Consider the following 68,436-nt stretch of genomic DNA (forward strand, 5'->3'; position numbering starts at 1 on the left):
TGCGTCTTTGTCTTCAGGCTCTGGCATCAGGAACAGCATGATTGGTCGGTCGCCATGATGGTCCTGAAGCAACAGAATCGTGATGTTGCAAGAACAACAAAATGACGTGCGTATTTATGTTATCTGTGCCATCCGTTTTCATAATCACCCTCCTACATCACTGATCAGTAGCCTCTCACTACTGAGACATTATGTGTAAGAGATGTGTGCATATATTCAACCAGGTGTCTGATTCTGACCACCTGACTGTAGTCACTTAATTCATGCAGGTACTAGTGAATCCAATCCTAACTGCGCTGATATTTTAAAGCGAGTGGTTGCTTAGTGGTGATTTTAGGACTCAGTGTGTGTCCCCTTGTCTTAGTGTCAGGGGTATGTGGACAGTGGTAAGGGTGGTGGGACAGCCCAGGAAGGGGAACCTGAATGTTTCCCCCATATTCAATATTTCTGCAATATTCCCAGTGTTGACAGGTATTGAAGCCGCGCACATGTGGATATCCGAGTAAAAATATGACGATTTACGTATTTGTACAGTGTTGGTGTTTATTCACAAATGATATGCTTTGTAAATTCGTGGCATTTATTTCCAAATGTTGATGCATATTTTCAGTCCGTTCACATTTACTCAGATGATGAGTTACAGAAACAAATTATTCTGCATTTATTTGTGCATTGCGTTTTACGAGTTACAACGCTTGATATTTGTGTGAGAATAGTATGCGACTGTTTACACCCATATTAAAACATACCTAAAAAAAAAATAGAGCTGATCGGAGGATTCACACTGTCGGCCTGTGTGCGTTTTCATCTTGGTTTCCTGCTTTAACAATGCTCTTCAGTCAGGCAGCATCCAGATGGACCATCTTTAATGTCTCTGGAGCCTCTTCTCTGTTTGTCAAAACGGCCTTTCCTTGTAATCCACCGCGGGACCGGAGTGAATCACAACACGACCTTCACTCCGAGACGCCGTCGTGCGAGACGTTCAAACACCACATTTAACAAGCGCTTCAAGGCGAATGTAATTTCTTTAAATAGGCGAGGTTATGGTTTCTCCCATGTCTGTCAGGTCCTGTTTTAATGTGCTAAAAAAAGAGAAAGTATTTGCTCAGCCACATCCAGCAGCGATAGTTAAAGTCCAGAAGACTTCTTAGAAAAAACAAAGCTCATTTCAGGATTTCTTGGAAAAAGTTGAGATTCAGCTAATCGGGATCAGCAGGCTCTCGTGGATATGGCTATGATTATGATACAGCATATTTTTCATGTGTTGCTTTGATTTCAATCTACCACGTGTGCGCGAGTGTGTGAGAGACAGAGAGAGATGGCTCAGGCTATTGTTATAAATATTTAGATTTTTGCCCTGAACGTGATGTTCCTCAGATTTATAACAGCGTGGTTATAATCCAACATCAGTGCCCCACAGCCCGCTGATCACAGTCATTTAAAGCAGGCCTAAAATATACTGAGCAGATGTGGAAGTTGGGATTTCCTCGATAGATTCCCTCGAAATAAAATGTCAGGCGAGATAAATGTGCAAAGATAAATTTTTAAGTGCACTTTACTATCTCAGCCCTTGACAAAATTGGAAACACGTTGTTGGACAAATCGAGCATTATCCCATAAAAACCAAGTTAGACAGAGAACAAACAAACCGCGAGCAAAATGGCATTTTCTCTGGCCTGGCAGTGGATTTAACCCGTTTTGATTTCCTACTTTATTGTCACAATAACAACTTGCTTTGTCGAGCGCGGGCTAATTACTCCGACGAACCTCCGAGAAAGCCTCTCGCCGTGTTTTTCCACCAGGATCGAGGGGAATCTATATTACTGGAAACAGCCTGTGTGCATTCCTATTATCTTTAATGTTGAGGCGGTGAATTCCCAGAATGAAGGCTCTGTCAGGGCCGCCCGGCGGGGCGGAGTCAACCCTGCAATTATTCCTGGAAAGCGGATAGGGAGAAGCTGCCGCGCGATTCCTGGGAGCGAGCGCCGGTTCAGCGAAGGCAGGAGCCACCGGGTGAAACGGAGGAGAGGGATGAGCCTCCGAGCACAAGCCGGGGGGGACAAAAAGAGGTCGGGTCCTGGCTCGGTTGTCCGTGGAACTAACCGTTAAAACGAAGCGTTTTCACCCCCCAGAAGCCGCCTCCAGCGCTCGTGCCGCTCGCTGTCACAAAGCGAAACAACCGGCAGCGGTTGGTGCGGCCGGTGTGACGTCAGAGCCGCCGGTGCTGCGAGGAGTTCTCAGAATAGACTTCTAGGAAACGGTAAATTTTAAAAGCCAAGCCTTTACACTCTGTCCTTCACACATTTGGATCTCATTCTGGCGACGACACACTCCAAACCGCTGCTGCGGAGATGTTCTACCTTTTAAATCAATTCTGCTCTTTTTAACATATTGACTGTTTTCATTTTACATCCAGTGTTCTTATATAAACTACAGGACCAGACACTATTTGGCTACGCGGAACTCCTCGTCTCTTCATATCGTTTGTATTAGGCTTATTCATGTCAAGCCGATGGTAAAAGCTCGTATCCCGGTCGAGGTGTTTCTTCTTTGTTCATTGCTCCGTCTCATTTTCTGAAGACATACAAAGCGGATTTCAGCCAGGAGGACTCAAGAAATAGCATGATTCTCTGCGTGCCAGGGTGAGTTGACTTTTCTTTGTTTCTGTGTTCTCTGAAGTTGTCTTTGTCGAGAACACACCTTTCTATTTGTAAAGTAATGCACTCTAAATTAGTGTTAAATTGTATTTCAAGTCTTTATATAAGAGCGTTAATTCTTGCATATATTCTAAAGGTGAGAACTGTCTCCAACTCAAGTCCACCAACTCCAAATGCAAAGGCCTGTTCACACTAATTATAAAAACAAGAAATGGTCTTCATCAGAAACTTTATTATAATAATATTAGTACTTATGCAGTACTTTTTTTTATTTAATCTAGAAAGCCTGACTGAGATTAAAATTTTCTTTTGTGTCCTGGCCAAGAGTTCCATCATTAACCAACAAAACACACCTAACACAAAGTACGTCACACGTCAATTAAAACACAAATAAGACTATTTTCATTTTGTGGTGCACATGTTGAAGCTGGACAGTGAATCGACCTCCTGTAAATAAGATATAACGTGGGTCCTGAATTAACAAGCCCACCATGGCTGTTTGGTTGGATGTTTTTTTCCCTGCTGTTTAAAGCTTATTTTCCATCTTATTTGCAGTCCAAGAGCTCCTCTCCCCGCTGCTCCGTCCACTGAAGCCCCACGGGGCATGCGGGCAGGGACTGTACCTCCTACTCCTTGCCTTCAAAGCACCCCTCCGCTATGGGACCCCACAAAGGACCTGCGGGCAATTGCCAGCAACTTCTGCTTTCTAGAAAATTCAGGTACGGTATGAAAAGGGCGTAACATTTCCGGCGACTGAACCTAACAAATATGATTCTTGAAAAGGCACAAACTATTCCAGGCTCTGTTTGGCACATTTCCTTTTCTGTTGTAAGATATTTTGCTGAATTCTTGAACCGTGGACTGTTAAAATCAAGCAGCGCACAGCGTAGAGGAGAGGACAGCACTGAATGTTCAGGGTGACTAATATTCAGGAATCTGTGTGTGTAGGATGGTACTGGGGAGCTGTAACTGCGGCTCAGGCCCACGCTGCCCTTCATGAGGCGTCTGAAGGAGCTTTTCTGGTACGGGACAGCAGCCACCCTCTGTACATGCTGACCCTCTCGGTCAGGACTGCACGCGGCCCCACCAGCATACGCATCCAGTACAGCGGTGCCCGGTTTTTGCTCGACTCCAGCTCCCCGGCCCGGCCCAGCCTGTCGTCCTTTCCCAACGTGCCCAGCCTGGTGCAGCACTACATGGGACCAGAGAGGAAAGCAGAGGAGGGGAAGGTGGAGGAGAGGGCTCCTTCAAAACCCTCTCAGCAGACAATCCAGGATTCATCTGTGGTATTAAAACTGAAGCGGGCCGTTTACAAGCCCCAGGGCCTCCCCTCCTTACAGCACCTCACACGCCTCGTCATCAACAGACACTCTGACTGCCCTGACCAGCTACCACTCCCGAGACCTCTGCTGCGCTACATACAGGACTATCCCTTCAAAGTATGATGGCATCCCCCTCAAGTCTGTTATTCTGGCTGAATCTCAGTTGACTTTCAACAGGTCCTTTGTGCCTGCACATGATTTGATTGCTGCTCGAGCAGTTGGAGGCCAGTCACGAAAACGCTGGACACAGGGTCATGTTTTTGCTGATGAAATATGTACAAATTCAGTCAATACTGACGTGCCTGGTTTCAGACTTAAGTTGTCAAGGCCTGGGTGGTGAAGTACCCCAGAGAAGGACAACTCATGAGCAAACTTCAGTACTGTAATCTACTCTTATTTTATGATGAATGTGGAAATTGTCCATATCCATTTTACGCTCATCAGTTCTGGATGTACATACTGTTCCTAAGAAGTACACTGATTCCATTGAGACATCTTTTACACCATTTTATTTTTCTCGGCAAGACGTTTTTTCTACCTTTTACATGTGTACATTTTTCTATTAAAATGAGCAACTGGAGTCTAACTCGCTGTCCTTTATATCCTTTTCTGTCGTGTTGCTTACAATGCCAGTTTTACTCACAGGGTGAAGAGAAACACTGTCATCATCATCATCATCATCATTATTATTATGAACCACAGCATGACGACTGCTCTTGTGACACTTGTTACGAAATATTTTCGCCTTCAATCACCTTTGAAACACAAAGTCTTTGTGGCCTTTGAGCTTTAAGTGTGTGAGAGACGCAGATTGTGTGAGGAAGTAAAGGCCACATTGTGTGTGTTTTTGCTCAACAATGCGTACAGCCTGCATCTGAGTCAGCGAGTGGACAAGTGAAGGGGAGGACTGTTCATCAGCGGATTCAGAGAACTACTGAATGCTTCCAGGGAGGAGGGTGAGCTTCTGAGAGGGAGGGTTCTAAGAAAAGCCTCGGTAATTACCTTCAGCTTTGAGCCTGCTTTTGTGCCATCTCGCACACGTTTTTTTATTGTGGCACAGGATGTGATCACAAATGTTACCAGATTAAAAGTGCAACAGTGACATGACAGTGGTTTGAGATTCTGCAAATTGAGAGTGATAATATCAGAGGGAGTGCGTGCTTTGGTGGCTCAGTGGGGGTAGGGGAGCTGTGGCTGTGGCAACCTGGGCTAAAGCCAGCGTAATAGGATCTCAGTTTCTCAATCCAGACCCAGTTTGCGGTCCCTGTTTGACTTCTGTCGCTGAAGGATGCAGAATCGTGGCCTAAGAAACAGAAACAAATTTGTGTATTACGCTCTTAATTTTAAAGAACCACAAATTAAGAGTGTCCAGCAAGTTGAGATTTTGTCAGTGCGGCCTTTTGCTTTAAATAAGATGGACAGTTATGGGCCTAAGAGGTCGACATGAATTTTAGCATGAAGTCACTGCAGGTTAAATGATGACAAAATGATGTAATGATGCCCAGGTGACAGACACAATGGCCGAGAGGTTCTCATTGACAGACCTGCCGCTGATGTCGTGCCGTGTCTCCATATAATGCATCTCTTCCACATTCGCCTCCACCCACCGTCGAATGAGCGGGGGGTGTCTGGGGTCCACCTCCAAGTAAACACGACTGTTATTCACCAGAAACAGAACACAAAATGCATTAAAATGTAATTATCAGCCAGGACGGGATTATCAGAAGTGACCTTGAGATGAGAGCAGTGACACATGTCTGGAACTGTATTTACTGGCAGTCTTTTAAAAAGCTTAACTCATTAAAGAGGCAACACGATCCGTGTGTTTTTGAGAACATGCTGTTCCTGTGACAAGCCAACGACGCCGTTAGGAATTAAACCCAGGTGGGTTTCTCTCTCTCTGTGTGTGTGTGTGTGTGTTTGTATACTTGTATCAAGCAGTGGGGTTCCTTACCCAGGATTTGATAGGATCTGTGGAGACAGAGTCAAAATCTGTTTGATCACCGTTAGGCCATCGTTACCTCCATCTAAAGCAGCGTGGTCTTCAAACCTGGGCATACAGTACGCATTTATCATTTGAATGCATCCAATCGATGTCATAGATTTCCAAGAAATACATTTCTAAGGACACCTAGTGCAATCATGCAAATTCATTTTATACATTTTATGCATTTTTAAAGGTGTGATTTGGTTAATCTGAAAAAAAAAAAAAACCCATCAGATTAAGCACGTACAAATTTATTTTTTGTCAAGAATTCTAAAATTATTAGTATGACTTCACGACTGAGTATGACTTTTAATTTTAAAACCCATGTTTCTAAACATTTGTAAGAATTTATAAACTTCATTTAGTTTGTAAGTATAAATTGTATAAAGTTAATTAAATGGTTTATAGCACAATATCACACACTACACTGTCTAACAAGACAAAATGCAGTAACTGCGTATTTCATCAGAATTTAGTTCAGACCAGAATCCGACTTTTTGACATCTGCTTTAGCATACAAAATTTCTTCATGCCATAGAAATGTTTAATTTAAAAGACAAACCATATGTTGAATTACAATCAGTCAACTACATACAGCTAAAGCAAGAGAGCCAATTCAAGCTAAAGCTAGTAAATCAGAGAGCCACGACTAGCTTTGACTAAAGCTAAATTTACATTTCATGTAATATTATATTTCTGATAACAACTATGTTATCCTGTGCTATCAATCACTCATTAAATCCTCATACACCAGTTAGCGATACTTCATAGGAAGAGTTGGCAAATTAATTAATAAGCACTTTCAAACTAAATTATGGTATATTGTTAAGTGTTAGAAGCATTTATTGTTTGTACTGCTTAGAAACGGCAACTAAAAGGAAAAAAATAGAGGGTGAAACTGTTTTAGTCACCTGAAAACTTCCGCTTCCAACGACATCATATCCTCTGAGAACAGGTACGGAGGGTTACTAACCAAAGCTGAAACAGGGCTACAGAGGCTCAACACAGTTTCTGCATCTGATAAAACACAAATTCAAACTTTTTTTTAATCAAAAGTGTGTTTAGGCGTGTCATTTAATAAGTGCAATGCACCGTTTTCACTTACCTTTCATTACATCTATATGATAAACCTGTAATCTGTCCTGAAGGCCCAGCCTGCAGAGAAAAATCCCTCATCAGACCTAATGCGTCACTCTGTATTCCCCCAGTTAAAAATAGAAAAAGCTCATTGTCATTGACCACAATGTCCGTATTGAATTACGCGTGGACATTTACAAGTTGTTTTCATGTGCTATGGTACAATTACCTTAACGCATTCTCTCTTGTTAAATCCACTGCATCCTGGCTTTGATCCACGGCGATGGCTTTAAGCTGGTGACAGACAAACAAAACTGCTGTTTTCTGTTTGGATGGAAAGGCCTCAGGGAAATTCCTATATGTCTGCATTGCTGTGCTTCTCTGTATGACGAAGTTATTAGGTGAGTAATCGTTTAGTCTTTAAAATGTCATCACTGTCACATGGCCATCACCTGCTACCAATACCCACAGTGAGGCCTGGAAATGAGTCTGACCAGCAGACTAAAAACCCAACGTATTCAACTTAGGTGGGAAATACTGAAAAAATGAAAAAATTGTATGAAGTTTGTTGTGGCTTCAGAGGCAGCAGCGCAAAATCTGACAAGATGCTAGTTGGGTCTGAGGAGTACAAGATAGAAAAGACAAAAACCTGCAGGAGTGGTAGAAAGAAGTGAGCTAAATAAACTTCTGTAACTTGCTCCTTGTCTCTGCTTGAGGCATCTACAACTAGCATAAAACACCTGAATCTACAACCCACCTGTCACTGGTTATGTTGCATTATGGGTACTGTAGGCACCAGGCTTTAATATGGAATAACAATGTATGGAATAAATAAGATGCCAAAATATTCACAATGACAATGCTAATATACTTATGATTAGCAGGTGTCATATTTATTAAACATTCAATATCTTAGTGTTAGCATGCTAACATTTGCTAACTGTAAGGTGCAGCTGAGGGTGATGGGAATGTCATCAGTTTTGTAAGTATATAGTGTTCGATTAAATGTCAGGACATCACCAAAACTATTTCAATTCATCCTGAGGGGAACATGAATGTCTGCACCAAATTCATGCCAATGCATCCAACAGCTGATGAGATATTTCACTCCAAACCATGGTGTCAACTTATTAGAATACATTATCTGGGGACCATGAATATCATGTACAAAATGTGGCACCAGTGCGTCTCTGTGATGCTGACATATTTCACTGAATCAGTCAACACTTTGCTGATGGTCCTAAAGGAAAAGTCAAGGGGCCACCTCTGGGGACCATGAATGTACAAACTTTCAAGGTAATTCATCCAAATACTTGTTGAGACCTTTCAGCCTGAATCAAAGAAAGTGCCTAAGAATTTACTTCCTTCAATGAACACAAACCTCACCTGAGGCAGATTCTTCAGCAGACTAAGAGAAATGGCACCGGAGCCGCATCCCACTTCCAAGCATGTATGCTGAGCGTCTCCACCCGCTCCCGTCCCGGGCTTCATCTCCAGATCAGTGAGCACGAGTTCAACCAACTCCTGCACCAGCACACAGAGAAAGCACAGCTCTGGTCATGTCTGATTGCTCATTGGGATTTCATTGTACATTCTACGTATGTGTGGCCTGTTTTTCTCCCGTCCTGCCTCGGTTTCAGGTCTTGGTATGAACACAGGAGGTCTCATCTTCAGTGTCAGATCTCTGAAGTCCCACTCCTCAATCACATACTGCACGGGCATTCTACACAAAACAAATGCACTGATGAGCATTCTTGAAAGAAACATCTGAAAACATGTAGGTGGTGTGTGAAGAAACTTTATACCTGGATAGGCGTTTAGTACAGAGCTGCCACATCTGCTCTGTTTGTTCTTGGCTGAGAAACTCTGTTAACTTCCCCTGCTCAAGACTTTCGATCTGGATAAAGAAATGGCATGTACGAACCAGAATGGACATAATAAAACGTGATGGCAGGTGTTCAGACATTATACCAGGCGATGTAGAATGAGCTCTGCAAATTTCAACTCACAGTTTTAGCCCCGAGCAGATAAGCAATGATGTAGTGGCTGGAGTGGTCAGGCTCCGGCACACCTGTCTCCACAAAGTGTCTCTTCCATAAGTCCACTGCCTGACGTGCTGTGATTCTGCCTGCAGGTAAGGCTGGAGTGCTGCATCTACGCACTGCCTTGGAGCCCCAGATCCCCTAAAAGCATTAGAATGAAGAGAGTTTCTAAAGAACCATGAATCCACAATAATGATTCAAACAAGCCGTTGGCCCTTCCCCATCACAATCTACACGACGCTGAGGAGTCAGATTTGAAAACTAATTTTCAGATCAAGCCACTGACTGATTGATGTCTCATTTGCAATTTACCAGCTTTCATCACTTCCTCTGCACAGTGGAGGAAGGAGTACACTGAGTTATGAGACATTAATAGATATACCTACACAATGTAATGCAAAGGCGAGGGGGTGTTTCTAATCATCTCTCCCTCATATTCTGCATGGAAATTGTTTTTCTGACAGGAAAACAGTGACAGTTTTTGGAATATTTAAAGTCATTTTTAGTCAGCCTACCAAATGAGCCCTCAATATTAAAAGGGGGACAATGACGATATTTGTGTCAAACACATGAGCCAAGCCTTTAGTTGTTTAAAGGTACTCTGAATTTCAACAATTTACCAAACTGCCAAGCCATTCTGGCCACTTAAATGTTAAAATCAGGTTTAATTCTAAAACTACCTCTGTGCATTTTGCATTAATAAACATTTATTCCACTTTCTCCCACAATTGCGTGTCTATTACTCCTTTACCTTTTTATCTGGTTGATTAGATTGAGGATTCGGGCTACTTCGGGGTATGTTAGTGTGATTATTTACCCAGATTTGATTCAGTGTGTCTTCTCTGAGGCTGAAATTTCATCTTGGCTTTCGTTCAGAAACAATGACAAACTGTTCACTGCTCCTCTGCCAGACCCATATTTACTCAGACAAGTTCCCAATAAAGACCTTAGATCCAATCAAATGTAAGTACACACAAACCAATAAATGGCTCAATAAATAAATAAATTAAGCATGAACACTGTGCTTAATTGTGCACTAGTTCAATTGTCTAATGTTAGCTGCTACAACGAATCTACTAACACTGAAGGTTTAGTAGTTACTTTTATAGTAGTGTAGTGTCAAGCGAGATATTGATGATTTGTCTAAAACTTTATATTCTTCCCTTTGTACGTCCTGTGTGACGTAGCGTATCGATAGTTTGGTTTAACTTGTAAGCCTGCTCTGCTCCATTAAGCTCAAAGCAGTTAGCATAGTGCCGAGAAGACAAAAAACAATTAGCCGAGTTACCTTTATCCCAGACCATCTGTAGCCTGCACGTAGGGGTCTTCTCCACATGACTGATCTACACAGGCTCCCCCTCTACACTACTACTCCTTCAATACAGTTATTGTAGCTTAACATTAGCCATCAGCTATACATCCGTATGGTATTCTGTTGTCCTATATGTACACTTTAGGTCACTTACACGCCCTATATGAACATTAAACAACATTTTCTGTCGTCGGATGGCACGTTAGTTGACACTATTGTCAATGTTTCCTACACATGTTGCAGCAAACCTCGCTAATGTTGACCTAACGCAAACTGTTGGAGACGTTGCGGCGCACACTGCGCAGCACTGACACTGGTGAACAATGTTGCCTTTACTGTCGAATATGTGAACTTTTTCATCCACAACTAAATTTTGATTAGCGCTGAAAACCGAAAGATCTTTTATTTTCTAATGTTGGGATAGTCGAAATCATGTAGATCGTTCTGGTATAATAGATGTTTTCAATTGTTAGCTAATGCATCAACCTCAATCTATCCGAAGGACTCTCATGTAATGCAACCGTAAATGTGCCAAAGTTGTGGGAAAAGGGTAAAACAAATATTATATCTTTGCTATTATTTGATTTTTGTTGAAAGACACCACCATTATTCACTATCTACGAAGTATTTACGAGTGTGGTGATTTCGTAGGCTAAGTTACGAGGAGACCTTGAAGGCATCGATATTGTTGTTCCTCTGTCTGGTGTGCGTGGATTTGTCGAGCACTGGAGAGATTTTGGATGGTTTGACATTAGTTTGACAACATTTTTTCAAAGTACAGTGAGAACATACTTACTGGTTGTCCAGACGTTGGAATTGGAATTCACGGGAGGTCACATGCTTGTCTTTCTACGTTAAAAGTGGAAGCTAGCAGCTAGCTTCAGCTGCTAATTAACAGCTGAGGCAGGCACACACAGGATACTGTCATCTAAAACTGAAACGGTTTGGCCAAAGTTTGCTAAGTTGACCATTTGGATAAGGTTGCCCTGACAAAAAAGTCTGTGATGGGCATGACCAACCGAATAGAATGTATATTTTTCAGTGAATTTCACCCCACCCTGGGTCCAAAGATAACATATCAGGTAAGTGTGCAAATAATATACAGTGTGTTGTGGGGTTTAGCAGCACAGTTCAACAATTTTAACAAGAGGAGCTGTAATAAGATGAACAATTTTTTCAATTAATTACCATAATCACTGCTACATTGCATAATTATCCTGATTATGATAGTGTTATTGTGGTATCAAGTAATATTCTGTCAGAAACTTAAACTACATGGTAATTTATGTGTAATATATGCTGTTTTTTTATTTTGTAAGGTCAAGTTTGTGGAGCACTTTTATCAGAAGTCTCCAAAAATCTTTTTTTTCATGTGTAGGAGATCAAATATTGGGAATTATGTTAATCTCAATGTTGTAACTAAATCTATGACAGTAATCACCAGTCCCCATTCCTTAAAATCAAATTGAGGTATATCTTTGCAGTTTACTGTACACAAAACCATAAGCTTGGGATCATTGTATGTAGTATTGGAAATACTTTCAGGTACTGTATAAATGTACCTGTAAATATGTATGTATATGTATTACATTCTTAGAAAACATGCATTGTAACCTCACAGCAAAAGCAGCGGCACAGATTGCTCTGAGACAGTCTCTGCATCCTCGTGCTTAACTGTATGTACAGTGGAATTAAAATCAGAATAATTGATCTTATTAATGGTAAACATATTGTTGTGGTATTGACCTTGAAAATGAACAGTACATAATCTTCTTAGTGTGTCCTATGCATCCTGTCATGCAGTGTCCCCTGTGTCCTCTCCTGACAGGTCCCTGAGGAATACATTTCACGGGAGCTCTTTGACACAGTTCAGGTTTATATCATCACCAAGCCAGAACTGCAAAACAAATTAATAACAGTGTATGTAATCTAACACTCTTCTTCCATGTCTTTGCCATAAAAAATATTTATCTTTTCACCTTTAGATCTGTGTGTATGCTTACAAGCAGTGTGTTACTCTGTTTTCAGTATCCAACTATCCTCTGTACTCATTATATCTCTTTTTTGTGTTTTAGCACTGCCATGGGAAAAAAGTTAATCGGCTGTCCCGTGTGCATTGAACATAAAAAGTACAGCCGCAACGCCCTCCTCTTTAACCTTGGCCTCGTTTGTGACGCCCAGACCAACACGTGTGCCCTTGAGCCGATTGTCAAGAAGCTGTCTGGGTACCTCACAACTCTGGAGGTAGTGAATAATGCGTTCTCACATCTGTGCTTGTCTCATGTGATTGCTTTGCATATGTGTATAGTTTTCAGTAGTAGGAAATCATGGATATGATCTTAAAGCTTTGTGCCCTGTTGTGTTGCAGCTGGAGAGTGGCTTTATATCCAATGAGGAGAGCAAGCAGAAACTTTTACCCATTATGTCGACCTTGTTGGAAGAACTCAATGCCACAGGAGCCTGCACCTTACCCATAGGTACAGTCGTTTTGTACTTAAGTGTGTGTGTTCCACTTGTATTTGTGGCAAACAACCCCTCTGTGTCACACAATGACACACATCAAGGAGGTGGCGGAGAAATGCAAATCATGTGCGTGTGTGCTACAGGAAACAGCCCTGATGTAGTGAGTGACTGTGAAAATGTTTTGAGTTGGAAAACATCCTGTTCAGCTTCTTCTTTTGTTTGTTTGAAGATGTTGTTACAGCAGCACTCACAAAAACATCCTAATTGAATTCAGTCATGCTATGGTTTGATTAGCACCACTGTGCAAGCATTCGTGTAAAGTGAACACCAATGAGGCTTTTTTGGAACTCAGAGTCGACATGGTTACAGTTTACTTGTTAAATTTAGTAATTCTTGTTATTTTTCTAGCTGTTTAAAGGCAACATTCAAACCTAGATTTCTTATTTTATAAAAAATGAACATATAATATGCCGTAATCTGTTCTGACATAATGACATCTGAACAGCCTCATAAATGTGTACTACCTAACAAATTGGTTAGCAGGAATGAAGGTCCTTGCTTGATAAAAATAAAAAATCAAATTGAACCCTCAAAAGGGCATAAAGCAACAGTCGTCAGGATTTTTTTTTTTTTTCAATCTAGTCTCTTTTTCTGTTCTGTGTCTGTTTTTAGATGAGTCCAACACCATCCACCTAAAGCTGATCCAGCTGCGAAAGGACCCTCCGATTGTCCAGGAGTACGACGTGCCTGTCTTCACACAGTGCAAAGAACATTTTATCAAATCTCAGTGGGATCTCACCACTCAGCAGGTAGGCCTTGTGGCTGATATCAAGGGACATTGTGATAAAACATGTGCCACAATTTTAAGAGGCACAGGGAGAAGGATTTATGATTAAAGGCCTGTTATCAGCTGTGCAGGTACTGTCATATAAATGCATCTATCACATCCATTGTTTTATAGATGGAAAAGAGGCATTAGTGTCAGAGAAACTGCCATTTATTGGTTCAATAATGTTTTAAAGCTGTAATAATGAACAGACGTCCAAGATTCAGGTTCATAGTAGTGTGTATACTGTATTTTATCAGGTCACAGAGCTTAGAATGGGCCAATAATGCTCTACTGTATATTGTTTACCGCAGATCCTGCACTATATTGATGGATTTAGACACATCCAAAAAATCTCTGCTGAGGCGGATGTAGAGCTGAATCTTGTGCGCATTGCTGTGCAGAATCTCTTGTGAGTACATTTCAGTGAATAAAGGCCAACACACACCAGCGGCATCTTAAGATAAGACACACCATCGTGGTTTGATCCAGCGTGTCAGGATAAGCCACTTTCCTATTTCTCAGTGTGGATGCACATTAGCTATGCGGGAAAGCAGCAATTTCGTCACATTTGCTGTTTTCAAATGATCAGATATGTGAGACTCCGCTGGTGTGTGTTGCACTTCAGCATTGTAAAACCTTTATTTCCAAACGAAACCAAAGAGGGATACTTAAATTCGCCTGTTTCTTCACAGGTATTATGGTGTCGTGACCTTGGTGTCAATATTTCAGGTAACTAGACTCACACACCAGAACACATTGGGCTTATTTCCACTACATTTGTGCATTTGTAGGGCGATGCTGTTAATCGAAGGGCTGCTGTGATTTTCAGAGTAAAAGTCTCCTTTTTCCTAACTAGTTGTCTGGCTTAACTCTTAATGGGTCTTTATAGTTTGGTGATTGTCTTGTGCTGTTTTACATCCCTCCAGTACTCCAATGTGTATTGCACCACCCCCAAAGTTCAGAGCCTCATAGATGACAAGTCCATTCAAGAGGAGTGCCTCAACTACGTCACCAAGCAGGGTAGATAAGAGTCAGGATTGTTGAACACAAATGTTATTCTTTTTTCCTTTCATTTTGTGATTGCATTGTTGTATTGTCTGCCAGGTCAGAAGCGTGCCAGTCTGAGAGATGTGTTCCAGCTGTACTGTGGTCTGAGTCCAGGAACCACAGTCCGAGACCTTTGTTCTCGCTACTCGCAGCAGCTTCAAAGGGTTGATGAGAGGTCGGCGTCTATCACTTTTATGAGTTCCTGAAAGACTTGATGACTCTTAGAAAGTCTTTTCAGACTGACATTTATTTGCCTGTGTGTCATGTCACGTGTTGCCTTTCAGGAGGCTTATCCAGTTTGGACTGATGAAGTCTCTAATACGACGGCTACAGAAATACCCAGTGAAGGTGAGCCGCGATGAGAAGAGCAGGCCACCTCGACTCTACACCGGCTGTCATAGTTATGACGAGATCTGCTGCAAAACAGGCAGGTTTTAAAGCTCTCTCTGTCTGTTTAGCATAACTAATGGCTAATGGTAGAACACAAGCCTGCTTACAGTGTCGTCCTTGTACAGGAATCAGTTACCAGGAGCTGGACGAGCGTTTGGAGAATGATCCCAACATCGTGGTGTGCTGGAAGTGACGTGGGGTGAACTGAGAAGAGCGACCACCGTCAGACTGAAAGTTACAGAAATGCCTCAGCCAAAGATGCCTTCAGCGACAGAAATAACAGTGTAAAGTGAAATGGTATTTTGTAATTTTTATGTTAGATTAGTGTTTGTTTTTTTTTAAAACTAATGTCTTCATCAAGAAATGGTCAAGTGAGGAAGGTGATATTTATTAATATTGTACAAAAGAAAATCTGTGATTAATAAAAGACATAATACCAAGTTTTGACAGCTTGTCTTGTGCATAAAGCAGTGCATAAAATGATGAGCTCATTTCATAGCCATGAAAAATGAGCCTGAAACTGAAGCAGTGGAACAGGTGGATACATAAGATCTCTTCGTGTGGCAGTGGTAAATTGCATTAAAAAGTAATGACCTTCTATTTGTCCCTGTTTAAAATGGATATTTCAGGTGGAATGAAGGTAGCTTTTGTAAGTCCTCTTTTTGGCCAGAGGTGCTCTGAAGTGGCCTGATAGGAGTAGCTGAAAGCAGTGATGAAGCAGGGTGTGAAGGGTCCTCAGTGGTGGGAGTCTGTCTTTGTTTTTACTGTAAAGGTCTGAGAGTTGGGTTTGAGTGGTCCTGGGGTTTTTGGTTGTATGCTTGATGATTCTTGTCAGGTTTTTCTTCCTTTTCTCTGAGGAAGTTGTGCCAGGATGTAATGTCGAATGTGAGCACTTCTACCTGCGACCCTTACAATGCTGTTAAAATGTCCTGTCTGACGTTAAAACCTTTACACCTCCTCAGAAGAAACATGCACTGTTGCATGTAATCGCATGTGTAACGTCTTCAGTTCAGAGGGAAATGTACTTTTTACACCAGCACATTTATTTGACAGCTATAGTTGGTAGTTGCATTTAAAATCAAGATGATGAGTATGACACATTGTTAGAGATTGAGCTACCCAGCAGTGTACTAACAGTAAAATGCTACTTAGGTGTTAATACATCAGTAAATTTAGCACATTTTGACACTAGAAGCACATTTTGGTCGTTATACTTACTGTAATGGAATGTTTTTACAGTGTGCTACAGCTCGTCTGGAAACTTCCTTCCTCGCTGTTGGTTTTAGACGGTTTGATGCTCACGGTTACTTAATAATGCACCGCCCCTCTCTGGCAGCAGGGAGGTACTGCGTCCTGCGTGCGCTTGGTTTACAGTAACCATGACAACCACTGGAGACGTAGGGTATTGATAACGCTTGTTAACTTCAGAAACAACTCGACAGAAGTGAAATTTATTTTACTGTTGTTGAGTAGCTTTCTCTAACAAAATGGACACGTCGGTTATTTTCCCTGTCGAGGCAGAGGGGTTTGTTCAAAGTCTGGAGACTTTCTCTCTCAAGGAAGTGGGCTCTGCAAGGTAAGATGAACCAGCTAATTAGCTACAGCTAGCGTTAGCAGGACTGCGGTTAAGTTCAGTCATAGCCGGCAGAATACAGCACAAATTAAACAACTGAAACTACGTAGAATATTTGATTCATTCTACCACACATATTACAACTGTGACGATTACCATACATTATCCAAGTCAAGTTACTAACTACTAACACAAAAGCTGAGTTTCTCCAAACTGTCTTTTTAACAAATATGCTGGAACTGTTTCTTTGACCAGAGAAACCAGAGCAAGTTTCAGTGTTAACAGTGTTGATAAAAAAAAAAGTCATTAAAATTATAAATTTAGTTCTTAACATCTGAAGTAATAGTTTTAAAGAAGAGTTTATTTGACAATCAATCTCCATGTTGGCTTTGACTCTATGGACAGTAAGTGAACCTGTGATCTGTGTACAGTTCATAAAGTAGCGGTTCATTAAGCCTAACTCTGTGCTGTGTCATGATTTTTATCTTTGTGTGTTGCCAGGTGGTTCAGACAGCATGAGTACATCGAGAAACTGAACATGCAGGCGATACTGAATGCTTCTGCCATGCATGATGAGTTTGTCAAGGAGCTCCTGATATCTTATGGAAAGGTGACTGCTACCTCTTTACTTATGATGTTAAAATGTCAGTGGCATTTAGACAAGCTGCTAAAAATCTAATGAAAAGCTCCTTTTCCTTTTCCTCTCCCTCTCTAGATACCTGTTCTGGTGCATGAAATGATCCTTGTCGAAGTGTGGAAGCAAAAAGTGTTTCCCATTTTATGTCAGCTGCAGGACTTTAATCCCAAGAACACATTTCATCTTTACATGGTGGTGAGTGTAAAACGAAATGTAAAATGATCATCAGCCTGCAGCCTCATCACTGATTTCAGGTCCTCTTAAATGTCTCCTTCTTAGATCCACCATGAAGCCACGATCATAAACCTTCTTGAAACGATAATGTTTCATAAGGTCAGTGTGTACACAAATATATATTCTGAAATTATATGAATCTGCCATGTGATCCTATCCATTAGATTATGGATGGGATCACATGCCCAGGCGGTTGACTGTTGGCTCTTTCTGTTTATAAAGATAGCTATAAATTAAGCTCTATGTGATGTGCTGAAAGAGTTTTGTGTGTTGTGTAGGATTCATGTGAGGCAGCTGATGACTCAGTTCTTGACTTGGTGGATTACTGCCACCGCAAACTCACCCTGCTGGCCAGCAAAGCAACCAGGGAGAGCCTGACGACCCGAGACCAACGCAACCTGACCGGCAAAGCAGTTGTTTCCTCTATAGAGGTACAGGAGTCTGAGGCTTATGCTGCTTTTGTTGGTGGAGCCTGCCTTTCACTTAAACTGATCAGTCACAGTGTTGTTGTTTTCACTTGATGAAGGAGTTGCAGACGCAGAGTGCTGCTCTGGAGTTTGAAATCTCCCTGAAGGCTGTCTCTGTGCTGCGCTACATTACGGATCACACTGAGAGGTATTGCAGTGTCTGGACTGATGATTAGGTTTAAGGATTTGAGGCCTAAACCATTTTTACACATTTATACTTAAAGCTAAACCGTGTAGCTAAACCGTGTAGCTGACTAATTCTGCAACTTGTTATTTTCAGGCTTGATTTATCTATGAATGATTTTTTACGATAAATTAATTGTTTGGTTTATAAAACACAGGACATTGTAAAAAATGCCTTAACTCATCTTCAAATTGCTTGATTTGTCTGACCAACAGCCCAAACTGCACAGATATTATACCTATAATAATATAAGATAAAAAGCAAAGCTCTCACATTTGATGAGCTGGAATCAGGGAATGTTTGGCATTTTTTGCTTGAAGATGAACTATTCATCAGTTATCAAATCAGATAAGTAGATTGGTTTTCTGTTAATTGACCATTTATTAATATACCAGTAGTTTCACCTCTACAGCTAACATAAGGAGAATACTTCTTTTCTTTGCAGCATCAGTGTTATCAATCGCATGCTGTGCACCCATAACATGCCATGTGTACTGGTTCAGCTGATTGACTGCTGCCCTTGGAGTCGCTGTACAGAAGGTATATTTCACCTTTTGCATATCAGCTGTGTCCTTCAGTGTTTACTTTTGCCTGATAAGTAACCCTTTATTCAGTTTGCCTCCTCTCTGTCTCCTACTGAAGGTGGAGTAGATAAGTACATAAATGGCAGATGGCAGAAGATTCCTGCAGAGGACCATTTAAAGATGACAAAACTAGATGGTCAGGTCTGGATTTCCCTTTACAATTTGCTGCTGAAAGAAGACTGCCAACGGAAATATGACTTCAACAGTTTCAACAAGAGCCAGCTTCTAAAGGTGTGAATGACTCTTCGTCTTCAACTCTGAAAACAGCTGAATCTCCGTCAGCAGTTTTCATCATTCCTTCACATGTTTACAGTCTTGTGCTGTGCGTTATTGTAGCTCATGAACGCGTAACCTGATTTTTGCTCCTCCGTCCATGTGACTACTGTATGTTAAGTGTAAACTGAAGCTGAAGAAGTGTGTGAGAGTCAGATCATTGTGCTCCAGCTTGTTAAAACACAGACTAGTTTCCAAGGTTGTTTTGACTAAGATGTTTCCTCCTATTATACGCTTTCTCATCCTCTTCCTGTTGCGTTCATTATATAAGCAGAGAGCCTTGTGCATCCTCCTGTAATCACACTTTTTTTTCTAGCATGGGCTCTGCTTAACTCATTGTGGAAAAGTCTGATGATGCCTTATTGTTCATGTTCCGCAGCTCCGGTCTTTCTTGACAGAGGTATTGATTGATCAGCTGCCAAACCTGGTGGAGCTGCAGCGTTACCTGGCACATCTTGCAGTTACAGACCCAGCCCCTCCAAAAAAGGAGCTCATTTTAGAACAGGTACACACTCACACAAGCAGACATACAGTATCTCCACACGTACGTCCTGTGCATTTACCCTTAGCTTTGCTTTATGTAAAGATCCCAGAAATATGGAACCACATTGTGAGAGAGAATTCTGGGAAGTGGAAGGCAATAGCAAAGTATCAAGTCAAAGAAACGTTCAACCCATCTGAAAGCGACCTGAGACTGCAAGCACAGAGGTAATACTTGTAGTGTTACTTCTCAGTATTACACAGGTGTGCTGAAGGTACAGAGATATCAACTCTGTTGACTGTTGAGATAAGTTGTGTTTTGTTTACCAGCTTGGCCCGGACGTACAACTTGGACGTGATGGAGAGTTTACTCCCTGAGAAGCCAAAGTGTGGATCCTGTGGGAAAGAGGCTACAAAGAGATGCTCCCGATGTCAGGGAGAATGGTACTGTCAGAGGTAAGACGTCAAAACATAGATATATCTCCAGCAGTAATATGGACGCTGCTCTGGACTGTCATGCTGAACTGAAGAGGGAGCTGAGCCTGAGGCTGATTTAGTAGTCAATGCACTTCACAAGCTTTTGGTAATGACTGAAAGAAGGCGATTGTGGATATAAGATGCTGAAATTAGTCATCCCAGATGGCTTGAAACACGTCAGGTGCGGCTAGAAGAACCTCTGGGTTACCTGATGTCGAGTCTTGCTTTTTGTTTTTCTCCAGAGAGTGTCAGGTGAAGCACTGGCCTAAACACAAGAAAGCCTGCCAGCTTATGGCTGAGGCCACAGAGAAGATCCAGAGGGACCTGCACATTGACAGCTAAGAGGGAGGCTGTTGAAGCACACGTAAGGACTGGTGGCAAATGGAAGATGAGACTCTTGGGTCACAAGATGAGAGAGCAAATGGGCTCGTTGATGCAAATACAAATGCAAAGTTGGATTCCTATACATTTTACAAGTCTCCTTGCTTTTAATACTGGGGAAGCTTACGCCCCATTATAGACTGTTGTAGCTCCTTTTTTCTCTAATGAAAGCTTTTTATACTTTGATTTTGTACTCTTTTGATTTTGGCATTCAACACTGTGGAGGTACATTCCAGCAACAAATAAAAATATATTTAATGACTCTAACCCTCTGTCTTGTCTTCTTGCCAAGTGATGAAGAACAAATGCGTGTAGGTATTTTCAAATCACCAACAAAGCGAGAAGCCAAACTCTCTGCATTTAAATATGGTCACTTATTTATACTCACCCTGTCAAAGTCTCCTGGTGGTCCCTCTTCTCGGTTAATATTCCTGCTAGTAACGTTCAGACTTTACCCTCCCTGAATGCTGGGCTGTTGACAAACTTGACTTTCTGCAGAGGATCTGACCTGTGGGCTGGCTGTTGGATTACGCATTAAAACGATTTACGGTTTATTTATGTCTATTTAAATTCTACACACGGTGGTAAATAAAAGCCAGACTCATCACACTTTAAGGCAGCGGTTGCAGGGGTGTGTGGGTGGGGGGAAATCTGCTCGCCCTCTCAGCTGTGCTCAGAAGCACCCCCTATGTGAAAACATTCCGGATGTCGAAACAGCTCAGTCTCATCTCACTCTCTTTTTTGTGATATGCTGCTTCCTCCTACAGCACAGGCTGAGAAAATCAAAAGATGTTCTTGTCTTGAGGAGTGCTCAGATCCTGCTTTTACACTGATGTCACCGTGAAGGAGCACGGCCTCCGCCTGTAGCTGCGTCTAACCGGTGATGATAGATTGTTTCCAGAGATGTAGCCGAGGCTGCTGCACACCTCCGTTACTTGGAAACAGTCAGAAAAGTTTCTGCGGAAAGTTTTTCTCCTCGGATGGAAGACGTTTTGAGACAAAGCGGTTGCCACGGGGCCCTTTTCTCCCCCGTTTTGGTGAGTTATACTGAAGGTTTGCTTTTACTTTGTAGTGTTTAGTTTACCATGCTTGTTGTTTTATGACTAAACATTTGAGTACTCATCCTCCGAGCCACCTTAAACGCATCTTTAATTGTTTTATTTACTGGGGGATTATAGCCTCTCGTCGTGTTTTGTAAACGTACTGTACATTTTCTAAATGAACATAACATTTTTAAGCAGGTTTTATGGCTTCTTTCGTACCCTGCTTTACTTATGCTTGGTTTGCAGACTGTCGAGGATTACATAATTCCAGTCATGGAGTATGTGATGTATGACAAGCCTATGTGTTATGCACTAAACATGGTTACTAAACCACCATGTTTCAGAAATACAGTATGTAAATAAAATGTCAGATCTACTTAATATTAAAGCAGCCACAACAAAGAAACATTATATAATACTTATGTCTAGCATGTTCTAGCACTGCATTTATTAGAAGTATTTCTATTTCATGCTACTATACTAACACTCCATTACATTGATTTGACAGCTACATTTTTGCATTTACATACAAAACATATGATCAGTTTTTAAAATGTGACACACTGGTACAATTAATTAGTCTTTAGCCTTTGAATTAGTTAAAAATGATCTCCACCAAGACTGATTTTAATATAAAAATACTGTTTATACATTAAATCATCAGTAATAATAATCCAATAATATAATATGTAAAGGAGGCATCCTGCTGCATAATGAGTACTTTCAGTTTTGATGCTATAAGCACATTTAGCTGATCAAACTTCTGTACTTACACTAAAGTAAAATTTGAAATGCCGGATGATGCAGGTGTTTGCTTGTAATTAGATATTCTTAAATTGTGGTATTGCCACATTTATTTCAGTAAAAGGAAGTGAGGAAGCCACTTCTGTATATGTTTTTTTTTACTACTACAAAGGTGTCTAAAATGTAAGATGTTCTCTTATCTCTTAGCAGACTAGAGATTCAGAGTCTACAGAGGCAAATGTAAATGTCAGCTTTTTGAAAACACCACGTAAAAAACAGTCCACAACTTCAAGAACCCTGCAGGTTGCTGTGACTAACTCATGAAGTGAAATGAAATACAACCTTGTAATTTCAAGGTCACATTTAAAAAAAAAAACAAGAGCCGAACAGTCTTCGGCAGGTACCACTGTGTTATTGTGTGTTTTTCCCCCCGTCAGTGATAATGGAGGAAACCAGCCTCTGAGTGACACAATGTCTTGGGGCGAGTTCATCGAGCTCCGTGACCTGAGGCCGGACAGAGAGCAGATAGAGCTGACTGGTACACGCTCGCCCTGCTCGCCTCCACGCCTGGAGAGAGCCAACGCCCTGAGGATCAGTCCGGGGAAGGTACCGGATCTGCTGAGTCGGGTGGGCATCATCAGAGTCCTGAGCAGCGCCCAGGACCCCCAGCTCACTGAGGAGAAGGGAGAGGGACACAACTTCCAGCCCTGCAGCCATGCTCAGCCCACGTGGTGTGACCTGTGTGGGGACTTCATCTGGGGCCTGTACAGGCAGAGCCTGCGCTGTGTCAGTGAGTTGGCTTATGTAGGCTGTTTGCATGCCTGGGTGTGTGCATGTGTGATTGCTGCTGTGCATAATCAGAAATAAGAGAAAGAGGAAATTTGGTCAAGCAGAGAAAGATGCAGCCACCAGTGCAGTTGCAAGCATGTAACTCTGGCTCTTAACTTGTAAAAAACATTACTTACTTTACTACTGGATTTCCCATGCCGTTAATATTCTCCATGTTGTCTTCCAGCAGAGTGTTTTTGAAGGTCCGGCATCTAAAATGCATGCAGTCATTTCAGTGGTTTTTGTGGTTTGGTCATCATCTAGGCTCAGGGTTGGCTACAGCTCTGTATGCTCTACTTGCTCAGGATATATCTAAGAGTTGCAGTAGTCGTAACTTCCTTTTCATCAACTGAAATGTAGCTGTGGTTTGTGTAAAGCGGTTACTGTGCAGAAAACAATGCTTCTTAACAATAAGCTCAATATGAAACCAAAATCCAATCAAAAACAAACCTTTCCCTGATGATAATTGTAAAGAACTTGATGAAGGAAACATCATTAACAATTAGATGCAAATTTAAATCTGCATTAATGGGACACAAGATATTTGGATCTCACCTCTGTTTTATTTCACAGCTGTGCTCAACAGGTGGAGTATAGCTATTATTTTGCCATTCATTTATGTATTTATATATATTGCAACACATAAAGGAGAGGGTGGTAAATGCAGGGGAAAGCTGAGTGACTGCAGTGACCGTTAATGGCCAGAGGAGGACATCTGTTCAGAAGTGCACTCCACAATTCTATCACATGCATGTTTAAGATAAGATAAGACGAGTTTGTCATGTGTATTCATGTGTTTGCCGGCACCTAAACTCAGCGACTCTCGACTTACAGACTGCAGATTCACATGCCACTATCGCTGTCGAGCCCTGATCCGGTTGGACTGCAGCTGGGACCGAGGCTCTGTGGCTGACCACATGTGTGTCGTGGAGCACAGCATAGAGACAGACACAAATGTGGTAAGAGCCTTTTGTTTTTTAGGCAGTAGGCTTAGTACTCTTCAGTGGTTTATAATATGCAGCAGTGTAATGATATGCGCAATCAAAAGTGGTAGTGGTTACTTGCTTTTTATGGTGTTTTCAACATCAAGAAATTATTACCATATGGTGCCAAAGCTACCATTAAAAATGAGTCAGGAAACTGGTAGCTTATACAGGCATTCTTATACACTTTGCATGTGATACTGTGTGCTAGCTGTTTTGATTACAGGGTTATTCTGCTGGAGTCATTTATGAACCAGATTCATTGTTTTATGCCCAAAAACAGGAACCATTTTACACAGTAATACACACCCTTCACTAAGTTCCCGTAGCTGCATGGGTTCATAATTAAAGGTGACTGACCCTGTCAGAGTTACCTGTATATTTGCTGTAAACAATCATGCAGGCCAGAAGACAGGAGGCTGTTTGCAGCATCACATTTGTAAAGTGAAGTGAAGGGATTTGAAGGAGAAGCAGTTGAGAAACACAAAATGTTACAGGAAACATCTTTCGCAAGATCTGATTCAGTTTATTTGATAACCCGTTTGCAGAATCTTTCAGCATGTTGTTAAGACTCATAAACATCATTATACATATAAGAAACCAATCTCAGTTACAAGGTAAGATCATAAAAATCACGTAACAGTTTTAGCATGATTATATGTTTAGTTAAGTTGGTTGAAAGATGAATGTTCTGCTAACAATACAAATATAGACGTGTGCCATCCTGGTAGACTACAGCAAGGAGATTTAAGGTTTAGCCGTGTCTTTGATCTTTTAATACACCGTATTCATCAATTATTGGTGACACGGGTCAGAGAGGATCTTATGTCCTTTAGTTAATGCTCTTTCAGCATAGAAGTCCTTGCTGCTGTACATCTAATTTTTTTAACTGCAAGACTCCTCATGATGCTTTTCTGCGCTGCATTACTGTTATTTATAAAGAGAGGAGTCAAGGCTACCGGCCAGTTGTTCCTGCAGTAGGGTTTGGTCTCTTGATAACAGGTTTTATTCCGTCTCTATCAAGCACTTGTTGCTTATCAAAGGACGACTGGAATGTAAAAACTGCAGCAAGCTGTTCAGCAGAGTATGAAGAGCATGAGGACGTGGCTACATAGTTTGTTGGTGCTTTGGCTTTTGTGTGCACACTGTAGACCTTTCACACAACGGACATGTTGATTTGAGGATTTAGCAGGAAGAGCACAGGTGGAACTAATACTATTATAGTGGATTGAACCAGTAAGCAGTGCCAATGAGTCAGCATGCAAAGTGCCAGATCTGTCTCACCTAAATAAAATGCAGCCATAATTAATGTTATTAATAACATGTGTTTTTCCTGCTACGACTGGTTAAAATATCTGCGATGAACGCAGCCTTTTACTTCATACAAACAAACAATACAAAATATGCAAGATAGAATCATTATGTCCTGTGTCAGCAAAAGAGCAGAAACGTATCATTTTCACTTCTGTAAAGTTTGTACCACATCAGTGTTTTATATTTGGTTCAATCCTGCTCAATGTAAGAGCAGCTGGAGTGTTTGTGGGTGTAGCAGCCCACATATGTACTGTATGTGGAACGCATCAGTTCACAGCAGAAGGCTCCAACATACTTCCTGCTGTTACATGTTAGCCTATACTGTAAAAAAAGATGTGAAGAAGTCCTCAGCATGTGAGAAAAAAATGGAGCATATGTAGAAATGTCTTCACCAGTTGGACAAGTTCCCCTTTGTTTTTTGGTTCATCTCCGTGTTATTACTTGAATCAGTTAAAAAGGGAAGGATGTGAGTAGCATGTTCCAGATAAACAAAGGAAAAAAGGATTGTTTATCTCTCAAAATCACGCAGATTTCCATCTCAGCTTTAAATGCTGTTCGTTTTCTACCAGGAACTAAAGACAATTTTATCAACATACCTGATTATAATTTTCAGTAGCCAGATTCTCACTACAAAAACTATAAGGCTGGAATCATCTTTAGTCCCATTAAATTATCATTCGCTTGATAAAAAGTGTTTACATTGATGCATGTGTTAATGCCGATACTGCTTTGTGTTTAATCAGGTCAGCGTCTGCACCGATAACGATCCTGCATACAGGACTGGTGCATCCCTGTTATTTTCATTATCAGTTCATCTGTCGAGTATTTCTCAGTTATTTGACTCATTGTGTTGTCTATAAAATGTCAGGAAGTTACAAGAATTTCACAATTTGCGGGGTGACATCCCTATTCCCTAGTCATAGATGAAGAAGCAGTCCACCGATTTACACACGAGGAATGCTGCTCAGCTCTGAAATGGTTGTGTTACATCTTCATCAGTTCTGAAGGGCCTTTCAGATGTTTGGAAAAATAACCCTGATGACATCATCAGGGGTTTCTCATCTTAAGCTTCACCCTGAAAACTCTGAACAGAAAGCGTCTGTTACAAACTGGAGGCATGAGGTTTGAGGGACGTGGGCATTTTCTTGGGCAGAAATGTCACGTTCACATTGTATGGGATGGATGGTAGCGACAGGAAAGATTACCATGTTAACAGCTCCGAGTGTTCATGACATCAAGATGGTGTTCTCACTTTCATATGAGAAAGTGTCAAGTTGGATATGTTGGAGCTTTTGTCCGAGCTGCAATTATGACCTGGAAGTTGATGTGTACGCTCTTTACAAGTTGAAAATCCCTTCTTTACAACAACTCTGATATGACATGAACGCAGCATAATGAAAGACCCTATTGAGCTGCATTATGGGAATCGTGGCTTACAGTGTTTCACAAAACACTAAAAGTTAGTATATCGCTGCCTCTGCTGCTTTGATTTTGTTTCCCTTTTTCATCTTCCTCTTCCCCTAATCTTCTGTTCATCAGTTTATTTGCTTATATAAATGCTTCAGCGCCAGTGAAAACATCACACCCATATCAACTGCATGATTCTGTGTGCACATTAACAGTATTACCTCCATGCTAAGTGGTGGCATTAGGGAACCTCAGGGCATCTCCTCCTCAGTGGTGGACGCAAGCCGTCTCAGTGGCAGAGGTGAAAAAACAAAGAAAGGGCACCCTGGAGGACACTTTATCATGTCTTCTTCACTGGTTTCTCCTGCCAAATCAGCACAATCTGATTAATATGATGTATATGATTTCATGATCCACATATTTGATTTGGCATATGCTTTTATGCCAGATTCCTTGCCCCCCATTTATCTGGGCTTGGGACTGGCAGATAGGAATACACTGATTTGGGGGTTCAGTGTCTTGCCCAAGAACACTTCAACCAGGAGGTACTGTGATCTGCCTCCTGAGCCACAGCCACCCCGGCAAAATGAACTGAAAGTGTGAAAGGGAATCTACTCATTCTGCAGAGAAATGGTCCCTGTCAGTGTGTTTCTTTTGCATTGATCAGAAATGTTAAATGGACTGTATTTATAAAGCACTTTTCTAGTCTGACGACCACTTAAAGCACTTTTTCCAACACAAGTCTACATTCACCCATTCACACACACACTCATACACTGATGGCACAGCACTGGGAGCAATTTGGGGCTCAGTGTCTTACCCAAGGATACTTCAACTTGGCCAAGTCCAGGACTCGAACCACCGACCTTCTGATAAGTGGAAGACTGTGTTTGGATTAATATTACTGCTGCATTAACTACTTTATATACTGTTGGGTAGTTTAATCTACAGTAATGCATCATATTCTTTATGATCATCACATTTGTAGTGTCGCTGTCCTGTAAGAACCACTTATCTCTAAAAAGTCAACTGTTCATGAGCTCATAAAAACAGCTCTGTGACAATGCATTTTCCATCGAATCCAAGAGGGGTTTTAATAGTTTATTTAGTTTAAGAAGCAGGAGAATCTTCTCAACCCAAAAATAAACGTAATCCTTCAATTTGCAAGTAAAACAATTTACATTCAAACTATAATTTTGGAGATACGTGGTTTTCCAGGACAGGAAGGCCATGAAAAAGTGTAATCTGAAAAGTAACTAGTAACTATAGCTGTCAGACAAATGTAGTGGAGTAAAAAGTACGATATGTTCCTCTGATGTAGTGGAGTAAATATTTAGTGCTACATAAAATGGAAATACTTATTATAAGTACAAGTACCTTGTATCTGTACTGAAGTAGCCTACAGTACTTGAGTAAATGTACTTAGTTACATCCCACCACTGATTTGCGGCAGTTTCAAGCAAACTAAGGAACTTGTAACTTTTTCATGTTTGTCCTCCATCTATCCCACAAGTGGAGGAATAATAAAATGGTGGTGTTGTACGCGTGGAGAGAGTCCCATCATCACATGACTCGGTACACGCTCAGCAGCAGCATCCCCTGTAGAGGCGGCAGAGACTGGGGGGGTGACCCGGGTGAAGTCTTCGGCATTTCCCCCGGTCGGCCAATCGCGACCGGCCGCGGTGGTTTTGTGTATTTTCCAAACTCGAGCCAACGGACGTGGGTGGGGCGTCCGCGAGGGGAAGGAAGCGAGGCAGCAAGGGCGGGGGCCGGCACACATCCTGTTTCACACAGACTCGGTTTGTTCCGTGGTAACGTGGCCGGTAGATTAAGTTGGAGTGGAGAAGTTTGTGAGGTTTTTGTCGAGCAGACTGTTTTCATCGAGCCGTTACAGACATATTCGTCTGCGGAGCTAGCGAGCCGCTGAAGTTAGCGAACGTTGCCGTTAATCGCCATTATTTCTAACATTTCAGCCAGACTCCTGCTGCCAGGTTTGAGCGTTTTATTTTAACACTTTCATTCGTCGTGGTTTAAGTTGACTCTAGTGTCGAAGGTTTTTTTTAACCGTAGTCAGCATGACAGACAAGGCTAGTAGCTCGGACAAGACTCCCTCCTTCGAGATGACCTGGGGCAGCTCCACCAGCAGCGGCTACTGCAGCGAGGAGGACTCCGACTCCGAGTTTGAGCAGTATTTCACCGCCCGGACATCTTTCTTCCCCAAAGCCCGGAAAGATAACGTTAATGCTAACGTGAAGAAGGTGAGAGGCAGACATTAAAAAACATAGAACAAATGTTAGGCTTGAGTAAAAGTCACATCCTCATTTTAAAAAGGGGAAGTCGGACCAGAGGATGGGTGATGGGTGGCTCATCACAGCTACTCTCGCGTTGTTTGACATAGCTGCGCTCTTTTTGACCGTTTTTGTTTTGTTTTTATTTTTTGTTTAAATTGAGAATCTTATCTATATTTTAGGCCTCATCAGTCAGGATGTATTTCTCAGCTGCACCCCTGGTCTGGAGCTGCTGTATGTGTTTTGTTCAAGGGCACCCCAGCAGACAAGATGTTTGCCAAGTGAGCTTCAGGCTAAGGGTGGAGTTCTGGTTCCTCCAGTTCAGATAAACAGTCCTGAGTCGGGTGAACTTAACCATTGGATGCAAATATATAATTGGCTTATAAACACATTGGTGCAATCTTTTTGTTGTTGCAAGCACAGACCCACAGCTTAACTCCTGCTGAGAACAACCCAAATGTCATGTTTGGTGACGCACACCCGCTTCTCAAGTTTCCAGCCGAACACCCACCATTCATTGACTATTCCTCCAAGTGTCTCACATTAATTTCTCAATCACAGATGAGTCAGGGGTTGTTTTGGATTTGTTCATTTTCTGTTCCCTTTGTCACCCACGCCCACTCATGTATCAGCTTTCTTCATTGAGGAACAGATGCAGTTTTCTGTAAAGCTCGTTGACATCCACTGTTTTCTGTCCCTGCACAGAGGCCGTTTTTGTTTTATTTTGTTGGCTCTTTTGACTTTGTGTTTTTGATGTGACACTTCTTTTGTAGGTACATAGACATGCAGTTGTTGCATGTCTTCATTGCTCTACTGTTACCATATCGGAAAGCTCAACTTTGCCCTCATTGATTTATTGACTATTTAACAGCAGTATATTAACTCAACAGTCTTCCAATCTTCCTAACGATTGCCACTATTGATCTTCTCCTGCTTCAAGTAGATTTATAAACTACTGAGCCCTTTCGATGTTTGCTATTTTGCATGGTTTGTTTTTCATTAGACAGTAAGGACTTGTGAAAACATGGAGACAGGATAAAATTAGATACATTTCATTCATTTATGTGCAAAAATACTTGGTCTTAACAATGGAGAAATCTGCACAAGTATCAATGCAGATGTGGCAGCATCCTTAGAACTGTAAGGATTATGATACTTGGATAGTACTCCTCAGGAAACCCTGGCTCCTCCCTGAGGGAATTAGCTGGAGTACCGTTGAATTTTCATTTTGTACAGGAAATACCAACTAGCCCGAATTGAGCCATGCGGATACTTGAGGCCAAATGTGCATGACTGAAACATGACTAGGAGTGTGCGGTTGATGAGGCAGCTGACTTCACAGGATGTGCCTGTAAAACAAGGGAGGGCATTGTCTCTCCCACTTGTGAGAGCCAGATAGGGGAGGCTATTTTTACATGAATACCAAGTTGAGGAATGCAATGCAAAGCCGTTGGTCGCAGTCATTGCAGACAGCTGCAAGTTGCATGTGCCCTCCCCTTTCTCATCCTTCCTCCTCCCTCCCTTTACCCCTCCTACACTGAGGGATCAGGGCAGTCCAACAGGATTGGGCAGAGTTGACATCATTGTTTTCGCATTTGCTACGTTGACAGGAAGTCGAGAGTCTGATGCAACTGGTGTTCACTGTTAGAAATAACAGAGCATGACGTGAAGTTAATTAACAACACCTTAACTCATGTGTGGGTGTTATAATCATTGTCTAAACAACATTAAGCAATGTTGGTTGGAAGAGGAACTTGTTTAAATCTAATTTTGATCACACCACTGTTGCTTTTACATGATAGCTCCACAACTCCCGCAAACCTACTGTTAAAATGTATGAATGCAATAAAAACACTCATCTCACTTCCTGAAGAACACATGTTGATACAGACATTTTTATACAACAGCCGCATGTTGTAAGGAAGATTTCTTCCTGTGTGAAAGTCTTGCTCTTGTGAGCTGCACTTACTAAACAGGGTCATTGACACTTCTGTCATGCTTTTTTGATTGGTACTAATTATGGAAGTTATCCATAACTTCTGTAATTTCTACAGAACAAGACATTTTTAATGTTAAAACCAATGGCCGTGTCCGGTCTTGTACTGGAGTTGTTACAGTATAAGTGTTGAGTTGCTTGAGTTCCTGTTGTGGTTTGGAGGTTAGCACTGACACCTGCTGGGTTAACACTGTAACTTCTCACTCTCCCCTCCAGGATGAACAAATTGAATGGGGAAAGCAGGAGTTGACCACTGCAGATATTCAGCAGAAGGTGAAGGAATACAACGTTCAAATCAACAGCAATCTGTTCATGAACATGGTGAGTAGTGATTATTCATAACATATCCATGAATTTTAGTATAAAGGTGTTTTTTTCCCTTCACTAAAGTTTCTATTTTTCTCCACAGAACAAGGATGGTTCCTACACTGGCTTCATAAAGGTGCAGTTCAAGTTGGCGCGACCTGTGTCAGTTCCACCTCCAAAGAAAGGAGGTCATGATACAGGTGGAAGGAAGGCTACCGGAGTGAAGCGTCGCACCTCTTTCTACCTGCCAAAGGACGCATCCAAGCACCTGCACATAAGCTCACGCACTTCTGCCCGTGAGGTCATCGAGGCTTTGTTGAAAAAGTTTACTGTGGTGGACAATCCTGGCAAGTTTGCTCTATTTGAGCGCAGCGAGCGTCATGACCAAGGTATTACTCTGTTTTCATTATGTTTATATGTTGAACTGAATTTATGTGCTGCAAGCTAAACAAGTCTTTTTGCCTGCCTCTTTCAGTTTACATTCGCAAGCTGTCTGATGATGAGCATCCCCTCCGTCTGCGTCTGGGTGCTGGTCCCAATGAGAAAGCCCTCAGTTTTGTTCTGAAGGAGAATGAAACTGGAGAAGTCAATGTGAGTGCAACATCAGCGTGAGCACAAGGGATCCAAACCATGTGTTTGCTCCCATGAACATAACTAACTAACGTAACTTTACTGCACATGCACTAATGTGATTTCCTCTCCTCACAGTGGCATGCCTTCTCCATGCCTGAGCTAAAGAACTTCCTGCGCATTCTGCAGCGTGAAGAGGAGGAACACGTCAAGCAGATAGTGCAGCGGTACGCTCTGGCCCGCACTAAAATGCAGGAGGCTCTGGCTGGCTCGACCCCTGGCTGAGACAACTCTGTGCTGGGGGTTTGAATGTGCACCTCTTGGCTGGGCAATCGCCTGAAGATGACCAGTCAACGCTGCATCCAAAGATCCCTGAGAACATGCCTCAAAACGCCTCTTCGGTGAACGAGAGAGTGAGACAGGGCGCGAGACTATGAGAGAGAGCTAGCGCGAATGTGCGTGTGAAATGATGCGAGAGATGAGAAGTGCCTTACACCTGGAGAGTCTGATGTGCCTGCGAGAATGAGTTGAGAGAAGTGAAGACTGGCAGATGAGACAGTGGTTGTATCCAGTAATGTCTTTTGCTATGGGTATAATCTGATTATCCTGTGTACCTCAGCTGTGTCACTTTAACTTTAAAGAAAATGTCAGCATTTTTAGGCATTAAAAAATCCATGTAGATGCAGTGCTGAAGTCGAGCCCTGTATTGTAATTAAGCAGATAATATCTTGTCTGCAAGTTAATTCCTTTTATTTTCCCAGGATACAAAATTGGGAACATGTCCAATCATGATATATTACTGCCAAGTTTAGATTAGCTCAATTGGGTCCTGTTGATCAACCATACATCTGTTCATTTATCCTGTTAGGAAGTTAAATACACATTTACTGCTGAAAGGTTTTGGATTTTCAGTTGACCAAGTCTCAAAAGTCTGCCATGTCCTCTCGCCACCCCTGATGGGTGCAACTCTTTTTTTTATTTTTACTGTCAATTTGTGAGCTTGACTGATGTGTGGACATTTGTATGGAATTATGAATGTCAGAGAGCAGTGTCGAAGTCACTTTGGTTGACTTGAATCTTGAATGAATATTGGTATACATGTGTGTCACTGGAAGCTGTGTGTCATTCCTTATATCTTTGTTTTTCTCTGTCCTTTTAAAGAAAATGTTTGTCTTCTGTTTCTCAGTTTATTGTGTTCATCTATGCACAAACTTACATGTTTTAGCACCCTTCAAGATGTTGTGACAAATGTGCACTGCATTCAGTAAAGAATTTCACAGATCTATCAAGCTTTTGTATTTTTTTTTCAAATATGACAGATAACTTAATGTTAAAATATCATATGCGGCTAAAAGTAAAATATTTAAGATGGCATTGCGTATATGCATGTCCCTGAAACACAGTTAACATTTTAGACCTAGAGTTCAATGCATTTTTATCTGCCTCTTACAAAGTAACACCACAGATGATGTCTGGTAGTCTAAGTTCAACGTATTGCTTTAACTGTCTAGGTGGCGCCTGTCTGTCAGATCAGCTGATCACCTTCGCGCAAGGACCAAAACAGCTAACGCTAGCTTAACGTAGCCGGTGGTGAAAACTATGACAGGATATGACCATTTAATCGTACATGACAAGGTAGGATATTGACCACAAGCACGTCTTTGACGACGTTTGGCAAAGACAATCCTGTGTTTGTTAACGAGACGTTGCTCTGCCTTGTCTGGCTGGTTATCATTTAGCTATCGTAGCTAACCTGCGTCAGTGGCAGAAGCTAACAGGCTAACTCACCTCAATATGCAGGTACCGTTAGCGAGTTGTTATTAGCCACATTGGCCGAATATAAAAAGGGTGCTTTTGTGGAACAAACTGGGTGTATTGGGCATAAAACGATGGCTGTGTTCAGAAGTAAGCATAGCAATGTAACTAACGTTATTAATCAGGATGCTTGCGATTAGTGTTCGGTAGTTGTGTGGCCCGGTTCGTTAGCTTCCGGTAAAGCTAGCATAACGTAACGTTACAATATAAATCCTTGGCATTACTAAAAACGTCAGGTTAAGCGAGTTGATATTTTTACAGTACTCTCATCAAAGTTAAATAATAGTGTCACACAATAGTGTCAGCATCTTTGATTCACTTGCGTCTCCGCATTGGACAAACTCGTTGTAGAGGTTAAAATTTGCATTCATCACATTCATCACATTGACAGTAGCGTTGATCCAATCTGTCAACAGTGGGTAAACAAGTGGTGCTTTCCAACAGGGAGCATCTTAAAACCACCAAGCAGAGGCAGTCAAGTCTGATTGGGAATGTGTTCTTTCTTTGTGCATTTCTCTTTTTCAGATCCTGGCTTTGGTGAGGAACTGAGAGGCACCAATCAGTCTGAAAGCTTTAACTGCAGACTAACTATGCCTTATCTCTGAGGATGGGAGGAAGTGGATCCAAAGCCAAAGGTGTGTGGCCTTTCTCAGGCAGTGGAGCTGGGAGTGATTCATCCAGTGATGGCAACGAGCAGTCTTTGGCCCGTCTCAAAGGTTCCAGGAATGCAACGCCGTTTGTTTTTACCAGGAGGAGGTAAATAACACACGATTCGGTTCACCCAAGTCACAACAAATTTTCTTATATATTCCTAGTCGAGGTAATTTTGTTTCTGTCTGATGAGGTGTTGAGATATCCATGTCGGGGGTTTCTGGCACTAAAATAAAATGGAGGTTAATGGTTATATAATAAAGACATTTTCTGCCTTATGGGCAAAGTAGAGAGCTTACAGAAAGCAAGGGGAGAGAGAAATGGGGAATGTCATTTCAAAGGTCCCAGGCCAGATGGAAGTGGGGCCGCTGTGGTTCATGGTCAGTGCCCTAACCCTAGGCTGCCAGGGTGCCCCTAACAAAATGTTATTTCTTACACTCAGCAACTCTGTGTTTCTGGAGACAGTTTCCTGGTTGCACAGGATAATCCACAGACTTTCCTGTCAGCAGCTTTCAGTGTTTTACTTTTCCCAATGAAAACTGTCCACAACTGTTTCACACTGTGAAATATTCTTGGTTTCAGATGCAGCTCAATTAAATTCAGTAGCTTAAGTCACACAAACATCACAGTGGGGTAATTAAAAAGGTTGCTTAGTCATTACAGTAGTTTTCTGTTTAGTTTTTTGTGGTGACATGTTTTAGCACAGTGTCACAAAAATAGAAGGGAAACTCCGCTCAAATCATGAGTCTACATCTTTTTATTCTGTTAGCAATTTAAGGGAACACATCTTAAGAGAGAAAAAAATAATGAATGTGGTTTATTTGCTCCAAATAGGAATGAAATATGGGCCTACATGTGATTTGCAAGGAGTAGCCTGCACAGTAATGTAGGTTAATTAGTAAATGTAATGTTCATTCTCAACATTAGACAAGGGGTAGGATTAGGCAACTGAACAGCATTTATTTGGTAGAAGATCCAAAGTATATTATATAAGTACAGAGTCAGTGGACCACAGAGCATGTCTATCAAATACATTTACATACAGCAGCAACAGACACACATACTAATACCAAGATAACATTAGCTCTGGCTATGTGAGACTACACAAAAAGCAACATGAGCAAAACATCCAAGCTACTATTCAGGTTTTAAAGTTCACACAGTTTCTCTTGATTGTCTCTCTAAATGTATTGACCCTCAAAGCAGTCCAAAGGAAAATGATCAGTGTTGGGCAACCTGCTAGCAAAGCTACCAGTTACTCTAAATTAAATGAAGCTTCACTACACTGAAGCTACCTCCTGATAAATTTAGAAAGCTAAGCTACAGCAACATGGCAAAAATAGTTTACAACATCAAAGCTATTTATATTTCTTTATTCTTACATTGAAATGGCTTCTTTACAAATCAGTGCTGTCTCAGTCATCAATAAAACTGTCAGTCAAACAGGCAGGCAAAAAATGTTACGGTCAGTTGGCAACAAAAACAAACAGAAAAACTTGCACCATTTAATGACAATAAGCAGGTGTCGAGAATATGTGTATGTTCATCTATGTTTGTATGTGCATGCGTGTGTGCGCACCTGTGTTTGCAGGGCTCAATATAGACTTGAGTACACTTGCATGACAAATCGTAAGTTAACTCATAATTTAACAACTCAACTCAAACCACTGTAGCAAAAGAATAAAGATCCCGATTCCCTTGTGATTAATTTCTCTCCGTCTTCACCCTCTGCCATACTTACATCAAGTGAACTCCAGCTCGCGTGTCCTTATTCCCCTGCAGCAGAGACGTTGTCTGCATCAGCCAAAGGACTGGTGCATGATGTCACTGTCATATGGAAGTGCTTCTGTCAGCTACACATACATGTCTGTGTATGGTGGTGGTGACAGTTACTGATCCTTAGCAGTTTTATTTCAGACTGCAGCAGAACGCCATGCTGTGCTTGTGCTTTAGAAATACTTGGGAAAATGTGGCTTGTGTGGATTCTAGCGCACTACTTGATCAATAAAGAAGCTAAGCTACAGAAAGCTAATTTATTCAGAAAATAGCGACGCTACCTCCACGCTACTAAGAAATGTTAAAAAAACTAGTAAAGGCACTACTTGTAGCGCCACTATTGCCCAACACTAAAAATGATTTGCACACACATATAACCGTTTTATAATAGTTTTTTTTTTCAGTTCTATCTGTCCCACTTTTCTACTGGCTCTTCACTTCCTCGGATGGTGGGAGTAAATGAGGCCTTTCGTGTTGGTTCTTGAAGCCAACAACAGAGAAACTGGCATGCTCTGCTTGTAATGTTACCTTTCACATCTTCGTGCTACTGGAGGCTGCGTTATAGTGAGGAAAATAGTTAGTGGATATAACTCCAGTGCATGCATAGCTGTCTACCTGCATGTTATCGCAGCCGCTGTAAAGTGCTTTATTTTTAATATTCTTAAACATTTATCACAGTAATGACAGTTTGCAAAATCCATGTCATAGCAGAATGTGACACCGGTGATGGCGCCGATGCCAGTTTATCACCCATCCCTAATAGATATCGGAGCACACACACATACAGCTCAATAAAATACACAAAAACTTTAAATAATGCAATAAATAGTTCAAATACTAAAAGCATACACATTTAAAGTGCACATTAACTGCTAAAAGTGCTACCTGCTAGGTGCATTGGTCAGTGGTGGGATGGTGGAGTTGGAAAGCTCAAAATTTCTTCACACTACACTTGGCTAGATACCACTGTAGGTAAGGGTAAAGTAGTACTTGTGTGTATTGATTGATGCATTGTTGATATAAACTTTATCACCACCTTCAGACCCGACATGCTTGTCTGATCATTTTGTGTGATTCTGGGTGAACAGACATATTTTGTAGAACAAAGTTTGTGTGGAACAGAGGGGGGAAATATACATTTAAAAAAATATCTGTATACGTGTGATCAAGGCCTCAGACTGATGTGTCCTTGCTCTGTTGCCAGCTCTTTGTACTATGACGAGGACGGAGACCTTGCCCATGAATTCTATGAAGAGACGGTGGTGACAAAAAATGGCAGAAAAAAGTCCAAGTTGAAGAGGATTCAGAAAAATCTGATTCCACAGGTGAGCTAGGGCCACATTTTGACACTGCTGATCATGGCTGAAGGATATTTTGAATGATTCATCAATTTGAATGTTGTTTGTTTGTTTTTTTTCCAGGGAATTGTGAAGCTCGACCACCCCTGTATTCATGTAGATTTCCCAATCGTCCTCTGTGAGGTGTGAAAGATGCACAGGACTGATTTATTATGAAGTGCAGCCACCGGTGCTCGTTTCGACCGAAAAATTGTTCCAGTCTCCAAGCGTTGTGGTCAAGAGTGGAACTGTGGTCTGGAGAGCAAAAGGAAAATTCAAACTGTTATATTAAACTGATATATTGAATGAAATGTTATACATTTGAATTCAACTATAGTCAGAGGGTGCCCTGTTCACAAAAATCCATATTTTGATATTCAGAAAGTAGTGATGGTGCAGGTTGTGTTTCCACTACCCAGCTGAGATGTAAGCAGTCTGAGAGGATACATCAGATGACGTATTTCTCTTGTGAGTTTTTTGCAGGGAAAAACATCCTTGATGCGAAAAGGCTTGAATTGTTTATGCCTTCTGTGAGACGTAGTGTGAAACTGTATGCGTCCTCGTGTGTGTACATGTGTGCACGTAGGTTTGTTGGGGTGAATGTGCGTGAGGGGGATTGAAGATGCAGTTACAGGGTAGAGTAATGAAGGACTGTGAAATTTATCGTGTATATATGGTCATTTTCTGTGTTGTTACGTCTGAGTCTGTCTCAGTTACCGAAGCTCAGACCTGCACTAGTGAACATAATGTACTGTAAATAATTACAGTTTTCTTTAGTTGGAAATACTTGAATAAATGGTTTACTGAGCTGAATATCTTGAGTCAAGAAATTTTCTGGTAAGTTCATTATGGCCTCCTATTACCGCTGTTATGTCCAAGCAGTATCTGTGCGGTATCTGTCCCATACACAACTTATTTAGCATGGAAATTGATTTTAAAAATGGGTTGACGTTTGAAGTAATATTTCAGCACCTTGGGAAATAAGCATATTCACTTTCTTGCTGAGATTTAGATAACAAGAGTGGTGTCACTCTTGTATCTGTCGTCAGGTTTTGTGTGTATTAAACACAAATTATAACATGAGCTTTAGAAGTACTGGATGTATTTTGTTTCCTTTTAACAGAGAGATAGGCTAGCTTTTTTCCCCCTGTTTACGGTCTCTATGCTCGACTAAGCTAGCCGGCTGCTGGCTCCAGCTTCATATTGAATGCACAGACATGAGACTGGCATCTTTCCATCTACCTCTCGACAAAATAGAGAATAAGTGTATTTCCCAAAATGGGAAAATGAAAGAGAGAGAACCTCAGTTTTAGACTACATGCTGCAATAAATTTAGTTTGCTAGAAGTGGAGTGGACAAGCTGAGAATGCCTTCGATCAAGTCATCACTTTTCAAGATGTAGTCAGCAATTCCTGTACTTCCACGACAGCTGCTAGTGTACCTTATTTTTAGCTTTTCGTCATTGCCTTCTTCAATTTCATTCGGCCTTGCTGAGCTATGAGGCTGCTGTGTGCCACTGAAGCCAGATTTCTATTTCCCAATTATGCAAATATATGGAGATAATCTTCAGTCATTATTTTAAAATGCAACTAATTTACACTTCTGTAACATGTAAGGTATGCCCCCTCTAGATGGCAGCAGAAACCTATACCTGTGCCAACTAATGAGTTCATGTGTGGTGGTGTTTGTTGCATTTTAATGTTTACTCTCTTACCTCTAATCATAATCCTGTGCCGTTAGACTTCCCAAAAAGGCACAAGATATAATTAAGCGTTGTCACTCAAAGGCTCAAATCGTGACCAGTTGAGGCCGGTGCTGCCAGCTGGCACCGTATCAAACTTTAATGGCAATGTAAACATATTTCAGTGTGCATAGTTGACAAATCCCCACAATAAATGGGTAGGGCTTCCTTTGCAGGCATTCTCTGGTGTCTGTAATTGTGTGGAATGTGGTTGGGAGTGTTTTAGGCCAGAGGTCAGTCACTTTGATGTGTTTCCTCTCCACTGGTCTTTGATGTTTTGCTAAAAGTCCGGACTGTATTAAAAGGATGAGCCCTTCCTCGTGAAGCCATACAAATGTATGAACCTCATGACTACGACGCTGTATAGCACCGTCTTGATTTATACAATGTGTTTAGAAAAGGGATAAGCTGTCCTTGTGACTGTGGTTGAGGGAGATGATCATTATAAATTATCAGCAGCCTTGAAGAAGAGCTAAAATATGCTTTGAATTATAAAGAGCAAAAGGGATATTGTTTTCTCCAGGAGCCCTGAACATGCTGTAGCTGTTTGAAGTGAAACTGCAGTGATTACTGGAGTCTGTTTTATCTGAATTTACTGTTGGATTATGTTACTCTTCACTGAGGTATGGTGTGATCATACAAAGTTCATGTAACTGAGGGAAAGCAAATAATAAAAGCCACATGAAAGTCGGACTAGGTGCAAACTGCAGCAGTAAAATGTGTAATACAGTATACATTTGGGGCTTTGTTTAGTACTTCCCTGCCATATTTTACTTTATTCATATACAAACTGGTGGTTTTGGGTCCTGGTTTGTTCAGTAGAATGAGGGCAAATGAGGTAGTAAACTTTTATTGTGGTCCAAACCAATTGTTCTAATGAAATTCCATCCATCCCAGTTTACCAATTCACACCATTACCCAAATGCATCGCAATTCATTAAGTGCACTGGATGTCAAGTGATGGTGGCAGGGTGTGTTTCCAGTTTCCCTGCTATTGTTTTCACTTCCTGACGGTCCCTGACTTCTGCTGATGTAATGTTCAGGAGGCAGAGGTCAAAGGGAAGCCGAGACTTGATGGAAACCAGGCCACTCCTTTGTTCCTACGCCTCCGTCCTCGTTCGCAGGGGTCGTTCACGCTCTTCATGCTCCTCAAGCACACACAGAGAGAAAAAGAGAGAGAGAAACTGATGACACGGTGAGGTGAGTCAGCAAAGCTCGGAAAACAAACAGCGGAACGGACTCTGACACAGGAAAGCATCTCGCTTCCAGGTCCCCACCCCGCCCCAGTCATGTGCTCAGGCATCCTTCAGTTCATGTGTGTCTGCAAAGGAAAAGTTAAACTTTCAGAGGAACACCTTTCTTCAAAAGTAATGGACTACTTGACAGGTTTTTAGTGATGACAGTCATCCACACTCGAATGAATGAAAACAGGTTAATTATGTGTCAGAGCGTGGCCTCGACCCTCTTCTCCCATGGCCCTCTGCACCATTCTAACTGCTGTACTTGGCAACATGACGATACATGGTACTCGGTTACTTCACTGAGCCATTGCCAGTGGCTGTCATCACATGCCTCTGGCAGCAGGGACATCTGCGTGCCAGATGCCTTATGCCCACTGTCTGAAGTGTGCTGAGAGCATTAGTGGAAAAAACATTAAAACCCTTCAGTCAAGTACGGAAATGTAAAAGCGCTTCATGTAAAGTAACAAAACCAGTATTCATTTACTTTTGGATGATCAAGAAAAGGTCGAGTGATTGATGCAACAATAAATTATATGTTGGCACCAAGCAGTATTTTAATGTTAGACAGTAGTGTGCTGTAAGTAAGTTCATTCATTTAAGACATTTACAAGTGCCATTTTGTGGTACTTTATACTTGAACCTTACTTAAAGTCACATATACTTTTTATTCCACAACATTTATCTGAAAACTCTAATTTTTTGATTTTCCAAACGAAACCTATGAACATTCTATTAAATATGATGCATTGTTACGGATTAAACAACCAAACAGTAAATCAAGTAGTTAAAATTCAAAATTAGCCTCACTACAACGTTAAAATGCTGTTTACATGTTAATTCATCGATTTCTGCTGCATTATTAGTTCTTTTACTTTTGGTACTTTCAGTAATTTTGGCTGATAATACTTACATGCTTTTACATGAGTAACATTACTACCGTTACTACTGCTATTACTATCTTTAGTAAAAGATCTGACTACTTCTTCTACCACTGGATGTAGCCCGGGTGTTGCTAGTTCACTGCAACTATTCCATATAACACTGCAAGAAGTATAGCATTGCCCAATGAAATGTTGTAGTGTTAAAATCCCTTGAAACCCTTTTTTGTTTGACAAAAAATAAAATCATATTATTATAAACAATTGGGTCTCATATGAACACACACTCTGCTAAGGTAAGAACAATAGGGATATATGTGTGTATTTGTGTTTTTGTCTGTGCTCTTCTTACTGCTTTGAAGTAGGTGTGTTTGTGCTAAAAATAATAAAAAAGATAAAATCTATTTCCACCTGCTAAATCCACCTGATCAAAACACATCCATGGTGGATTGCTTCTAAATGTTGAGGATGTTTCTTTTCCAGTACTATGTTTATGTTATGAATGTTTGGAGCAAGTCTCGGTAGTTTTAAGGACCAAAATACATCTAATATTTTCAAGATAAATTAAAGTTTTCGCATATTCTCTAAATGTCATAGTGTTAACAAGCCATACGATATGAAAGGTCACAGGAACACAGTTGTCATTTGTGGGCTTGATCTTATTTCGGGATGTGGCACAGTGGCCCGCTGTGACCTTCTATGAGTCTTGACATTGCTGCTTACAGTGTATCTGTTTCACGGCGGCGGTGGCAAACTTCTTGGACCGATTCATTCAGCGCTGCGCTGGGACACTGGAAATGTCTCCGCGAAACACGGCAAAAATCAGAGCCTAAGTTCGCTCAACTTTCACATGAACTTGCGTGTATGTTCGAGGTGAAGGCGCACGTCGGTGCGACACATTAGACACGCTGACTGAGTTGTTAGGATGTCCGGTTGGTTTCGCCACTCCCCCCTTTCCTCCGGTCTGAATGGAACATCCTGAAAGTAGCTTGGCCCTCGCGGACGAGCAGCAACTGACAACATCGCAGGGGGCAGCTCCTCTTCCCTTCACTCCACTGCCCGACGGCGGAGCTCCGAGGACGTTACCGGCCGCGCATGCCGCTGTGAATTCAGCCCGTCGTCATTTTCTTCCACGAAAGCAATGTTCATTTTGAGTTTTTCCAGTTTGAGGCGACACAAAAAGTAGCAGGCTTCTGGTTTTTGGGAATGCTTCCTCGGTCTGCCAGGAAAGGTAAGTTTGTCCAGCTGCAGTGAGACTGATGTGGATTAACTTTTCCTGTCACTTCACTTTTGGCTCATTCATTGCTAAAGAATCTTGTTTGTGATGATTAGTAAGGAAAGAGTTAGAAGTTGAAGCACAGATTGGCAGAACATTAGTAACCAGCACACACTGTTTAACCATGGGCAGAAGTTTTTTTTGTAAATAAAAACGAAAACTAGCTACATTCCTGTTTTCATTATTTGTCTTGGCTGTGTTTGTAGCATGGATTATCTGCAGGTAGTAAACTGCAGTGTGTATTTAGTTTCGACTCTGGGTTTAAAAGCATTAGTGATAACTATGGGTTAATGTAGTGGGAATTGTCACTCGGTAGAAAAGTAAACAAAAGAAACTGAATTTGGCTTTCCTGTGAATTGTGGAGCAGAGAGCGGCAGTGACTTTCTGTCTGTTCACATCTGAAGGACTTTAACAGAAAGCTTAGGTGTTCTGCACACATAACTAAGATGCTTTTAATAAATAAAGACAAGAAACTAGTCAAATTTTGCCTTTATTTGTGTACATAACCTCTTAGTTTGTGATTGATTATCTCTTTACAGTGTACAAAACCACTGATTTAAAGCTTTACTATAAGTTTTAAGTAGCCTTTTGGATGACTAACTTAATGAATGAGTGCACTTGGGGTGGCACTTCTTTGAAAAGCACACTAAAAAGCTAAATTTCAGTCTCCTCTGTGATTTGTAGAGCAGAGAGTGACAGTCCTATCTGTCAGTTCACATCTGAAGACATGTTGCACTGGACTCTGCCTGACTGGAAAGTACTGCTGCTGACTGTACTGCTGTGGGACCGCCTCTGTGCTTTGGGACTGAAACCGACGAGATGGCCACTGTATTCCCAAAAGCCTCTACTCCTCGCTTGGAATGTCCCGACTGAGGACTGTGCCCCGCGGCATGGCATTCGCTTTAAGCTGGACCTCTTCCAGATCGTGGCCTCACCCACTGAGGGCTTTGTTAGACAGAACCTCACCATCTTCTATAAGGACCGCTTAGGCTTGTACCCCTACTTTGAGCCGGATGAAACGCCGGTGAACAGGGGGCTGCCTCAGATGGCCAGCATCACACAGCACCTGGAAAAGATGGAGGAGGGAGTGCAGAAGTATATACAGGAACGAGGGGCCAAGGGTCTGGCTGTTATTGATTGGGAGGAATGGCGCCCGCTCTGGATACGTAACTGGGAAACCAAAGATGTTTACCGCAGACATTCTCGCGAGTTGGTACGTCAGAAGAACCCAACGTGGCCTCCGGAGCAGGTGGCAAAAGTGGCCCAGCAGGAGTTTGAGATGTCTGCCAGGAAGTTCATGCTGGAGACGCTGAAGCACGCCAAGAACCTGAGGCCCAACCAGCTGTGGGGTTTCTACCTGTTCCCCGACTGCTACAACCATGACTACAGGCGCACTTTGGAGAACTACACAGGCCGCTGTCCTGATGTGGAGGTGGCCCGCAACGAGCGGCTGAAATGGTTGTGGACGGAGAGCACGGCCCTCTTCCCCTCCATCTACATGGGCACCGTGCTGCGTTCCTCAGCCTCCGGTCGGCAGTTCGTCCGGAACCGAGTGAAGGAGGGGATGCGTTTGGCATCATCAGGCACTGGGTTGGCACGTCCTGTCTTTGTGTACACCCGGCCCACCTACGCCAACTCCCTGGACCAGCTGACAGAGGTGACGCTCTAACTTCAGAAGAGAATTTGCTCTCGCTTCCTGAAACGTTCTTTTCCCTGCTTTTTCTTTACCACTCTGGTGACATTTAAACTCACTAACGTGTCGCTGTGCAGTGTTGATCGCGTATGATTACATTTTGGAATTGGAGGATGTGGACTTTTTTTGTTCCAAGATTAACTCTCAGTCACGCTGTAGCTTTAACATTCAGCACTACCCCTCTGTCGCCTCTCTCTCTCCCTCTGATCAGTGCATGGAGCTATTTCTACTACCTTATCGGCAGCCGCAGTCCTTTCCTGCTCTGGTAGCAGACACCCCAGTACCTCTCATTTGTGTGGGCAGGATGGGTGTTGGTTGGGCTCAAAATCTCGCTAACACCCTATAGACCATTTCCTTATGGGAGAATGAACAGATAAGAGCCGCTGCTGTGCTTCACATACAGTAGCTTATGCCCCACTAACATCTTGACCCTGTTATAGTGATACTCAACAGTGTATTTTTCCTGTGTTTGACCTGCAAGTCATATAACTGCAGAAGGTTAAATGTGATGGGGTTTAAGTGCCATATCGTCTTTTACAGACTGACCTCGTCTCCACCATCGGGGAGAGTGTGGCTCTGGGGGCGGCTGGAATCATCATGTGGGGAGATACCGCGTATGCAAGCAGCAGAGTAAGCGTCCACACACTAATTACAAAATGAAATCGCTAGGACAAAACTTACGAATGCTACCATAAACATTGTCATCGGGTGAGTTTTGACCTGCTGCTCTTGTCTGTCATGTGTGCAGTCATTTGATAACTAGCAATTATTCCTCCGGGCTCCAGCTCACAGTTAGTGGCTGGAGTCACATGGACATCCTCAGATAAACAGGAGATATTTGTTTAGAGTGGGGGATTTTTTTTAGTCACATTTAGGCTGCTAGATAGTAAATTTTGACCACTTCAGATAAAATTTTAAAATCACCCACCAACAGTTTTTGTTCCCATTTATACAGAACTGTTTTTTGCAGTCTGGTGCTTTCAGTGCTTATCTTGCATTCACACAAACGTACAGACCTCTCGTGATTGATTTGCATGTGCCTGAATGAACATGGCCTATACGTTAGTCTTTACATAGCTGGACTATGGGGTAAGTTATTTTCATGAATTGTTTGAAACATCCACAGTAAATGACAACACACAAGATGGATGGGCATTCAGTAGAGACAAAATCTTTATTCCATGTTCTCAGTGTCAAGAATGTTGCATTTTGCAGCAGCGATTCATCAGGGTCATTCAAAAAAAATAGAGAAATTTTCCATCCAGATGTGATTCAAGTATAAAAATGCTGCATTCAGTGCAATCAGCACATCTATGCCATGTAAATGAAGTGTGTTATATAGGTTTAGGATCCTTTTATTCCTGAATGTAGTTCCAGCAATGACTGTTTTTTTTAATGGTTTTGTCGTTTGTTCCTGAATCAACACAGTTACATGTTCCATTTATCAATAGCCTTAAGTGCATTCTAACTATATTTTTTTTATTGATAAGGGTTTAATATTAGCAGCGGTGGACTCCAGTCAGCCATTAATATAAGGCTAATATAACCATTGTGACTACTTTTACTTTTCATACTTTAGATTCATTTTGCTGTTTAAATTTTTGAATGCAGTACTTGTAACAGAGTATGTTTATATAGTGGCATTACTGAGTACTTCTTCCACCACTGAATATTACACACGAAGCTGTTGTGGTTTCCTTTAAAGTGCTTTAAAAGTCACAACCCCTGAAGCTGACACGCAGGATTAGTGTGATTAAAAACATTTGCAGGTTTGGTGTTGAAGGCCTGCACTGCAGACTTATTGTTAATCTAGGCCTACGTTAGTGACGACTGTGGGTTTTTTTTTCTTCTTTTTTTTTCTCTCCAGAACAGCTGCTTCAACCTGGATGTGTATCTGCAGGGTCCGCTGGGTCAATACCTCCTCAACGTCTCCACGGCAGCAGAGCTATGCAGCCAGACCTTGTGTGGTTCTCACGGCCGCTGTCTGCGCAAAAACCCAGACAGCGATGTTTACTTGCATCTGAACCCCCTCACCCACAATATCAGCAGCCAGCAAGGCAAGCCGACGGTCACCGGAGAGCTGGGCGAAGCGGAGAAGACCAGATTTCGAACAGAGTTTCAGTGCCAGTGCTACAGCGGCCATGAGGGAGAGGGCTGCGATCAGACAGGGGAGCCATCTCGAGCCGCCAATCCATCCGCACCGCAGTGTGTGATCTTATTGATTATCTCTCTGCTCCTCTGTTAGTACACCACAAATACTGCAAACATAGCTACATTTCACATGGCTAAACACAGGAGCACACCAGCTGACCAGTTGGGAATTGTAAGGAATGAGGAGTGTCATTTTCTTTCTCTTTTAATTGCTGTAAAAGGATGACACAAAGTGAAATTTTATGAGAAACACTGTGGAAATTGCAAAGTTATATTTGTTTAGAACTTGTAATCTTTTTTAAAAAATGGAGGGCTCGCTGGAAATGACCGTGTTTACATTATTGCTCTCAGTTTCCTCTCAGTCACTGTTTCCCAAAGCGTCGCTGGGGGGATGTGATGAATGAGTTGATGTATGTCAGTAGCTGTGTGGTGAAAGTGGAACTGATGCACTTAAATCTGGTAATAGCACAATATATTTGAAGTGCCTGATCTTTTTTCAATATGAACCCTCTCTGACATCTGATGTTTTTATGGAGGCAATTACAGTGTTACTATTTATTTGAATGTATTTTTAGGTGTTTTATATGATATTTTCCTATTTTTATGCCTAAAACATGACTACTACTTTTCTCTTAAAACACTACATCACTCAGTTTTTGCTCAGAATGACAGCCCGTTTCACATCAGAAGCACAAACAACGTAAAAAGCCAAGTTTTGACACATTGTATGTTCCACAATGTCACTTACATGACTGCCTCTCTCTTTATGCTGTCCTCAAATCTGACTTTTGTCTAAGTAAATAAACGTCATTGTTGAGCTCTTTGTGTAATTTCTTATAAGATCTACAGAACACCATGAAGACCGGAGTGAACTGGAAATCTGTTTTTCAGATAAAACAGGTATATCTTTGCTGTTTGTCAGTCAGTAAATGTTAAACTTCTGGGGGGAAAAAAACATGTCATCATCGGCCACTATGGGGAGGCAAACCCAGCTGGTCCTCAGGGAGGGACACATTTTGCATGCTGCTGCCTCATACCCCCTTCCCCATGTAATTGTAGGGTGCTGTTAAGCCAAGAGTTATTTTTGCTGCTTTTAAGAGTTGACCAAGGCATACATTTAAATTTGGAGGAGGAAGAGTTCATTATGGCTTGCTTAACAGCCATTTAGAGTAAAACTATATTGCATTTCCAGATCAAGTCTCTTCAGTAAACTGTTTATCTTCAATCATCTCAACTCCTCTTCATAAAGAGGAACTGAAAACCGAGTTCAGGAAAGACAGAATGATGAGATGCATCATGATGGGTCTTACTCTGGTTGTGGCTTTAAATCCATCTGCCCCTTAAAATGATGTCTGTTGTGATTGGGTGTTAGTGATTCTTGCGCACTTTTGATTGGTTGTAGGAAAACCGTTGCGCGCTTACGATTGGCTGTTGGAAATCCCAGAGCGCACTTCTGAGTTTGTTCCTTCCCCTTTCCGTGCATGTGTCATACAGGTCATGAGACTGCTGGTTGCGTTTCCCTGCAGTGCTGACCGCAAAGTCCAAACTAGAGCCCTGTTGATAAATAGGTAAGTTACTGTTTGTAATTGTACATCCACATTTACTCTGTTTAACACTAGATTACTCTACAGTACGTTACTTCACTCCCAAGTAGCTACAGAACAACAATATTTGTGGTTATCTGGGAAAACATCATGCAGCATTAACAAAGAAAAGAACATATTTGGTCAAAAGCTGAAATTCTTGGTGCTGAAAATCAAAAAAGAAAAAACAACATGCTTTGAATTTGGTTCTTTGAGACTCTGCTTACCTCACAGCTTAAAAACAGGTTTGTTTGAAGATAACAATTTTGCAATCTCCTCTCAGAGTTTCGCAACACTCCTCAGTGACAGGAGCAGTGACATTAGCAATGTTGTCTTTTCCTCCTTTATAGGGATGAGTTCGCTTCATCCTGAGGTGCTGCTTTTCTTCACACTGATCAGCCTTGCTTCAGGGCTGCAGTTTGCAACCTCGTACTTTTCCCAGGTGCCCTTCCTCGCAGTGTGGAATGCCCCTACCGCCAGCTGTCTTTCTCAATATGGCGTGGACCTCGACTTGGGCACGTTCAGCATCGTCCAGAACCAGAACCAAACCTTTTTGGGTGACAACATGACCATCTTTTATGCTGAAAAGCTTGGTCTGTATCCCAGGTACTCCAGCCAAGCAGAGGCTATCAATGGTGGGGTGCCACAGAACGCCAGTCTAGATGAACACCTGAGAGCGGCCTCTGAAGATATCCGCACCCTTATCCCTGACAGGGACTTCCAGGGCCTGGCTGTGGTGGACTGGGAGAGCTGGAGACCTGTGTGGGAGAGAAACTGGGACAGTAAGGAGGTGTACTGGAAGGGGTCGAGAGCGCTAGTGAGGTCCAGGCACCCAGACTGGAGCCCCGCGCAGGTAGACGCTGCTGCACGGCTGGAGTTTGACGAAGCTGGGAGGAAGTTCATGGAGGAAACACTGAAACTGGGCCAGCAGGAAAGACCAAACGGGCTGTGGGGTTATTATGGTTTTCCCAACTGCTACAACTACTACAGCAGCAAAAGCACAAACTACACAGGGGAGTGTCCAGATGCAGAGATCAAGAGGAACGACGGGCTGCTGTGGTTGTGGAACGTCTCCTCCGCTCTTTATCCCGACATCTACCTCAGCCTCGATCTGCGAGGCCTCGGCAGAGAAGTACTCCTCTACACCCACCACCGCATCCTGGAGGCCATGAGAGCAGGAGACCTGCTGACCCCATCATCACCACCCGTGTTCCCGTACACTCGCATCGTCTACACATACACATTAGATTTCCTCTCTCAGGCAAGTGGCAGATGTTTTAACTTCACGCACTTCTGGGACTGACACGAGCTGGCCGTGAATACTGTTGTTTCGTCCTGCAGGAGCACCTGGTCTACACCATTGGAGAGAGTGCAGCTTTAGGATCTGCAGGGGTGGTGCTTTGGGGTGACCATGCCTTCTCCAAATCTAAGGTACAATAACTGACCTGTTACCACGCTCACATAGATCGGCTGTCAGTCAGACACTTTTTGGTCCTAGGACTGAAACCGGGCTCACAGTCTGTTTTGATACCTGCCCGCACATTTGAGTTTACATTTCTGTTATAAATCTCTTAATCGATCAAGAGTATTTTGTTCTAAAAAGCTGATAGTGATGGTCATTTTGTTTGTTTCTGTTTACTGCTGTGTCCATGGTGATATATAAGTCACATGACTGAAACTAAGGAAACCATAAACAGCCTCAGACAACACCCTGATGAAGGCAGCAAGATAACCAAAAAATAGACACAACACAGACATGAGTGAGTGAGTTACTTAGTTAAAGTATCCTTTATTGTCTCCCGCAAAGCCCAGGACAAAGAAATTTTGTCCTGGGCATCGAGGGAACACAGTGACGAAGCACATATTTACAATCAGACTACAGAATTACACGCAGATCTACAGACATACCAAGACTATTGTTTCCATCACTTGTGGGCACATTACATAAACTTGCGTTCATTTCCTGGAGACTTACCCCAACCATAGCCCAAGTCTCCACCCTGAAATTTAATGATTTACGTTATGGGAAATTGCATATTGTTCCCATAAGGAATGCGAGTCCTCACAATGTGATTTTGTGGACAGATTTATGTCCCCACAACACAAACAAACAAACACACACACGTACACACACACACACACACACACACACATACACACACACTTCATCTCTTACTGCTCAGTAGGTTAGTAGAGCTAGGGAGAAATTGCACCTGTCCCGCTTACAGTTTGGTAACCTTCCACCAGCTCACACTCTTAGTGAAGGATGTGGCAACTCAATCCCTTCACTGTGCTTTATTGCACTACTATGTTCTGGAGATTAAACTTCTTAAATGATGTTATTACTTTCCTGTTCATTTCTTCTAAAAGAATGTCTGGCATCGCTCTACATCTTTTTCATTATCAGCAAATCCTGTGAAAAGACCTTTCTAGACTTTCTGCTTGGCCCTAAGCTCACTTGATCCTACTGAATACATACATGAACACACGAGACGTAAGTCCCATGATGTCTCCTGCTTGGAAATTTGTCCTTTTTTACCATAATCGTATTAACTGTTGCAGTGGACCAAACGAGCAATCACCAGTATTCCACTTGAGAATGAATACTGGCCCATATTTAGGTGTAAAGTTGTCTAAGTGCTTTATTGGCATTTCTTTGGAGCATCCCGATTTGTTTCTTTCCAACTTTTAGGCCACTTGTGATGCTGTCAAATCCTACATTGATGAGACTCTGGGTGTTTACCTGGTGAACGTAACGGCAGCGGCCACTCTTTGCAGCCAGACCTTGTGCTCCTCTCAGGGAAGATGCCAGAGGAGGAACCCGAACTCAAAGGCCTACCTCCACCTGGACCCTGCCATGTGGAAGGTGGTGTCTGAGAGGAGACCGGAGGGGGGGCAGAACTACAGAGTTTTAGGACAGATGAGCACCAGTGAGGTGACGCCCATGAAGTCTGAGTTTCAATGCAAATGTTACCAAGGTTGGGGTGGTGAGAGCTGCTCCAAGCCACTTCAGGGATAAGAGACTTGAGGCTGGTAAACCAATGACAGTGTGGGTCTAATAGATTTAAAGCTTGGCCCAGAGGTGCTGTAGATATCTGCATGCATGCATGTGGTCTCCTTGAATGGAAATGTCCAAATCTTTTACCAGTATGTTCTGTTAATTGATTGACTTGTGTAGTTTTCCTTAATTTATGTGGGAGATAAAAAATGTGTTGTTTACAAACATAAAATCTTTTTTTTACCATTTGAGTTCCAAAGATCTGCTTTAAACTGTCTATGAGAATACACTGTTTAGGTCACCCTCCACTCAAAAATGTGCTCATTGTCACTTCTCTTGGATGTTTGAACTTCTGTGTGCGGAGTTCAACACTGGAGGGCTTCACATTCATTTGCTGAAGGAGGAAAGTTTCTCTGTGTTCACCTTAAATCTCAGTTTAAGACGCGTACATATGAGCTGATTTCAGGACACCACAATTAGCATGAAGGCTAATTTTGATACTAACAAAATTAATAAATTCTGGAGTCGTCAATGAATGAGAAGGAGTAGACAAGAGGCTATCTTCTGTGTTAGGTTTGTTTGTCTGTTTATCAGCAGGATTGTGGAAAAGCTACTGGCCTGATGAGATGAAGCTTGCTGGAAGGGTGTAGCCTCGGCCAAGGAAGTGTGGATGGGGCAGATCTGAATCACAAGGCGAATACACGAATCATTTTTCACTGTCATTAACATAGAGGGATAAGCCATTTGGCCTTGGTGGAGTGAATGCAATACATTTTATAATCCAGTAGATGGTAGTAAAGTTGAATAGAGACAAAACAGCCAATTGTAGAAATATGACGAATCTACATCACAATCCACATTCACAGGTACCACTAACCCTCTGAGGGAGACTACGCATGTAGCTGCTCACACTTCATACAGAAAGCAGTTGTGATGGAGCACTCGGGGTCTGTTTTTTTGGGAGAACCTGAACGACTCTAATAACACTTTTTCTCAAACTGAGGTGTGGCCATGGAAACGTAAACACACACGTATCATGCAACATATTATCCTCTTACTCACATCCAAAAGAGGAGCTCTAATAGTTTTGGGGATGTATCCAGACATATGTTGGTCTTGTGGTTGCACGAGTGGACGTTTGGCCTTGGTGGAGGTCTCTGCTCTCTTGAGTGTCTTCTGGTTTTAAGAGTTTTGAAGTCGTTAATTGAATGTTTTGTTTTTTGTTTTGTTTTTTCAAAGTGTAGCGTCATTTACAGCAATAGAGAGTGTTTTCCTGTCAAAAATGTCTGAAGGGTGGCTTTAATGTTAATTATATTTCTATAATTATAAGTAAGCATACAGCCTATAATTACGTGGTGCTTGTGTGGATACATAGCATATGATCAGCTAGTAAAACATGATTCATTGCTTGAGATTAAACTGCCCACATTGACTAAAAACATTTAAAAAACTGCTTACAAATGTATTAATAATCCAATAATTTATATTTTATTGAGAGAAACCTGTATGAAGGGCCCAGTCTGTGTAATGAGTACATTTGGCTCATAATATTTTTGTACATTTACTGAATACTTCTTCCATCTCCGTCTGGAAGGGATCTATTGAAATACTGTTTTGTTGAGACTTGATGAGCTTATTAAACAGCACTTGACATGATTTGCATGCTGGAGCTTTCATTTAAAAAAATTGTGTGATGGGTAATGACCAGCAGGTGGTGCTGTGGGACAGCTAACGAGAGGAGAGGCACCAAGGTCAGAGCTGTTAGTGTTAGAAATCACAAGCAGAGCCAAATACGTGGTGAGGGACAACACATATTTGACTCAGTATGTCAGATCCTGATAAGTTTACGTCCCGGCTGCAGCAGCTGAAGTGCTGATGATGAAATGAACCCACTGTAACACAGAATCAAAGACAGCAAAATGTGACCTTGATTGATTTACGAGTGGCGTGACCAACGATGTCTTATCTGATGCCTCTGCTGCGCCAAACTGGTGTCATTGATAGTGATTTCCTTCTTCTGTCCCCTCCGAGGGTCGGTGGACTGGAAGAACCCATTCCCACAAGGCTCTGCTGTTTCCTACTTCCTGCTTTGTCATTACTGGCTGGATTGCGAGGAAATGAGGAAGAGATAGATGCTTTTTTTGAAAGCTGTGGAGAGATATCGACAGCCGGTGTGCTGTTTAAAAATAATTTCAGTCTTTGGAGTTGATTGTGCTCTTACTTGAACCAGACAAACTGCTCAATTGACTTTCAAAGACGGAGAATACAATTTAATGTCTGTCCTAAACCACTATATTTACCTGTATTTGCTTGATAATGGCAGGAAAAACACAACAAGGCTCTCATACTGATTGACATTCAGTGCTGCTTGTCAGTCTGTTCATTATTATTATTTTCTTCACCCTGGCAGCCTAAACTCGCTCTGTCCAAATACAGAGAAGGAATTATAATAATGCTGTGTTGTTTTTAATGGGCTTGGGTTTATTAAAGTTTTGTTTTGTCTGCAATATAAAAGTCTTATTCAAAAATGCAATATTGAACTTTTCAGCCTGTGCTTGCAAATTTAGACCAGAAACATTCAAAAGAAAAACTTGCACATGACATTTCACAGCAGTTTGAAACTGCAGATGTATTATTTGATATAATGCGGTGAATTGTGCGTGTCACAAGCAGCCTTTTTTTAAATGATTTCACAAACTTGAAAACTTTCAAAGTCCTAATTGACTGTACACGAAGCCATTCTGATCGGTCTATCTGGTTTGAGGGGTCTTCTCTCTCTCTCTTCCCTCCATCCTCTGTCAGGTCTGGCAGGCCTTCTATTTCTCTATCCTCTCATCTCTGCATTTCTTCATTTTGGCGTCTCGCTCTGTCACCCCTCCATGGTCACGTCTCCCCTTTCCCTGCTGCTCGGTCTAGAGATCGTCTCGCTTGCTCTTGGTTTAATAACTGTTTTGTCACGCTCTGTGTCTTTGTCCTTCAGAGGAGTCGACTCTGATCAGGTTTCTTAAAGATCTGGTGCGCACTTGTTTGCATGATTTATGTATGTATATTTCACCAAAGCCACAGTGGTGTGCATTGATCAGGCTGTTAAATGCAGGATACGCCCCCTGGAAAGTGTGACTTAAAGGAATAGTTTTGGGAAATACACTTATTTGCTTTCTTGCTGAGAGTTAGATGTTAGTTCGATACCACTCTTGTGTCTGTATGCTTAATATGAAGCTACAACCAGCAGGAGCATAGCTTAGCTTAGCGAAGCACAAAGACTGGAACCTGCTAGCCTGGATCTGAGATCTGGCAGATGGATCGGTCAACAAAATGTTGGAGATCACTGTGTTTGTATCCTGTTTGGCATCAGTCATAGTTTGATGATGTCGTGAAGTAGCATGGGATCATGTTTCTGTGTTCAGTGTTTTATTCAGATGAGCTTTAGAGGTGCTAATATGCTGATTTGTTTGTACCTTTGGACAGAGCCAGAATTATTGGCTCTACTACGAGCAGAACTATGCCTGTACTAAAAACCCATTCGGTTTTTAGTAAAAATTCATTTCCACATAATAATTTGTATGCACTTGGTAAATGGCTGAACACCACCTTTTGAATGAGCTGGAAAATGTGCCACTATTTCGCACTAAAAGCAACTAATGTGAACGAGTGGGCTGTAGAAACAGATGGAGAGGAGCCCTCGAATCAACTTTTTTTTTTTTTTTATCACATATTCATGTAAGTAAATGAAATCAGAGCAGAGAATCGGAGACATGAAATGAAGAGGCAGAAAGCCAGAGAGTGAGAGAGGTCACAGTGTCCTATTTCTTATGAGATGGAGCTCTGATATTTCTGCACTTAGAGGCTGTTTGTTGACTGGCGGAGCCACTGCCAGTGGCAGCTGGATCACATCCTGCAGTAGTGCATCGCAGGGCTGGATGCAGACAGGCTGACGGTGATCAACGTATTTGCACAGAAATCCGTGGAAAGACAAAGATCGTAGGGACGTGCAGCAAAATCTGATTACAATGTGTCTTTTGTGTCTGTGTGTGTGAGGCGTAATGTGTGTTACCGCTGTTGAGGATTTGCTTTCTCTGCTGCGTGCTTCCTGATGAGAGTTGACCTGACAGACTGTCCCATGTGACTTCTCCTGAGACAGGCAGCACAGTGCTCAAGCCCCCCTCCAAGACCCCATCAAAGCTCAGAGAATGCCATTTAAGAGCAAAAGGAAACTCACATTCACACACTTACGCTGTACAAAGGTGGCTTCTGCCACAGTCACACAATAACAGTGTGTGTGCGTGCCCAGGAGGCATTCAGGTGGAAAATTACACTACCCAATCAATCCCTAATAGAAAGCCTTTCCTCTGGTAGCAGCCAATGAAAAGCTCACAGTGTGCCCTCGCCTTGAAACAACAGCCAATCAGTTGCCCACAATGCTTGTCGTTGTCATGTTGATCCTGATAAAATGTAATTATTCTCTTTTTTCATGGGCACATATTGATGACATTGGGCAGTGAGGGATGATGATAATAAATAAATGCAAGCTAATAAGAAAATAACTGAGGAAATGGAAAGAGAATAAGTGTTTTTTTTTTAAACCCAGACGCCTTTTCAGTTTGTAATTAATTCAAATGTGATTTTTTTTTTTTCTGCAAGCATATAATCCATTTCAGCATTTTTCTCATTCATTTTATAGGATTTGATCTTGGCTCATTTGAATAAACATTTTGCTCCATATTAGTCTGGGTAATGAAGTGGATCTCAGAAGAAAAATGCTTTTGTTATGAGAGTGGAGGCTGCTGTGGCACCAAGGAGTGTCACACTGGTCACCTCGGCGGGGAAATTGCTGATTGGATACCAGATTCATTCAGATTCATCTAACGCAGAATACCAATAATGGTTTGTAATTTTTTGACAGAGTCTGAATGCCAAGAGCGATGACCGGGGGTGTTTTTTGGAAATGGGAAGTGGGGTCTGGGATTGTAGAGCAGGAGGCTCTTAGAGGTTGTCTTGTTGAGGTTAGAAACACTATTTAGCATTTATTAGCAGTATATACTCAATTAATACATGGTAGATAATGCACTATAATGTGTTTGCAAGTAGATTATCTGTTGACAACTATAACCCCTCCTGTGGTCACCCATAAGTGCAGGCTGGTGTTTAAAGAGATAATGGATGACAATATAGTAGACAACATAGTTATAAAAACATAAAAACTGCACAACAATAAACACACTATAATGTCCTTATAGCTGCATGCAGGTGTAACATTCAGGCGTCCACATTTGACCATGTACTGTCGCAGTTTTTTCACTTTGCTCTGATTGAACAGGCCCTCTAAAGTAATATCAAGTGAACAGATAAACTTGTCAGTATTGGTGGAAGAAGTTGTCGCATGTTTTACTCAAGTAAAAGTGGAGCTACTGCAATGTAGAAATACTGTTACCTGTATTCAAAATTTGACATAAGTAAAAGTACAAAAGCAGTAGCATCAAAATGCACTTAAAGTTTCAGAGTGAAAATCCTCATCATGCAGAATGGCCCATTCCAGAATCATATATATTATCTTACTGGGTTATAATTGTTGATGCATTAACGTGGACATGGCTTTAATGTTGCAGCTGCTAAAAGTGGAGCTAATTTTAGCGGCTTTATACACTGCTTGGCATCTTAACATATAAAATTAAATCAGAATGTATTTTTGGATTTAAATGTCGTATTAATAATCTAAATCTGTAAAGTAACTCGTTACTAATATTGTCAAATAAAGTGTAGCTGAGTAGAAGCTTAAATAGCATAAGATGGAAATACTCAAGTACCTCAAAATTGTACTTGAGTAAATGTGTTTAATTACACTCCACCACTGCTGGTCAGTATCATTTAGGCCTTCAGCTAAAACTATTGTTTAATTCAAATAGCATGCATGCAAGGACAGCATAACACACACACACACACACACACACATACACACACACGCACAAAGAAGTCGGACTCAGTGAGGAAATGGATGTTTTTGTAGCCGCCTGTTTCTGTGTGAGTGAGATGAAATTTGAAAGAGCTCAGATGATGCTGAAAGACAGAACAAACTTAGTGTCCTAGACACCGTCTCTCTCTCTCTCTCTCTCTTTCTCTCTCTCGTGAAGTGACTGACTTCTTATCATGTTTCTGATTTCACTTTTTGAAGACCCGACACGCCGTGCATCTTTATTAATGCTGCAGGGAAAAATTGTCTTCAAGAGAGCGAGAAATAAACTTGTCTCTGCAACGTAGAAAAAAAGAAGCACAGATGTTCGTTTCATAGATGATTTCACGTCTTCATAATATTAGATGTGTGAATAAGGTCAACAAAGCGGCGCAAACAGTCATTTCCTGCCTCTGGAAAGTGCTCTGGTCTCTGATGACCCCGGTGCAAACGTCGGAGCCTAAAATACATAAAGGCAGAGTGTGATTTAATGGGATTCATGGCTCCTATTTCACTATCTTAATCGACTGTCTGTTCCTCCTATTTTGATTTACCCACTTTTATTATAAACAACTTGAGTCTGGAGCCCGTGGCGCACACTCACACTGCAGGGAAACACACACACAAGCATGCACTTAGTGTATGAATTCAAGGTTAGTCTGCAGGATCCAGGGATTGCTGGGTCTCAACACAAATGTCATGGCGAGTCGTAACCTTTACTGGAGCACGTTATCTGCTCTGATAGCGTGGCCGGGGCCGGGACGGGGACCGACGCGATGCGATTGGATTTGAAAGGTCCCCATCCAAGTCATGCCCACCGGCTATCTTGCCTCCACAGTTCAGCAGCACCAGCACTATACGGCACGTCGCAAAGTTTCAAGGATCTGATCTGTCCCGCTGTATCTGCGTCTTCCCTGCCCTCAATTAATCAGTTGTGGCTGGAGAATAGGAGCTGGGTCAGTCTGTGTTGGAGAGGATGTGAAGGAACATGACACAGAATGGGATCATAACCGAAAAAAAATGTTTGACATGGCTCAGCTGCTCTTTTTTTTTTTATAGCTTAAGTGGTAGGAGAGTAGGATGCGCGAGAGACAGAGGGAGAAAAGACGGATGTGGTAGGCGGCGTTAGAGGCAGATGTGTTTGCAGAAGTGCTGACATGTGTATCTGTCACTACGGGTCATGAGTTATGAAACTGACAATGCCAGCTCCTTGCTTAAACCACAGAGATCACAGGATGTCCTTGATGTCAGCTTGGATAGATAAATGGAGATCTGCATTACATAAACCATGTTGCATTAAAAAAAAAAGGCAGCTGCAGGGATGTTTTCTTCCATCATAACTGCTTTTCTAGCCGGTGGAGGAAGAAGCATTCAGATCTTTTACTTGAGTAAAAGTAGAAATACTACAGTGTAAAAGTACTACGTTACAAGTGGAAAAGTATAGCATCAAAACAGTATCAAAAGTAAAAGTACTCCTGATGCTGTATTAGAAAAATGTTGATTATGTTACTGGATGATACACTAATTAGTAACATGTTACTTTAAAGGTGCAATGTGTAAGATATGGCCACAATTTTAGTTTAAATGTTCAAAAACATTTAACAGAAAGTAGTTGCGGGATGCACTAAAATTATCAGAATGTGAAGAACTAACAGTTCAGACATTATGTCAAAAATGTTTGTGTTTTATGTTGCAGAAATATCTACTAAAGTTAGCATGCTAACCAGCTAGCCCCAGCCCCCCGTGTCTCGTCATGCCAGTTTGTACCCCAGGAGGCAAAAGTCTGATAGTATAGCCCCCCGTAGCTTCAGCTGGGAGATGTATGCGAATGACAAATCTGCTGCATTTCACTAGCTTAGCTTTTTTCATCTTACGAATAAAGAAAATAAACTCATAAAATATTCATACACCTGCTTATTAAAGAGAAAAATACAACCGTACACATTCTGAATTCAAGTTTCTCTCTTTTACTGAACTAAGACGAGCTTACTTGCCAAGTTAACTCATCATAAAACACATTTCATTCAAACTCGACAGAATGTTGCTGAGTAGAAGTCTAAAATAACATAAAATGGAAATACTAGTGCCTCAGAAACTTGAGTAAATGCACTCAGTTACATTCCACCTCTGCTTCTAACCACCTCAGCTCTTCATTTTGTCGGGAACATTGATAATACCAACAGTTAGGTAGAGGAATGTGAGGAAAAGCTGCACTCAGACCTGGAAAAAGAATTAATTTAAATTCACTTTCTGTTATCACGGCGACCTACTTTAACTTAATTGTCCTCAAGGGGGACGTTGTCTTGCAGCCAGGTGAACCACAAAACACCAAGAAACTTGAACGTGAAACACGTAATAACAAGAATAAGAGTCAGCAGCCACTACAGCAGCCCTGTGAGGGTGTGCTCGGGCATTTCCATCCCTATAGCCTCGCCTCCAGCATGGCAAAAAAGACATATGTCGAAACCCGCTGCAGAAGCCTACATGAAACGATGTACATCAAGTGATTACATGACATGAGATTCATCCAGCTGACTCATGAAGGCACGACATGTGAAAGACTTCCTCCCCCCGTTAGACCCTGTGCTGCTCTAAAATTCCATCCAGAGGAAAGAAGCTCAACCCCTTCACATAGAGGATGGAGAGCACACGCTAAAATGACTAAAGCCTTTGAAATTGCTCCCTCGCTGAATATGTCAGACAGATCAGGTAGTTTACAGCACAGATTACCCTAAAAAAAAAAAATCTAATTACACGATTACAAGAGCTCACACTGAATACCCTTCCCCTGAAGTATTTGCGAGCACTTTCTACTTTTTACTTACATGGATTTTTAAAAGGTGCATTTTACCCAGCTACTTCTGGAAAGTCAAGAAATACAGAGCAACATGCAGTCGAGCTGTTTGTGAGGATATCCCATTTAAATTTGCTTTGAATTTCATTGAATTCTATAAGTCAGACCTTTGTGAAAGCTTCTTTATTAAGACGAGACTATCGCCTCTTTAGGAGAGCTGAATAGGTGAAGGGTTGGTTGTCAAGGATTGCTCAAATGGAAAGAAAAATGACTGTCAGGATGTCATATTTAACCTTTTACGGTGTCTGCAGGTGCTCAAATGAGCTGCTTTTGTGACTGGTTTTCAATGCCAGCAATCTCACTTGTACTCTAGTACTATTAAAGGGAGGTAACATTATTTTTAAATCAATGGGATATTCTAGAATGTGAGACATTAGTAGTAGGTTAATATTCATGTTCACAGCAGGGGGCAGTAGTGAATAGAGTTTCTGCTGAGAGAAACTTGTGATGAAGTCCATACCAAGATTTTCTTTCAGTATTTCTGGGTGAGTTCATAAGTCTGTGCCTCCTCTATAGGGATAAAATTGGTCCGTGATGAGTGGGCTTATATACTATATGAGTGACAGTAATCTATAAAAATACAAACTGATAAAAAGGCTGAGGTAGTCAGTGAGCCAGAATTTCACATTCAACAACCAGAGGGAAGAGATTCAACATTCAACCGTTAATCATCCATCTTAAGACGCACATGTTTGAAGAAACATTGACTGCAGCAATATTACACCACAGAATCATGTGTGAAATGTCAATTTCAGAACTGTTCTTTCCAAACTGCTTCTGCATGTTTTGTGAGTTCCGCACTTATCTGTCATGAATTATACTGAAGATGAGGATTATAACATCAGGTGGTCTCGCTGGTGTTTTTCATGGTCCTCTACCCCCCAGTTTGCTTGAATTACAGCTTTCAGAGCTTCAGCGGAGCAGCGTGGCTTCACAGGGCGGCATGCTCTCGTTCCTGGGCGTTGCTAAACGGTGGCTCCCGGGTTGCTCAGCCACCGTCCAATTCCTCCATTTCTGCACCTGTTTCCACGACAACTGACATTTAAAGGGACGGCTCTGGTTATTGACTGTTTGCCCTTGACCAGCACTCTGCTTGCACTTGAAAACGGTTCAGTTCAACCTGTGATTTCACTATTTCCACTGAAGTTCTCTATAAACACATTGTCCCTTTATATCAGCTGTTAGCATATGCTGTAGAAGAATAGGCTACATCAGTTGCAAACTACATGTGAACTTTTCCTTCAGGCTGGAGCGACAGGGCGTAAACATTAAAGTATAAAGGCTCCATTTTGCCCTGTGTGTTTTAATTCTCAGGATGAATTTGAGTAATACGTTCAATTCATGTGAGAAATCAGCCCAAATGAGGCAAGCTGCTGTAGATTCAGTTGAGTAACTGCATAACAGGTTTACATAGATACTGGCACCCTACAATGTAACACCAGGCCACCAAATTAAAATTGAACCACCTAAGATGAATGTAGTGGAGAATTTTCCCCCCTCCTCCCCCTCTGATATCCTCCTGCGGAGTCCTCCCTCAGTGCTTTTTTATGTTATCAACACAGGGCCTGATGTCTCAATCTGGCAACCCATCGCCCATTTCCTACTGATGATTACGGTGAAATTATTCACTAACAGATGAAACCAGTCAAGGAAAAAATAATGGGATTTCTCACCTCAGAATAGCAGCACGTTTTGTGTCTGGAGAAACCTGATATTTTACCTTAAGACAGGCACGTAAATGACAGAGAGTTAGAAAACAGAGGACAGTGTTACACAGTAGAAATCACCTTCAGGAGGACTCTTGATGCTCTGGATATTTAGATGGAATATCTGATATGGATATGAAAAGGGATAACTCAGCAACTACAGGACTGCTGGACTTACAAGACACAGATTTTTTATAAAAGAATGGTCGAAATTGAAGAAGTAAAGTCCAAGATTTTGAAGCTGGATTGATGCTTGTTCACTGTGAGATTTCACCCATTGATAGAACTATGGTAACACTAGCTGACTGTATTGTTCATGATCAGGCCACATTGTGCCTCATCTCATTACTGAACTGAAGACTACTGCCATCCAATTTCTGTGTTTACGCTGTTTCACTCACTGCGATAGAGAGAGGTAATCACAGTTTGAAGTGGAAATGTCTTTGCTGGATGTGTGTGTCGCAGAAAATGAGCAGAATACTGAGGCTTTCTTCAGCTTGCTTACTGTTGTCTTCACCATCAACAGCCTCAATGGACATCTGAGACTTGCTGGAGAAAATCAGCCCAAACTGGCCAATCACAGCTCTCCACATGGTGTCCACATGGTAGTACATGGTACCATGATCTGTATGAAGCTTTCGTCCCCACTATATGTGAGGTTGCATTAGTCTCTTGTCCAAAAAAACTGCCCTACACTCAGCCTTGAAAAAGGACGTGTATGAGAGTGATCCTGCAGTTTTCAACATGTCCACAGTGACTTTAAAGGCAAAAGTTGATCAAGAGTGAACTCTGGTTTGTTTGTCTGCTGGAGACGGCTCACCGCAACAGAAAGCACATTCTTGAATTCGTCCATTCTGCAGGCTTCAATTGAAATGAGTGACAGGCAAAAGCTAATATATCTTCCTCCACAGAGTCCGCCATTTTTCTACAGTAGCCCAGAATGGACAAACCAAACACTGGCTCTGGAGCGGGACTTTCACAGCCACCGTAGTTTCTACACACTTGGAAAGGGAGGGTGAGGGAATATTCAGTTGGCTGTAATCTGCAACCTCACCACTAGATGCCACTAAATCCTACACAGTGGTCCTTTAAATTTATTTTGTAAATACACATGCATCATCAATCAATTAAATGTCCAATAAAATTATATTTCACAATCAAAGAGAGTGAGTGCTGAGTGTTGCTGATGTAGGTTAGATTATATTCCTCTTCACTGCTATGCTGATGATACCCAGCTTTATTTAGCCGTCCAGCAGGTTCTAGAGCAAGAAAAGCAATTTACGAATAATCAATTTATTCAATTTTCTGACTTTGATTGTGAGATCTAATTTCATTGATCCAGCCTGAATTCCATTTAACATGTATTTTTAGCAAGAATTACATCATTTCCATTATGCTACTCTCTTTCACTCCATCAAGCGAATCAAATACAGTGGTTATGCTTGTGAAAAGAACAAAGAAAAGAGGCCATTTCTTTCTGATTTTAGTTCTTTCCATAGAGGCAATGTTGGCTTTAGAAATAATATTAAATAGATTAGATAGATACAGTAGATTGGACCTAATTTATATTCTGAACTTTTATTAACTTGCTGTGAAATGTCTGCAGGTAAAGCTATTTTTAGAGCTTCAAAACTCAACATTAATTCCAACTTTGATCAGATGACTCAGAGTTATATGTGACTGCTACTACTTCATTAACCCCATAGATCATTCTACCGTGCTTTGAAGAGAAATATCTGGAGAAAATGTTTACTGTCAGTAAATTATAGTGACATGTACTGAATGAAAGACTAGTTTATGCAAAATTACTACCATATCATTTGCGTAAAGTCATGGTTTTCAGAAATGGAAGCAGCTTTTTCTACAGATTTACTCACTGTTCCGGTTCACAGTCAGGGCATCAGGCAGCACACTGCTGCATGGATCTCACTGTAACACACCCAAAATAAACAGAAAGAGCCAGTTTACTGAGTCATCTCTTTGCTGTTACAACACTCATTTACAAATTTCCAATTACAGCATGCAAAAGTTAATTAGACTGAAGTCTTACAGCTGTAAAAAAATTAGTCCCGGAGTCGTCACAAAGAGATGTTATTGGTTTAGTCAGTTAATTCTGTCTCAAGCCACATCAGTCTGGGAATTGTTGAGTTTAGTGGATGTTTTGTGTGCTGTTCCGACTAATGAGGCCGTTACAACGTCAAAACCCGGAATAGCGAGATCAAACAAGTAAATGAAGATGACAGAACTAGATCGTATAAGCTGCTTTGCTGCATCTGTTTACATTTTCATTGGTTTTGTGTCAGAAAAAGATAATTTTATCAGGGTATTTTCTTTGTGATGAGTTCAGACGCTGTATCCAGTACATATCTGGGGGCTTTTTTAATATTCAGCAAGCGTAAGATACTCCAGAAGTTCCATGTCAGAGGGATTTGTCCATTCAAGATGGTCATTACAAAATGTCATGTGTTGTTACATTGTTCAGTTCTCCTTTTGATGCCATGTGACGTGCCTTTAAAGGTCATGCATACAGCGTTTTGGCATGTAGAAAAAGACCAATGTAAAGTTGAGGAAAGACAGATGAAAGGCAGGCAGAGAGATAGACGGAGATGGACAAGTAGAGCGACAGACAGGACACCTGATGCATATTCACTCTCGCACGTCCCCAATCAAGGGCTTTCAAGGTCACCAAGATGAAAAAGCAAAACCAGAATCTTGAAGTCCCACTTTTCCCTCTGCCTGACTAACACCATCCTCCCTCCTCATCGCTTTGTTTTTTTTCCCCCCTCTTTCTCTTTCTGTCTCTTTCACTCTCCTCTCCCTGTGTCGTCTCCCTGATCGGGCGGCAGACAGCGTGTAAGTGCTCTAACCCAGAGAAGTCTCCAGGAGCTCTTGTGATTGGCTGTGCTCTGCAGCACAGTTCACAATCGATTAAGGCACGGTGAGCTCCCGTTAACAGCTTTTCTCTGCTGCTCCTGTGGCTTTGATACTGTCACATAGACTCCAACTTCGCCCTTAACCCTTCAACCACTGTCCCCTCGCTTTCTCTTTGTCTCTTTCACTTTCTCGCTTTACACTTTTCCTTTCATTTTCAAAGCCCCAGACTCCCTCGCTCTATTGCCACTCAGAGGCATTTCTTGCAACTCTCACTCTGGGCTTGTGTTACTCTCTATTTCCTCTCTTTTTTCATGGAGTTCTTACTCTTAAGTCACTTAGAGCCTCTTCTCCCCTCACTCACCTTGTCCTGTCATCTTAAATTTCAGTCAGTATTCTGTCCTCAGGGAGAAAGAGAAAAAGACAGAAAGAAACAGAGATAAAAGAGAGAGATGTTCTTTATGGCAACCATGCAAGAAGCTGCCAGACATAATGGATGATGTCTTGCATAATATTGGATAACTTAAGCCTTTATGCATAGGCGTGCCTGTTTATCTGTGTGCAGGGGTGTCATAGTCAGGGAATAGTGGAGCTAACCACTCATAGCGCCACAGCCCAGGGCACATTTGCAGTGCCAGTGCAGGAAGTGGTGAGCCTTTTATGTAGCGAGGCTGAAAATACGGGTGCGGTGAAAGTGTAGCATAGTGGTGGATGACACCTATAGTTAATTGGGCTGTTTTATGAGCTGTAGCCACAATATTTGCATTAACCATACCATACACTATAACGGTTCCTCACTGAATGTAATCCTGGGTTTTTAGGAATTGTTCAATATCAGTATTTTCAGTTGTGTTTTTAGCTGAAATATTGCACCCCTTTGTCTTGAGGACAGTAAATAAAAGCCCTTTTTTCCAGCTTTGTCTTATGTCCAGCAGATTATGTGCAACTTTGTGGCAGAAGTTTCAACGATCACGAATGGATGTAATATTCATGTGTTTTTTTGGCCAGACTATATGCCGCTGCATGCACAGGAGGTATTGGAAATTTATCACAAGTTTCAGGATTTTCTGCCATTGGATCAGTCTTTCACTGTCACGTTCTCCAGTGCTGGCGCAGCACTAAAATGAAGTGCAGAGATAGGTCTGGCTATGCGAGACTTTGCTTCCACTATGTGAAAGTACAAGCGCACCTGAATTTGCAGCACAGCCAATTGGAACGTCCTCTCTCTAAAATGACCTGCAATTGGCCAAAGTCTCCCGGCTAGATTTTTTTTAAAGCCTGAAAACAGGTCTAGTTTTCTCTCAGACCACTTGAATTACAATATGCTGAAAGGTTATTGTGGAGTTTTTGCCCAATGACGCAAAAAATGAACTACCTACCACAGCTTTAAATGTACGAAAATATGAATTCAGCTCATATATAAATTGCACGTTTGTGTGAAAGTGTCAATTTAGAAGAAAAACTGAAGATGTGTCTCTATGGTAGTTACAGCCTTGTGTTTGGGTGTAATTGTATTGGACAACAAGGTAAATATCATATAAAAAAAAATCACCACCTTTGCTTTCGTTTTCTCCTCGCCAGCAATTAAATCATTACTCTGCTGCAGCCTTTCTGTTCTACCATGTCATCTCCGCCTCCTCGGGATGAAAGGAAAAAACATCAGTATGGTTATGTGCAAGTAGAAATGCAATTCAGACAAAACAACGACCAAAATGCGAATTTCCAGCTTTTTGTGAGGCTGTTCATGTAGCAGCTAGCAATGGAAGACAGCATTGCCTGAGGAAAATTATGTGTTTTTTTTCCCCCATGGTTTTTATTGTCAAAAGGCAGTGAACCATTCTCTCAGAAACACAAAAGATGTGCAGTGAGAGAGGCCAATGGCTCGATCTGCCCAGACAGTGTTCTTTTCTTCTCCCTTTTTTCTATTTTCTCTATTGTGGCTCACAGAAAAAGCTTTAAGTGGCATTTAACTCTTGTACTTGCTGCAGACATGGCCTACAGCAGCTGAACTCTGCCATTTTCACTCCATGTATAGATGTACGTACCTGTATTGCAGATAAATTTCTATCTTGTTCTCTTCCCTTCTACAGCGATTATGTTCCCCAAGATTCATTCGTCATCCTGGGAACACATTTCTATGATAAATTATTCTAAACTTAAGCTTCACTTGCCAGCTTTTTCTGGAGTTTTTCAGCGAATCTCTGAGCCTTCTTCTGCGACTGGAGCTGGCTCAGGTGTCTTTGGTCACGTGATATCAAGTGGTTGTGTACTGGAGGGGATAGTAGCAGCTTATGGTTTATGTGTGGTTAGTTTTGGCATTTAAATCACTCGATTAGGGTTGGAGAAAGATTGAGGTCTTCAAAACCACTGCTGACTGTCTCTGTGTTGGTGACCCATCCTCCTCCGTCTGCAGACACTGTGGCTCTATAACAGCATCACACTACTTCCTTATCCTAAGGCGGTGAAAGGGCTTATTCGCTTGAACATAAACATATGCTGCTTTTGGCCGTTTGCCGACCGACTGGCGCTGACTTTTTCCTCGGACGGACTGTCCTCCCTGTTTCTGTTCAAAGATGGGCTTTGGTGTCAGATGGGAATGGACCCCTTGATGTTTCTAGAGTTGAGAATGATTCATCATTTGGGTGATTCAAAATGTTTCCTTAGTGCAGTCAGTGACGATGACCTTGTTTTTTCTAAGCAAAGCAATCCTATCACGGTATATTGCTCTTCAGTACATCAATAAGCAATCACTTCAGTTCATAATGCCGTGATGTTACAGCACTGAGGAGGCAAGACTGCTGAGACTTCTGCTCAGTAGTAAGTTATGGTCAGGTAAGAACAAAATCTGTGGCGCAAATTCAAAAGTCCTGGAAAAAATCATTTATCATCAGTTTAGAATGTTTGATCACAGAGAGCGAAAGGTTGCAAACAATCATGTCACATGATCTTCCCCTGCAGATGGAGTTGAAAATGTAGTATGTACATAATCGATCTTATGTTTCATTCGCTGCATGCAATTTTTATCCGTATTCTTATCGTATTTATCCAGTGGGTTTTACATTAAATCTTATTTTTACTACAACTATCACTGTGGGTTTTATTTTTCCATCTTAATTTCTATTCATTTTCTATCAATGTTTTCATGTTCATTATGTCTTTTTTTATGTGAAGCACTTGGTGCATGCAACTTTCAGTCTCAGTTTGTAAGCCAGCAGTTGTAATGTAAACATCTACAATGGGCAAGCTTCACACTGCTGAGGAAGATTATGGGATATGATAGAAAGCTCCAGAACAGCTGCTAAATGGAAGTTGAGGTGAGATTGTTTTGGCAGCTGTATTCTATTTTTGTTGCAGCGTGACGGTGATGATGGATGAGTACGTGGTATTTGCTTGTCTTTAAATGTTTTATCAGTATCACGTGACAGCTTCTCTATCAGTTATGTGTCTGTTGTCTGCTGTGTGTCTCTGCCTCACCATGCGTGTTACACCTTGAATGCACTACAGAGAAAAGCTGACAGACTCGATGCCACACTCGATGTCATCATTGCCAAGATTAGAATATTTTCCTCACTCTCCTGCTGCGTCTCCATGACTTGTATTTAACAGAATTGTCGCATGCTTTCCCCAAAGGATGCAGACTTGAGAGGATTATAGCAAAGCAGTATGTGCTGAGCGTGACAGGTGATGAAGATCTCCAACACAGAATAACGCAGGACAATCAACCTGTCAGCGTTTGATATGTGCCCGAAGCCCTCTGGGTGGTGTAGTTTGTGCTGCTCTCTCCGCTGGTATCGCAGCTAACTGCCACATGTAATGGAGGGATGAGGTTGTCGCGCTCGGGGAGCACACATGACCTCCAGGGCCCCGGCTCATCGTGTTTGTTTGGAGATGGATCTTGTTGGGACCCTGCCGGTGTATGGTGTCCCCTGCCTGGCTCCTCTCTCCTCAGAGCTGTAATCACAGCAGACTGCATGTCACAGCGCCCTGCTCTAATTGGCCTGTCACTCTCATTGCGCTGGGGGG

The 68,436-nt window shown here is 41.8% G+C and overlaps 8 protein-coding genes across 10 annotated transcripts; 7 read left to right on the forward strand and 1 right to left on the reverse strand.

Moving 5' to 3' along the window:
- The first annotated feature begins 1,958 nt into the window (after positions 1-1,958).
- LOC121623165 (cytokine-inducible SH2-containing protein-like) lies at positions 1,959-4,617 on the forward strand. 2 transcript variants are annotated; one of them, XM_041960367.1, is made up of 4 exons: positions 1,959-2,260; positions 2,437-2,642; positions 3,213-3,376; positions 3,606-4,617. In XM_041960367.1, the coding sequence occupies exons 2-4, from the start codon at positions 2,623-2,625 to the stop codon at positions 4,100-4,102; spliced, it is 681 nt and encodes a 226-aa protein (XP_041816301.1). In that variant the 5' UTR covers positions 1,959-2,260; positions 2,437-2,622; the 3' UTR covers positions 4,103-4,617. The 2 variants fall into 2 exon arrangements, with proteins under 2 accessions (XP_041816301.1, XP_041816292.1); XM_041960358.1 differs by lacking the exon at positions 1,959-2,260 and having other exon boundaries at positions 2,275-2,642.
- hemk1 (HemK methyltransferase family member 1) lies at positions 4,451-10,654 on the reverse strand. The gene is made up of 11 exons (XM_041960345.1): positions 10,374-10,654; positions 9,053-9,226; positions 8,849-8,940; positions 8,673-8,766; positions 8,430-8,567; positions 7,273-7,337; positions 7,072-7,121; positions 6,878-6,983; positions 5,934-6,029; positions 5,524-5,634; positions 4,451-5,282 (listed from the first exon to the last, which is right to left on the reverse strand). Exons 1-11 carry the CDS (start codon positions 10,419-10,421, stop codon positions 5,219-5,221), a joined length of 1,038 nt encoding a protein of 345 aa, XP_041816279.1. The 5' UTR covers positions 10,422-10,654; the 3' UTR covers positions 4,451-5,218.
- Positions 10,655-11,111: 457 nt separating this feature from the next.
- nprl2 (NPR2 like, GATOR1 complex subunit) lies at positions 11,112-15,567 on the forward strand. The gene is made up of 11 exons (XM_041959820.1): positions 11,112-11,479; positions 12,226-12,317; positions 12,473-12,641; positions 12,766-12,874; positions 13,533-13,669; positions 14,001-14,098; positions 14,382-14,418; positions 14,616-14,709; positions 14,794-14,911; positions 15,021-15,163; positions 15,252-15,567. The coding sequence occupies exons 1-11, from the start codon at positions 11,402-11,404 to the stop codon at positions 15,317-15,319; spliced, it is 1,143 nt and encodes a 380-aa protein (XP_041815754.1). The 5' UTR covers positions 11,112-11,401; the 3' UTR covers positions 15,320-15,567.
- Positions 15,568-16,613: 1,046 nt separating this feature from the next.
- On the forward strand, positions 16,614-20,384 carry zmynd10 (zinc finger, MYND-type containing 10). The gene is made up of 12 exons (XM_041960744.1): positions 16,614-16,702; positions 17,201-17,309; positions 17,415-17,531; positions 17,616-17,669; positions 17,849-18,001; positions 18,097-18,185; positions 18,667-18,761; positions 18,864-19,036; positions 19,458-19,583; positions 19,665-19,786; positions 19,889-20,014; positions 20,278-20,384. The coding sequence occupies exons 1-12, from the start codon at positions 16,614-16,616 to the stop codon at positions 20,375-20,377; spliced, it is 1,353 nt and encodes a 450-aa protein (XP_041816678.1). The 3' UTR covers positions 20,378-20,384.
- A 794-nt stretch (positions 20,385-21,178) lies between these two features.
- On the forward strand, positions 21,179-33,180 carry LOC121615855 (ras association domain-containing protein 1-like). Of its 2 annotated transcripts, XM_041950333.1 has the most exons (7): positions 21,179-21,453; positions 22,641-22,993; positions 23,866-23,990; positions 31,236-31,340; positions 31,429-31,714; positions 31,801-31,916; positions 32,034-33,180. In XM_041950333.1, exons 2-7 carry the CDS (start codon positions 22,675-22,677, stop codon positions 32,178-32,180), a joined length of 1,098 nt encoding a protein of 365 aa, XP_041806267.1. In that variant the 5' UTR covers positions 21,179-21,453; positions 22,641-22,674; the 3' UTR covers positions 32,181-33,180. The 2 variants fall into 2 exon arrangements, with proteins under 2 accessions (XP_041806267.1, XP_041806276.1); XM_041950342.1 differs by lacking the exons at positions 21,179-21,453; positions 22,641-22,993; positions 23,866-23,990 and adding an exon at positions 28,508-28,993.
- A 220-nt stretch (positions 33,181-33,400) lies between these two features.
- On the forward strand, positions 33,401-38,387 carry tusc2a (tumor suppressor 2, mitochondrial calcium regulator a). The gene is made up of 4 exons (XM_041950354.1): positions 33,401-33,530; positions 34,236-34,466; positions 37,342-37,462; positions 37,559-38,387. The coding sequence occupies exons 2-4, from the start codon at positions 34,318-34,320 to the stop codon at positions 37,622-37,624; spliced, it is 336 nt and encodes a 111-aa protein (XP_041806288.1). The 5' UTR covers positions 33,401-33,530; positions 34,236-34,317; the 3' UTR covers positions 37,625-38,387.
- A 3,958-nt stretch (positions 38,388-42,345) lies between these two features.
- Positions 42,346-47,265, forward strand: hyal2a (hyaluronidase 2a). Its single transcript, XM_041955064.1, has 4 exons — positions 42,346-42,565; positions 43,295-44,267; positions 44,844-44,933; positions 46,171-47,265. The coding sequence occupies exons 2-4, from the start codon at positions 43,338-43,340 to the stop codon at positions 46,546-46,548; spliced, it is 1,398 nt and encodes a 465-aa protein (XP_041810998.1). The 5' UTR covers positions 42,346-42,565; positions 43,295-43,337; the 3' UTR covers positions 46,549-47,265.
- Positions 47,266-47,944: 679 nt separating this feature from the next.
- Positions 47,945-52,662, forward strand: hyal1 (hyaluronidase 1). Its single transcript, XM_041954895.1, has 4 exons — positions 47,945-48,022; positions 48,388-49,298; positions 49,379-49,468; positions 50,730-52,662. Exons 2-4 carry the CDS (start codon positions 48,390-48,392, stop codon positions 51,054-51,056), a joined length of 1,326 nt encoding a protein of 441 aa, XP_041810829.1. The 5' UTR covers positions 47,945-48,022; positions 48,388-48,389; the 3' UTR covers positions 51,057-52,662.
- Positions 52,663-68,436: the final 15,774 nt, after the last annotated feature.

This window comes from Chelmon rostratus, chromosome 2 (genome assembly GCF_017976325.1).
Source record: "Chelmon rostratus isolate fCheRos1 chromosome 2, fCheRos1.pri, whole genome shotgun sequence".
Lineage (NCBI taxonomy): Eukaryota > Metazoa > Chordata > Actinopteri > Chaetodontiformes > Chaetodontidae > Chelmon > Chelmon rostratus.

Coding starts and splice junctions, on each gene's coding strand:
- LOC121623165 (XM_041960367.1), top strand. CDS start 2,623: ATGATTCTCTGCGTGCCAGG. Junction 2,643..3,212: donor ATGATTCTCTGCGTGCCAGG/GTGAGTTGACTT, acceptor TCTTATTTGCAG/TCCAAGAGCTCCTCTCCCCG. Junction 3,377..3,605: donor CTGCTTTCTAGAAAATTCAG/GTACGGTATGAA, acceptor CTGTGTGTGTAG/GATGGTACTGGGGAGCTGTA.
- hemk1 (XM_041960345.1), bottom strand. CDS start 10,421: ATGTGGAGAAGACCCCTACGTGCAGGCTACAGATGGTCTGGGATAAAG. Junction 8,568..8,672: donor TACCAAGACCTGAAACCGAG/GCAGGACGGGAG, acceptor GTGCTGGTGCAG/GAGTTGGTTGAACTCGTGCT. Junction 7,338..8,429: donor TGCTGAAGAATCTGCCTCAG/GTGAGGTTTGTG, acceptor GTCTGTCACCAG/CTTAAAGCCATCGCCGTGGA.
- nprl2 (XM_041959820.1), top strand. CDS start 11,402: ATGGGCATGACCAACCGAATAGAATGTATATTTTTCAGTGAATTTCAC. Junction 11,480..12,225: donor GTCCAAAGATAACATATCAG/GTAAGTGTGCAA, acceptor CTCTCCTGACAG/GTCCCTGAGGAATACATTTC. Junction 13,670..14,000: donor GGGATCTCACCACTCAGCAG/GTAGGCCTTGTG, acceptor TGTTTACCGCAG/ATCCTGCACTATATTGATGG.
- zmynd10 (XM_041960744.1), top strand. CDS start 16,614: ATGGACACGTCGGTTATTTTCCCTGTCGAGGCAGAGGGGTTTGTTCAA. Junction 17,532..17,615: donor CATTTCATCTTTACATGGTG/GTGAGTGTAAAA, acceptor TCTCCTTCTTAG/ATCCACCATGAAGCCACGAT. Junction 18,762..18,863: donor TTGGAGTCGCTGTACAGAAG/GTATATTTCACC, acceptor CTCCTACTGAAG/GTGGAGTAGATAAGTACATA.
- LOC121615855 (XM_041950333.1), top strand. CDS start 22,675: ATGTCTTGGGGCGAGTTCATCGAGCTCCGTGACCTGAGGCCGGACAGA. Junction 31,715..31,800: donor CAGCGAGCGTCATGACCAAG/GTATTACTCTGT, acceptor TGCCTCTTTCAG/TTTACATTCGCAAGCTGTCT. Junction 31,917..32,033: donor ATGAAACTGGAGAAGTCAAT/GTGAGTGCAACA, acceptor CTCTCCTCACAG/TGGCATGCCTTCTCCATGCC.
- tusc2a (XM_041950354.1), top strand. CDS start 34,318: ATGGGAGGAAGTGGATCCAAAGCCAAAGGTGTGTGGCCTTTCTCAGGC. Junction 34,467..37,341: donor TTTGTTTTTACCAGGAGGAG/GTAAATAACACA, acceptor CTCTGTTGCCAG/CTCTTTGTACTATGACGAGG. Junction 37,463..37,558: donor AGAAAAATCTGATTCCACAG/GTGAGCTAGGGC, acceptor TTTTTTTTCCAG/GGAATTGTGAAGCTCGACCA.
- hyal2a (XM_041955064.1), top strand. CDS start 43,338: ATGTTGCACTGGACTCTGCCTGACTGGAAAGTACTGCTGCTGACTGTA. Junction 44,268..44,843: donor CCCTGGACCAGCTGACAGAG/GTGACGCTCTAA, acceptor CGTCTTTTACAG/ACTGACCTCGTCTCCACCAT. Junction 44,934..46,170: donor CCGCGTATGCAAGCAGCAGA/GTAAGCGTCCAC, acceptor TTTTCTCTCCAG/AACAGCTGCTTCAACCTGGA.
- hyal1 (XM_041954895.1), top strand. CDS start 48,390: ATGAGTTCGCTTCATCCTGAGGTGCTGCTTTTCTTCACACTGATCAGC. Junction 49,299..49,378: donor CATTAGATTTCCTCTCTCAG/GCAAGTGGCAGA, acceptor TTCGTCCTGCAG/GAGCACCTGGTCTACACCAT. Junction 49,469..50,729: donor ATGCCTTCTCCAAATCTAAG/GTACAATAACTG, acceptor TCCAACTTTTAG/GCCACTTGTGATGCTGTCAA.